Source organism: Protopterus annectens, chromosome 3.part1 (assembly GCF_019279795.1).
Source record: "Protopterus annectens isolate FY-2018-M chromosome 3.part1, PAN1.0, whole genome shotgun sequence".
Lineage (NCBI taxonomy): Eukaryota > Metazoa > Chordata > Ceratodontiformes > Protopteridae > Protopterus > Protopterus annectens.
Window position 1 is genome coordinate 525,958,667 of NC_056732.1, and position 72,089 is coordinate 526,030,755.

The following is a 72,089-nucleotide window of genomic DNA, read 5'->3' on the forward strand; positions in this document are numbered from 1 at the left end:
ATTTTGCTCATTAACATAAATATACTTTTATTAACCCCATTGTGGCTGGTCAATCACTGTTTTTCTTCAAAAAGTGGTTTGAGAATTTTATACTTGCCTTGTGCTTCTGGGCCTCAAAAGCCTGGCTGCTTAGGTCCTTTCCTATCCTTTGTTTTAATATTTATTTTCATAATTGGACACCCCTTTAAAAAGGCATAGAGACTCCCAGATTAGTACTTGCTTGTTACATGTTATTTTGGGAAGAAGCTGGCCAAATCAGTGTCAGGCTTTCCCAAAGTGTTTGGATGTGTGCAATTTCATTTTATTTATGTGTGAGTGTATCAGAGGTCTTAAGCTAGTTCCTTGATCTGGAGTGTATAATAAAAGGTATTACATTAGGGGTGGATATGCACTCGAGGTCATGTTATAAGTGTCCCTGTTGTACTCTTAGGCTGGAAAGGGTGCTTGAAATATTACTCCTGTTGACAGTCTACATTGGGTGTAGTGAGAATTAAAGCTCATAGTTACTGGCCCAGGATAGTGGAGGATGTCACATTAATTTTGCGGTTCAGTGGGATATTATCTGGATCTCACACATCCTTTTGCCCTTAGGGAACTATGTTAGGTAAAATACAGTTATATTAGCTGGGCTTGTAAAGGCCTTAGGTGTTAGGTTCTGGGAATTACTAAGCTATCTGTCGTGCATGTGGGTATATGTTATCATGTGTATATGTATGTGTGTGTGTGTGTGTGTGTGTGTGTGTGTGTGTGTGTGTGTGTGTGTGTGTGTGTGTGTATGTGTATACATATATATATATATATATATATATATATATATATATAGATATATATATATATCGTGTGTGTATATATATATATGATGTGTATATGCACACATTATATAAATATATACATATATGTATATGTAGTACCTTTCAGACTCAGACGAATTGAAAAGTATAATTTTTCTGTGACAGTGTTTTACGGTATATGTGCATGTAAATAAGTGAATAAAAGAAAACAATAAATGTGTTTTATTCTCCTGTTGCAAAAAGTACATCTGACCAACTGCCACAATGTCTTACACACAATAGCGTCATTTACATTAGAATGGGCTGCCGGTTGATTTTATGAAGAACAGTTGTAGGAGTATTGTATGTAAAGGGATCTTTCACTTTGTAGAGTCATGAAAAATGTAAAATATAGTTGCTGGATTTATTTATTTTCTTGCTAGCCCTTGTGCTTCATTTTAGATGTATTGTACAGGAGGTTAAAAGGATTATGACAAGCTGATGTAAAATACTCAAGTCCTACCAGTCAGCTGTGCTTGATTTTCAAGGATGCCCTTGATTTACCTCATTTTGCTGTTATTTACCAAAAGGTATTGCATTTATTCTGAGAATTGTAGTATTAACTTCATTACTAGACACATACTTTTTCTTTTGGAAATGCATTATAGCACACTGTTTTATTCAGTCTGCTTAGTACCACTTATTCACAAAATGGCCCTGCTTTGGGGCCTTGTCTCTGACTCTTGTTGCAGAGGCTGTGAGTTATGTGTAGTTAACTAAGTCATAAGAGATACTGTAGAGATGCTGTAAAAGGAGCAGTACAAAGAGTTGCACTGCTTAGTGGGGTATATGGATTGTGATACCTGTACCTTTCATTTCCAGTTTGTATGAGCATGCTTCCTTGCAGGTGAGTAGGAAGTTAGAACCATGCAGTCCATGTGTTTTACAAAGAAATGTTTAAGGGACAGCAGTTTGTTCCGCTCAACAATGAATTTGTCTTACCGTCTTCCAAGTGTTACACTGTGAGGTTTGCTGTCATTAACGGTGTGCAGATACAGTCAGTCCAGACTTGGACTGATTTTCATTAATAATTCACATGCTAATATTATTTTGAGGTTTAAAGCATCATTTATCCATTCTCATAAATGCCTTTTATTTATCCCTTTTCCAGGGCTGCAAGGCAGCTGGAGAATATCCTATTAAGCTTAGCAAGAATAGGTCAGAAATAATTCGGGATAGGATGCCTTTCCACATTCTCACACACACACACACACACACACATATGGCACACACACACACACACACACACACACACACACACACACACACAATAACTTTTTTAGCTATTTTGGGGTATGGCTAAGCTCTCCTACCTGTATGTCTTGGGATGTGGGGCGGAGTTGGAAGAACCTTACAAAATCTTGCATGAGCACAAAAGGGGAGAAGTGGGGATTGTAGACTCATCTAGAAGATACCTTTGTTGTGAACTGGTGGAAGTTTAAGCTCCGTGAATTACCACAGCTGACCACTACTTTACATATTTTAGTAAACATTAAATAGACCAAAAAATGGTCCAAGCAGAATAATATTAACCCTGTGAAGAATTTTATATAATTTGTAATGTTAGGTAGTCCAGTCACCTTCAATTTTACATATGGGTTGGAGCTGATCTCTGCTCCGACTGGGCTGATTTTCAAAGTTTAAGAAGACTTCTGGTTGGCTCGTGGCTAAACAGGTATCCCATAGTGCACCAGTGTAATCCCCAGATCTCGTTTGCCGTCGATGAGTTTGGATGTGCTTCTCTTGGCTCTGGCTAAAGTTTTGCATTTTCATTAACCTAGTGTTTTTTGCATATTTACTGAAAATATATACATATATAGGGCTTTGTCTTGGTGTCTTGTGTGACCCGTAGCAGTAGTATCCTGTGTACCCAGTAGTTAAGAGGCATGATTTAGCTTTTGCCCTAAATCTTGAGTTTTGGTTTAAGCCTTTTCACCATTATTGCAGAAGGAAGTATACATATAGGAGTTTTACCTTAATTGCCTTGTGTGACCAGTAGTAGTAGTTTCCTGTATCAGTAGTTAGGTTGCGATTTATTGTCTAGATGGTTTTAGGCGGTTTAGCGTTCTTAATCGTAGGGGCTCCTGTGGTTACTTTCCTAATCAATCGGAATTATTGACTGACTGGTGATCTTTGTGAGGGGACCGCTAGAAGTCTCTTAATCCTTACAGTTGCAAATTTTGCTCCTACCTTTGCAGGTGTGTGTGTGTGTGTGTGTGTGTGTGTGTGTGTGTGTGTGTGTGTGTGTGTGTGTGTGTTGTAGTATGTGGTCTGAATTAGAGACCCGATTCTTCCTGGGGGCTAGGCCCGTTCAACTTAGAGGACCTAGTCCCACCGTGTGAATTCTGCAGGGCTAGGCCCATTTTTAGTTAGGGCCAGTCCTCAAGTCATTTCTATTTCTCTTCTCCTCCTAGTTTGCTTGTGTATTGGCAGTGTCTAAGGATAGCAAGGGCACAAACCCTCTGGGTTTAAAAATGTGATGTTCACGAAAATGTCTTTGTGGATGGCCCACCGTGTAGCTGTATGTCCTGCGTAGGAGCCATCTGTTTGCAATAATTATGTTTGTTCTGTCATGCTTTCTCTCCTAGAGTGTTGCAGGAGAGAAAGAACAAACTAATCTGGGGGTCTTCTGAAGCCAACCTTGAGAGCGTTATCTGGTTCTTATTTCAAAACTTCAAAGTCAGATCTGACTCAAAATCAAAAAGTTCAAAAATTCTGGCACTGGCTGGTGTTTTGGGAGCCACCTGCTGGAGTGTAAAATCTGGCTCCTCGACTCCTCTGTCTTGGGCGAAGGAGAGAGCCACCATGGTTTCAGAGTTGGTCTGGAATTCGCCCGGTGCCCGACTGCTGAACCCTTGAAATAGTTGACTATGCTTCTCAGAGGCCAGTTTGCCAAGTCTGAGTCTCCTTGATGGTCAAATCTCCAGTGCCTGCTAGGTCAAGATCCCACAACTATCTTCTAGATCTTCCAGGGTCTTTTCGAAAGAGATGTGGAAGGTAGTATGGGACTCCTGAAATCGTCTGTCCTGCCTAAATTTTACTGGCTCCAACACAATAGGCTCCAGACCACTTTCGAACCAATCTTATCCTCATCATGATTCCTCCTCAGGCCATGTTGGTTTTTCAGAGCTGGAGTGCTTGTTACCAATGGAGGAACCTTAGTTCTAGCTCCCTGCTGTTGCGGCCCCAGGAGCCCGAGTTCGGATCCGTCCGTTGTGCCAGGACTGAAGCTGTTCTATTGAGTACGAGAGAGAGGTTTGAATCTATCTTAAGTCAGTTCGAGAGCCTTCCCTCTGTGCTTCCGCCAGAGTGAGCTCCAGACTGTGCATCTATCTCTGAGCCGATGGCTCCGGGCTCCGGCACCGACCTTTGTCTCTTCGGAGGCGGGGACTGTCTTCAAACCAGAGAGAGAGGTCTGCTTTTGAGGTGATGAGGGGTGTGCTGTCACAATCTACTGCCCCTGCCAGTGGTACAGCCTCTTCCCCAGAGGCTCCACTTTGGTCTCAGTACCTGCTGTCTCGAGAGGAACCTTGAGACCCCAACCTCAGGGCCACCGGCTGGTGGCCCCACTCCGGGCCTCCCAGAAGGTCTTCGAGAGCCTCGGAAGAGAGTATGCAAGAAGAAGCATAATGACTCCCAGGATGAGTCTCTGACATAGGACCACCACGGACCTCGATGGTGGAGGGATCTAAGTTGTTCTCTGATGATGTCTTCTTTGCTTGGACATTCAAGAGATATTCAACAGAGGGGTCACGACTGGCCCACTGTCATGCTCTGATAGAGAGTCTGTGTACCTAGAAGGCTTTGGGCTCAACCCTCTGCCTGCTGAGTGTCTCCACCTTTTGACAAGCTAATGGATCTGGTTAGTAGGAAGGTGTGTAGGTTACTCCGATGCTGTGGAGCAGTCCTAGAGATAAATAAGTTCCTGTCTGCCCCCCCCATGAAAGGTGTTGTCTAGGGCATTCCCATAGATGCCATGGTGGTGCGTGGCAGCCACCAGAATAAGGAGTTAGTGGAGACTTCTTCCTCTGTTCATCAGCAAACAAGATGGATTGGATTTGGCAAAGCGTGTATTTGGTTCAAGCGACTTACGCCCGATCTCTGAACTGTCTTACCCATTTCACGAGGTTGCAGAGGATCTCTCCTCAAGGTTAGGAGATTCCATACAGGAATTCTTGTCTGAGGAGTCCCTGATAGGATTTCTGTCAGTTGTCCCACTAAATTCGGTAGTTAACTCATCCAAATGCGGCTTATCTCCTTGCAGCTGATGGAACAAACAAACTAGCGGGTTCAGGAGTTCCCATAGGCACCCTCCGGGATGCGCTTGGCATGTAATTTTAAGACCTTGCCATCCACCTTCTGCGCCCCATTTGATGGTTCCTCCTTGTTTGGTTCCAAAGGTGAAAAAACACTCCTCCAGTGTGAACAGGAAGACTCTCTCTGCTGTACTGGGAGTCCATTTTGTTGTCTCTCTTGGCCATACCCCAAGGTCAAGGGGAGCTAAGATGTTGTTCAAGTCCCAGGGCCTTTCTGGACACTAGATGAATCCTCCTTCAGAGGCAGAGGGGAGGGAAGAAATGGTAGGCGTCGCCCTGGGCAGGGGCAGTCCACCCAGTGATACCCAGCAAGGCCGTGGATTTCCTTCGGCGGCCTTATCACTTCTTCTGATGTGGGCCCGATTGCGCTCTCTAGAGACCAGTCGGTGTATCTCTTTGTATTCAGAAGCCACCAAGCAAATATAGCTCAAGACAAGTGGGTACAAGAGTTGTTGCAGAGCTTTCTCTCAACACCCTTTTCCTTCACCTTTTGTTCCCAAGAAGATCCCGGATATTTTAATCACAGGGATCAGGCAGCTGTGGAGCTCAACAAGTTGCTCTCAGAGTCATCAGCCCGTCTCAACAGACCCAGACAGGATCCGGAACTTACTCAGGTTCTTTTTAATTGCAAAGCAGACCAGAGACTGAAATAATGTGGACCTCAGCAGATTAAAGTGAATCATGAAAAAAGACAAGTTTCCCGGATGGTCACACTGCAGTGATACTCTGTTATTGGGAAAGACTATGGATATACTCTCTGGATCTCAGGCTACTACCATACATAAAAATGGACAAGGCGTCAAAAAGGAGGTATCTGCGCTTCGACTAGGGGCCAGCCATTATCCAGTTCGTGCTCTGCCCTTTGGTCTCACCGGCCCCCTAGGTGTTCACCAAATGCATGGCAGTAGTGACAGCTCCACCCTGGGAGCGTCAGGGATTCCATGTGTTTCCGTGTTGGACGACTGGCTCTGACCGCCCCCTCAGGCATCTACTTCTCTCCAAAGCAGGATGCCTGCAATGACTTGTACTCAACTAGGGATCTCCATGGAATTAGGAAAAATCATTACTGCCCTCGCAATCTGTGAATTTACTTAAACATGAGAGTAGACACAGTAGATATGACAGCAGTTTGTCTTCCGCCGAAAATTACAAAACCTCATCTCACAAGTTCAACTATCGTCTTCTGCTTGGAGGTCAAAGCAAAAAGTAGACTATTAACTTCTTGTAATGACTGCCTCAACCACATTCTATTAATACCTTTGGCTAAGTTGCACCAAGAATCCTTCTATAGCTTCTGTTTTTCCCAGTAGTCGTTTCCAATATCTACCGCTGGAATCACCTATTCTGCTGGTGGAATCATGCAAAAAGGACCTTCGTTGGTGGATAGCGCTAACCTATTCCAGAGCTCCTTTGTGCCTGCCAACCCATTGCCACTGTGACCGGATTACCTCCCTGATTGGGTGAGGGCATTATCTTGGCAGGACTATCCGGCCTGCTTAGAACATGAAGGCTCATCTGCATATCAACGTCCTGCCAGGATGGGCGGTGCTTCCGGCGTTACCAGCGCTGGGACCTTCTTCCTCCAGGGGCCCAGTTGTAATACAATCCGGACAGCATGTCATTGTGTGGTATATCAACCGACAGGGCGGTACCAGATCTTACCCACTCTGTCGAGAGGTATGCAAGATGGGCGATTTCTTAGCGCTTTCTGGGTGCAATGCATTCAGGGACCAATAGCGTGATGGCGACCAGCTGGGCGGGCGTGCCATGGGTGATCTGGGGCGGGAAATAGTGGGAACAGATTTTCCGAAAATGAGACAACCTTGCCTGTGCACGCAGTCCAGTCAATACCAAATTACAGTTAATTTTTTCCCCTGTTCCCCTCCGGAAGCACCAAAGCGATGATACTCGCAATTTTGATTAGCCTCGGGACTACTCTCTATACCTTTGCCCATTCCCTCATATCCCAAGAAGTGATACAGAAGCCAACCCAGGCTGGCAAATTCAATCCTCGACTGCTCCTTACAGCCTCGTCAAGTCCCTGGACATATGAGCCCTCTTCTCCTGGAGCGTTCTTGGATCCTGGACCCAGATTCCAGATCTATTGACCCATGTAGTTGCTTCACCCTCTGCGCCACACCCTCAATTCAAACAGCTTCCAACAGCAATTCCATCTCTAGTCAGGCTTCGCAGTGTTTCGTGAGCCGGTGTCCCATATTCTTTTATCCTCGCATAAACCCAGCAACCCAGAAGGCTGTATGACAGTATTAAATGGAAAAGGTTCCTCTGTTGGGCACAGAAATGAAAGTGGATCCTTACACGCTCAGTTCACATAACAGTTCGTTCCTTCAGAGGCTTTTCAGCAGGGGATCACCACAGCAGCCACCATCAAAGTACACAATTGGCGGCTATCTCCACATTTTTATTTGGGATCTCAAATGTCAACCTTATGTCTCATAAGTTATGTAAAACTTTCTTGAGGAGGCCACTTTACTGAGACCACCATTACAGGAACCTATGTGGCTTCTTGGACTTAATTTTGTGTTGTCCAAACTAACATCCCTTCCTTTGAACTGTCTCATTCAGCTTCCTTAAGTATTTGTCTTGGAAGACTGTGTTCTTGGTAGCTATTACATCTATTATTAGACGTATTTCTGAGCTACATGCCTATCTGTTAAGCCACCTTATTTAGTCTTTCATAAAAGACAGGGTTTCTTCATTGCAATCCTGTGGGAACCGACAAAGATTTGTTCTTCTGCCACATTGAACCAGTCAATTGAGCTTCGGTTTTCTTTTCCCAATCATAGCAATGCAGCTGGTCTCGTTTTCACCAGTTGGATGTTCACAAACCGCTACGTTTTTATTACATAGCGGACCAAGAATTTTGGAAGTCAGACCAGTTGTTAATTTCCTTTTCTAGTTGAATTGGGCTTACCATTTTCTAAAGGTGACATTGTCTAACTGGATTTGAGTTGCATAGCTTTCATCTACAGGTGGAGGCAGACCTTTTACCCCACAGGATCAAAGGCTCACTCTGCCAGGTCTCTGTCTACCTCTGCATGCTTTCAAGCAGGTTACCAATTGATCATATCTGTACCTTGGCTTCATAGGCTACCCTCACTTTTCATTTCTCATTATAAGTTGTATTTGGCTTCAGGGTAGGCATCCCTTTGGCTCCACGGTGCTCAGGAGTATCTTCTATAGGCCACCAAGAATAAAGAGGCGCTAGGGATACTGTTCCATATGTAAACATGATGTGACTTGGACACCTAACACATAAAGTTATGTACTCGTAATGTTCCATGTTGGTAGTCATCACCTTCATTTTATAGCTCCGCCCCTCCTGCCCCCATCCTGGAAGATCTGGAGGCCAATACTAGCAGAAATTTCTTGGTTGGCTGACCCTTTGGTATTGGTTTTGTTACGTTAGGGACTTCTTTCTATTTCTAGTGAGCAACAAGCAGTTGCACTGTTGCACCATAGGATACCTGCGCCAGCCAGGCCAGTCAGAAAGTCTTGAGCTTGAAAAGTAAAGCCTGAGCCAGACCGAGGATCGGCCGAACCCATATGTAAAATGAAGGGTGGGATGGCCTACCAACATGGGCGTTATAGAAATTACATAACTTCTTTTTGTTGAGTACTTTATTAAAGTGCAAGTATTATGAGTACATGCTGGTGTTTATATTAAAAGTAAATGCTGCAGCACAGGTAATGCTTCAGACAGTGATGCTGAGGGGAGCTTAGCGGGGTAGCACAATCCTAAACAGTGCTATGAACCCCCCACCCTTTTTTTTTGGGAGGAAGAAAACCCCGGGGTTCTCCTATTAGATAGTATACATTGGAATCTATCATGTCTCTCAATCAGTCTCCTTTTCTTCGGTGAGGAAGGTACTCCGGTAACCATTAGCACACATAACTCATCTATACGGTCCTGCTTCCTACACAGAGCCCTTATGATTACATCTAAATCGGTCACTCTTGCACCCACTAGACACTTCAAACGCCTATGCCAAGCTTCTACCGAGTTCTGTGTCCGTGGTAGGAAAAGTTCACTCAACTCAGACACGTTCCAAAATTTTATCGGGAATAGTGGTGGAAAGAGGACTGTACCAGACTTACGAGTGCTAAATTTGCGTAGCCTACCATAGATGTAGTAGTCAGTAAAGTACTTAACTAATTCTACACCCTCGTCAGGTACCCTTTCTTTGAGCTTATTAAATGTTGCCACAACTTGATCCTCAGGCAGGAACGCCACTGCCACCAATGAATTAATACATAGCTGAAATCGCATATTACTCTTGTACAGTGAACTCAAACCAACTTGTTGAACCTTTCGCCATACATTCTGCCCAAAGTGGAACAAACAGCCCTTGGACTGCACATCATCAAAGTTTAAGCGTATACTTTTCAGGGCTGCGATCTCAAAATCACATAGTATATATTTCACACCGGCCAGTAGAGTGAATAAGGCATTCCAAAGATAGTTATAACATTTTAAAGATTCAGAGCTCATTAGTGCATAAAATAACGGTACCACCTTACTATATATGACCCTAGTTTTAATAGACCGTGAATACTATATAGTTGTCTACATGTAAGACCCCTATGGAAATATGTACCATCCATCATCCATATAGTAGCCTTACTGAGATCATACAAATTGTTAACAGTGCTAAATGCATATACCACTGTATTACCGGAAGTATCAGCGATCCGTTTAGCAATGAGTGCACCGTCCTTTAGCTTGTACCTGCTTACATCTACATTCAATAAATTCAATTCCCTACTTCCAGGGGTGAGATGATATCTATGACGTACTCTTCCAATACGTTGTAATAGTGCTCCTCTCTATGATACATTATGCACTGTGTCTAAAGACGTAGATGCTAAGCTCTCCTCTAGCAAAACACAAGGCATATCTCTGCTAAGCTGTGCTCTTAGTTTGACATCGCTACAAACCCTATATTTCTCTATCTCACTTGGGTCACCACTGTGCTGATGTGGTGCAGATTTCAGGAGTTGGTCACCACTACTCACTAATTTAGTTACCGCTCTACCTGTACAACGGCAGGTTAATTTCTCCTTGCAACACCAGTATCTCTTTTCATTCCTGCTTTGTTCAAGGTAATACAAATACCCATCAATATGAAGCATTGCTTTACCCTTTTGTGATGTTGTTGTGTCATATATGCTTCCTATTTCACCCGGACCAGGTAAATCCGTATCAGACATTGAAGTATGTTTCAAACACTCCTTCCCGGATACAATATTTTCCCTCTCACTGTTTGGCAATTTTGAATCTAGCCCACGTAGTGTGTGTCGACTATTTAAATGTCGACCAATTACGTTGTCGCACAACTGACATGTCGATGATATGGACCGGGATCTCCGTTTGTCGATGTTTTGAACGTTCGATCTTTTAACGGTAACCCATATATATATATATATATATATATATATATATATATATATATATATATATACACATACACACGTGTGTGTGTGTGTGTATGTATATATATATATATATATATATATATATATATATATATATATATATATATATATACACACACACGTGTGTATGTATATATATATATATATATATATATATATATATATATATATATATATACATACGGGTGTGTGTGTGTATATGTATATACATGCACACGTACTATATGTGTGCACACATATAGTACATGTGTGCATGTATATACATGCACACATGTACTATATGTACTTACATATATGTGTGTCTGTGTGTACACACATATACACACACACAAACACACAGGCACACACACACACACACACACACACACACACACACACACACACACACACACACACACACACACACTAGGATCTGCAGTCATTAATGGGCACTTTCCTGCTATCTCTGCAGCTTGGTGGACATGAGTATCCTGAGGCAGTGTAACAGTTGCCTTATGTACACTGACAACCACTTAATTTTGAACAGACAAATATAGTGTACAGTATGTGACAGATGTAGTTACACACTGACATTGCTGGCTAGACTGTCACAGACAGAAAATGCAACAAACAGTTGTCAGCGACTCAGACTTCACTCACCTCACCCACAAAGGGCCACACACACAGACCCATATATACAGATGTGCTCACGTGTAACGTATCCAAACGGCCTTTCAAGCACAGTCCTCAGACAGCCCATGTACACAAATAAGACAGTTCTTTTCAATACGCATAAAGCCACATCTCATTGTGCATCAACTACCAACTCCATAAGGCAAAACACCCCACAATCCAATATTCTGGTCGTAGTAGACTCCATTGTGAGACCCACTGATGTCCCTCTTAACAGTTTGGATAAGGAGAAGGTTAGTAAGTTGCCTGTCAGGTCCCAGGTTCACTATATCACTTGAGCACTCAGATGAGATACCCTAAGTACCAGTATGACTCAGTCATGGTTCATGTGAGTGAAAATGATCTAAGACATACCTCCTTGGACTAAATGAAGAGATGTGATTGAGCCCTCAGAATGTGTTACAGGCAGGTGTGAGCCTAGCATTGAACAGTATTCTACCATCTCCAAGGATGATGCCACAATACTAGCAGAAAATGATCAATTTTAACAATTGGCTTGGCTACTGGTCTCATTCCAAAGTTGTCCAGTACTTGTCAGCCTGGGAGGACATGGTTGATGGGCCCCGCAGCTTTGCCAGTGATGGTCTTCACCTGTCACCTCTAGGATTTTGGATATTGGCCAAAACATTATCCACCCCTGTGTTGCCTTTTTTAGGCATTGCTAAACAGACAAACCTTCTAACATCACAAAAGCTACTCAGGACAAGCTAAAGGTGTTACTGCTTAATGCCAGGAGCCTGAACAAGAAACTGCACTCTCTGGAAGCTCTTCTTACCCTGGAGAATGTTGACATCTGTGTATTTACTGAAATGTAGTTCAAAGCCATGGAAAGCACTTCGGTAGTGCTTAACTATAATGCCTTTCATACATTTCGACCACCCACTGAACATGAAAGAGCAAAAGGCAGAGGTGTATCTATCTTCATGAAGGATAAGCACACCTCAAGGCTAGTCAAACAGTGACATGCTTGACCTACTCCATGTCCAAGTAACCATGTGAAACATCCAATACCATGTTCTTGCTAGCTACAGGTCCCCCACTATGAACTAGTTAACCCATACATCATTCCTTAAGTTACTAGAGTCACCCACCATACTCATGGGTGATTTTAACTACCCCTCCATTAATTGGGAGGCATACATGACCACTAATATGCAGGCCCAAAGATTTCTTGACTTTATAAATTCAGATAGTCTGCACTCCCACTTGGTGAATAAATATCCTAGATCTGGTAGTCATTGTGACGATGTGAGGTGTTGCCATCCATGCTAGGGAGAATAAGGCAGTGCACGTGTAGCATACGTCAGCTTACTTAGCTGGAGTTTTGTAAATAATTTTTTGTCATTTGACTATCACACTGACTTGTACAGATGCTTGTTTTAAAAATGTATCAGTAGTGTTATAACTGATTCAATATTTGTTTAAACAAAAAATCTGGAAGGGAAGAAGAGAAGTTCTTGAAATTGTTCTATAGCTTTAAGATACTGCAACAGATCTTAGCAAAGCTCTTGAGTGCGTATTGTACCAGAGTCATGTGATCATGTGTGATGTCATTCCATAACCAACACTGAGAGGATGGAACTTGCACAGTAGCTTGTTTTGATTTGTTTTCTTTGGAACCTGATATAACAATCTAGGACAGTTGTCACAGTTCAATTAGTTGAGTCAGTTCAGTTTTAGTTTGAAGCTCATCATCTTGCCTTGTGGAAGTAAGCATCTCCGCATTTAATCTTACCTTGCTGTATTAATTAAGTTAGCTAGAGAACAATTATTCTTTAGACACTCAGGAAATACAGTGAGATTAGTTAAGTAGTGTTTTTCTGCATCTGTTTGAATCTGTCCAACTGTGTTGTTTTAATTCTCCTGTGATCTAAACTCTGTTTATTTTACTTAGATGTTTAGTATTCTCATGTTTTCTATTTTATTATTTATTATTACATGTTTTGTACCTTTCATTATGGCTGGTCTTTTAGATAATACTTTTAATGTCTTGGGAGTACTTGTGCTTATTTTAGTGATGGCTTCACCACTCCGAAAAGCCTGGCTGCTTGGACTATACCATGTATGTTAGTATTACTTTTACTCAGTATAATTGGATACCCTTGTAAGAGCTTGAGAGTGGTTGACTGGTGGCAGCATAATTACCTTATATTCTGTGCGGGAGGGGTACAGCTAGTAAATTACTGCCAGCTTTTCGTGTGTGTGTGTGTGTGTGTGTGTGTGTGTGTGTGTGTGTGTGTGTGTGTGTGTGTGTGTGTGTGTGTGTGTTCGCGCATGCATAGTTGGCTGGTTCCTGTGTGTCACATCTACACAGAGGGTGACTTTTGAATTGGCTTCAAAAGAATCTAAAGTGTCTTCTCTTGCTTAAAACACATAATTGTATTTATCTTTTGTGTTGCTTCTAGTTTGACAGATTTTATGTTAATACTTAATGGACAGTATTGTGTTTCATATAATGTAGTCTGGAGGTTGAGGAATTGCATGGGCTACAACCAAACAAATCTTCATTATTTAGGTTCATAGGTAGGTACTAAGCTGTCTGCCCGAAGGCATTTACAAGCCTAGCCAGAATGTGTTGGCTTTTGCTGCCCCCTTAGATTAGTTCCCTGTGCCTCTGTTCAGCCGAGCCACTGAAGTGATCCCGGAGTAAACTTTGTTTCCCATCCACTCGTCAAGGTTTATTTTGAAGAGTGTTATGAGGAGCTCAGCCTAATGTAGATTGGGATCTTGTTCCAAAGCATGGGAAGTCTCTGGGACAGGAATCTATCCCTCCAGCACATCCTATTTATTGTTGTGGTGAGGTTTAGATCCCTAGAGCGTGTGGCTCGAGGGGATAAGGTTTTCTTTAGGTGGCGCATGTCCATCAGTTCTGGGTTGGACATGACCTTGTATGTCAGGCAGAGATCACCTCTGAGTAGGAGGTATGCAACTGAGTACAGCTGGAGTTTCTTCAGTTGAGCTGCATAGGGCATCTGTTTGAGGCCAGTGATCCTCTTGGTGAGGTACTTCTGTGGTCTTTCCAGCTGTTGCAGGTGTCTTGTAAGGTACATCCCAAATGGGGCGTTGTACTCTATGATGGGTCTGATGAGTGATAAGTAGAGGGGCACAATGACCTCTCTTGATCTGGATGCAAACCCTTTTGTGATTAGGTGGGCCACGTAGAAGGATTTTCTAACCAATTGGCAATGTGATTATCAAAGGTGAGATTACTATCTACTTGAGTTCCCAGATCCCTTATTACATCTTCTGTATTTAGGGGACTACCACCTATGTGATAGTTTGTGGGTACTTTGTTTTTTCCAAAGGGGATGACTGTGCACTTTTTGGCATTTAGCTTAAGGCCATGATTTTGACACCAGTTATCAGTCTCAGTAAGACCCTTTTGGAGGATGTCTGTGTCAGCAGGAGAGTCAATTATAGCCCCTAGTTTGCAGTAGTCTGCGAACTTGGTCAGCCATAGTCGTCCTGTTCTTGCCTGTACCATTGAGAAGTATATGTCTTACAGGAGGGGTCCTAGGACTGAGCCCTGGGGAACACCACTTGTAACCGGTTTAGAGCCGGACCTAGCTCCCACAACTTTCACCATGTGGGTTCTGTCCGTGAGCCAGTTGGCCACCCATCTTGTGACATAGGGGTTTATGTTCAGGCTGGTGAGCTTGTCTATAATACCAGAATGGGGAATGGTGTTGAAGGCCTTAGCGAGGTCTTGGTAGGCTGTGTGTACCACCTTTCCCTCGTCTATAGCCTTGGTAACTGTCTCAAAGAAGTCCACCAGGTTTAGGAGGCATGATCTGCCCTTAACAAAGCAGAACTGGTTAGGGTCCAGTGTTTGGAGGTTCCCAATGTCTCTGATAACGAGTTCCATGATGATGCGCTCCATAGCCTTGCAGACCAAGCTAGTCAGGCTTATAGGGCGATAGTTCCCAGGGTCTTTTGTGGCTCCACCTTTGTGGAGCGGAATAACCGTTGATGTGCGCCACTCTATGGGTATGTAGCCTGTGGAGAGCCTGAGTTTGAACAGTGTGTTTAGGTGAGGGGTTCTTTCATCTTTGAGCTTGTGTAGGACGCAGCCTGGGACACCGTCCGGTCCTATTGATGCTGTGTTTTTGGCTTTGGAGATGGCTGTTTTAACCTGAGTGTCTGTGATTTCAGGGACTCTACATTCTTCTGGTATGGTTATGGGCCCTTTTGAGGGTGAGGGGTGAGAGGGGGGGTGAAGTTTGCGCTGAACCTGTCTGCCAGGATGTTGGCGATATCAGTCGGTTCAGTGTATTTTGTGCCATTCTGCACTAACTCCGAGCAGATCTGAGCATTGCCACTTAGATTCTTGACATAGCTAAAGAATACCTTGTGGTTATATTTTGGAGTCCTTGGCAAGTTTTCTTTCAAAGCTCGCCTTGAATGATTTTATGAGGGATCGTAGTTTCTTGCTGATACTGATCAGAGATGTCTTCCCTTCTTCGGATTTTACTCTTTTCTGTGCTAGTTTCCTCCTCCTATTGTATAGCTTGTTTATGGCAGGAGTCCACCTGGTTTCCTTTTCTTGGAGGAGTGAGTCTTGGTTTTGCTTGGGATGGCACGATCCATGCATTCTTGTAGGTGCCCGTAGAATGCATTAGTAAAGGATTTTGCAGCTTGGACAACATTCTCCTTCAGCATGGGGGCTTTGAAACTTTCCACCTCGATCTTAAGTAACGTGAAGTTTGCTTTTGAAAAGTTTTTCACAGTGGTTTTCTTGTCCGGGGGTGGGGGCGGAATGTGGATATCCAAAGTGATTTGTTTATGGTCAGATCTAACCAGCGAGGGGTTGACCTCCGGTGTGGAACATCGGTCGCCCATGTTGGTGATGACCAGGTCCAATATGTTGTCACCTCTGGTGGGAGTGTTGGCCAGTTGAACCAGGGTGTTTGAGTTTATAAATTCTAGGAAATGTTGGGCAAGGGAGTTAGTACTTGAGTAGTTCTCCCAGTTAATGTTTGGGTATTTGAAATCACCCAATATTAGGGTGTTTGGTAAAATTTGGCCAATTATGGTTAGAATTTTACATATGTACTGCTGTAGTCTTTATACTTTTATGTCTGTTTGATATTGTTTTATACCATGAAATGTACATCTGCTAAGAAAAGGACATCTCTGGTACACTTCATGGCTTGCATTGCAAACATTAGAACTGCACTGTTAATACTTTATTTTGTAAGCTGCCAGTGCGTGCTATGTGTGAAAATCAAATACCCAGGTTTGGGTGTGTCAGCTACTTGGAACTGGGACACAGTGCACCAAAGTGAGTCTTGTTTGGGATCTAGAGAAAGAGTCCAGTCCCAGGTGTGGAGCATGTTTCCTCTGTGCTGTTGGGGGAAATTGTGGTTAATGTAGAGAGCTGCATTTGAAAATACTGTGCAAATCTATTCCTGTTCACAGTGACTGCCTCTCATTGGTGTCAGTGGTGAGGATTGAGGCTTCTTGATTATTGGCCTGGGGTAAAGAGAGACTGTCACACTCACAAAAATGTGAGAGTGCTGCACCTCCTCCCCCAGTGCTATGTCCTCATTGATAAGATCAGATCACAAAGTGGTCTCCCTTGAAATAAAGGTAAAACTAGTCCCCCCACATAATTCCCCTGTTAAGGGACTGCATAGCTAGCTTTCCAGCTCTGGCAAATCCAGAAAGCACAGAAGGCTATGCAGAGGCATATACAAAAGCCCTGTACGACAATATAAACAACTGTATAGAAATGGTAGTGCCAGACCGAAATAAATCCAGGTCAAACTACAAAAACAAGCCATCCCACCCTGGTGGACCCCCTGGCATTTATAGGTTGTACAAGAAAAGAAAGAAAATCCTGTTGAGAAGTAAGAGGGAATGTGCACAGCAGAGCAGTAAGCCCCTCATTAGTCTAAACAAGTGTGTCATGGAACTAGTCAATTCTCTGAAAGCAGACTTTGAGATAAAATAGCCTCCAAAGCTAAGGATAACCATAAGGCATTTTTCATTTGTCTGCAATCTTAAGGGCAACACCTAACATTGCGTGGATTTAGTTTTAGATGGCATTACCTGTACTTAGCCACCACACACAAAAAATCTGCTGGCTGACAAATTCATCTCAGATTTCACCTTCCCATCACCCTCAATTCTCAACCAAGAAATACTCTCCACCACTCAACTGCCAGTTATCACCAAAGAACAGGTTGCCATTGTAATCTCTAAAGCTGAAAACAGAGCTTCAATGGGGCCTGACAATATACCAGGTTGCCTCTTAAACAGCTTAAATTAGGACTTAAGCCCATTAGGATCTCTATTTAACACAGCCTCCGGACTGGTTTTGTCCCGATAGAGAAGAGGACAGCAACAGTCATCCTTGTGGGTAAAGGGGGTCATCTACTGACCCAGGAAATTACAGACCCATAAGTTTGACTAGTGTTATATGTAATGCCATGGAAAGAATAATCCTAGACCTGTGAAATAATGACATAGCAGACTTCCAAACACTAAGTGACTCCATTTCGTCTTTATCAAGGGCAGGTCATGCCTACTGAATGTGGTAGATTTCTTTGAGAAAATCTCTTAAGTCCATGGCTGAGGATAAAGCAATACATACCTCTTACCGTGACCTGGTCAAGGCATTTGACACTATTCTCCCCCTGGTGGTATAAATAAACTCACAAAACTGGGCATAAGCCCCTATTTCACCAGATGGATAGCCAGTTGGCTTACTGGCATAACACATGTTAAAGTGGGTGAATCCATATCCAGCAAGAGGCCAGCTACTAGTGGTGCGTCACAGGGCTCAGTACTGGGACCACGCCTTTTCAAAATATACTTCCTTGAAGTCAAGGCAAATGTAGAAGGCCTGTGGATAACAAAGTTTGCCAATGACTGCAGGCTGTCAGCAGTCATCGAATCCCCCAATGGTGTAGATATCCTTCTGTAGGGTCTAGATCAGACAAATGATTGGTGCCACAACCATGCTCTAAAACTAAATGCCAAAAATAAAAACAACAAAAAAAGCATCATCATCACCCTTTGGGAAATGAAATATCCCTGAAAATTACAACATCAGTAGAGCACCCCTTAGAGTAGACTCAGAGGTGAGAGATCTAGGTACACAGATAGAAAGTAGCCTGCACTTTGACTGCCATGTGTCCACAGTGGTGGGGAAATTATTTTATGTGACGCAACTTATAAGTAAAGGTCCATCCAGGTCCAAGGAAATTATAGTTCTGCTGTACTCTGCTCTCATTAGACCAATAATTGAGTATAGTGGGCCATTTGGCATGTACTTGACTAAGCACTTAGGTTGCTCACAAAGGAATTACATGGTATAAATAACATGAACTATGCAGGTAGACTAAAACCCCTATCCTGTTACTGTGTCTCTTAGGATTATTAAGGGATGACATATGCCTGACCTACAAGGCACTCACAAATCCAGCCCTGATGGAGCTGCTACACATCTGCAAGTCAAACAGCACAAGGGCCACCTGATGTAGGTATCTAAACTTAGTTGCAGAAAAGGATCATGCTGTGAAATCAGATATGTGTGTTAAGAGATTGCCCCGTCTTTGGAACAAGCTTCCTGTTCATGTGAAGCAGAGCCCTTCGCTGGCCCTTTTCAAATGCAGTTTGGATCACTGGGTGGGGAATCACAAATTCAAAGCTGGGGGAGTGCATGTGCCCCTTATGGACAGGGACAATCTGAAGATAAAAACAAGAAAAACGCTGGATACACACGGCAGGATACTTTAATATAAACAAATAGCAAGCGTTTTCACGACCAAATGTCACTTCATCAGACTACATTTTAAAAAAACACAGTGAACTGTTTAAATAGTATGATGTCATTAAATCAAACCAATCATGTGCGTATCAGTCACATGCCCTAATTAAAACATTGATTTGAACTTCCACAACAATTTAAAATATAGTAAATAATAAAATGTATGTCTAAGTTAAAAAACATGTGACAAAAGAGAACTAACTAACTAACAAAAGAGAACTAAAGTAAATAGTGTGGGAAGAAATAGCCAGAGAATTGTTATGGCTAGGCTTGCATAGGACCTAGGGCCTTTAGCCTAGTACCAGCCTATGAACCTAACCATCTATAACAGATGTGAATACTGCTAGTGCTTTAGGTTCCTAGATTTTAAAGCAGGTTTAAAGGAAACCCTGCTATTCAGACCTGGAGGTTTGTCCACCTGAAAAAAACAATCTGAAGATACTCCATGCACAAGCATAAATCCATGCCAAATGTGAAGAAACTAGACACTGTCATTTGTGCTAGCATGTCTGGCTGAAGTTTTGTATATACTTTAAGATTAACCTGTGAATTGTATGCCAGCATACCTAGCTCTGATATTGTAAATAAGTTCTTGCATGTTGAGTTATAATCTGTTTGTACTGAATGTTTTAAAGACTTGAACAGTGTCCTTTTACATTTCTAACTGCACATGTTTGTGAAGAAAGATTCTAAAGGGAAACTGTCTCAGATTCAGCTGATCTGCAGATGCTGTCATCAGAATGTTGACAGTTGCTATTTGTTACTGTCAGAAGCTGAAAGATGGAAAGGAACTTTAGAAAACAGTTATTGATTGATTTTCAAAATAGGAATTGAAAATTAGAACTGGAACAGTTGTGACAGGCTAGACTGTAAAAGAGTTTGCTGAAGACAGTTAACAGTCAGTTACAGTTGTCAGTTAACTTGTGAGTTGGTCACAGATGTACTGTGCAGTGGATACCCAAAAGGATTCGCCAAGAACTGTAAGCCTGCCTTTGCTCTATAGTAATAATTTAATGTAGATCAGGGACAGTGTTCCTTAGTGAGGTAGGAAATTATAACTACTCATTTAGATCAGTTAGAGTTTTTCTGAATGTTGGATTTCTATCCTACAGTATTGATTTCATTTTCCTGGTGATTGAGTTCTGTTTTTGTTTATTGGGAATTGCTGTTTTATGTATTTAATCATTTTGCTCATTATAAAATATTTTATTAACTTACCTTGTGGCTGGTCAGTCACTGTTTTTTCCGTAGTGTTTTGAAAGTGCTTATACTTGCCTTGATAACTTCCTTGGCCACTCCGAAAGCCTGGCTGCTTAGGTAATTTGCTATCATTTGTTTTAATATCTAATTTTCATAGTTTGACACCCCTTTAAAAGGGCATGAAGACACTCTGATTGGGAGCAGCATTACCATATTATTTTGGGGAAGGGACATAGCTGGAAATCTGTGTCATGCTTACCCAGAATTGTTTGGGTGTGTGAGATTTCATTTATTTAAGTGCGAGTGCATCAGAGATCTTAAACTGGGACACCTTGCTCTGGAATGTGTAATAAGGAGTTACATTAGGAGTGGACAGAAGTATACAGTCCAGTCCCAAGTTATAGATCGTGTTCCTGTTGTGCTCTTAGGGGAAAATTGTGAAATATTACTCCTGTTTAAGTGACAGTCTCACAGTGGAGTCAATAGTGAGGATTGATGCTCCTTGGTTACTGGCTCAGGATAATAGGGGACATCACATTATTGGCAGTTCAGTGAGATGATATCTGGATGTCGCATTAATTGTTGGCAGCGGTGGGATATTTTAATTGGACTTCAGTAGCCTGTGGGTAGTTGTCATTAAGGTGTGCACTCTCAACAGCCACAAAGTAAACATACAGAATCTGTCTACCAGTTTTATTTATTTTTAGTTAACTAGTTAGGGACAGCAGGCAAAGATGTCAGCAGAAGACTGTAGTAAGCTGGCAAAGATCCAGTTGGCCAAGGAGTGTGAAGCCAGAGGAGTGGTGCATGCCAGCCTGACCTAAGGAAGCAATGATTAAAGCCTTAGTTGCAGCTTCAGCTCAGACCCGCCATTCGGAGGATATCCAGTTTGGTATATGGAGTTAGAGAGACTGCATCTGGATGCAAACATCTTGAACTGGAATTAGCAGAGAGACTGTGCCTGGAAGCTCAACAACTGGAGGCTGAGGGAAGAATGTGACATTTAGAAGCCAAGGAAAATGAGAGAGAGCACCAACATGAAGTGGAATGTCTTATCCTTGGAGAGGGTCATGGAGGTAATGAAGGGAATAACTGGACCCCAGAAGCTGTAAACATCAGTAAACGTTTTCCTTAATACAGGGATGGGGATGACTTTGATAGTTTTATTCATATATTTGAAATGGTATGTAGACTGTATGATGTTGACCATGAGCTCTGGGTTCGGCTCCTTGACTCCCTTATTCCTTGGTAAAGCTGTTCAGGCTGTGCCAAAATTGTCCGATGTAGATTGCTTGAATTATGTTAGTTAAGACCGTCTTCTAGATCATTTTAAAGTAACACTTGAAGCTTATAGAAAAAAAGTTTTGTGAACACAGGTGCAATACAGATGTAAGTGTATGTGATTATATTGCTGATTTAAGTACTTACTTTCACAGATGGGCGAGTGGGTGTCAGGTCATCACTTTTGAGGGACTGGCAGACCTTTAGGTGAGGGAACAAGCCCTGAGTACTTTTCCTGATGACATGAGAATCTGGTTAGCAGACAGTGTGTGTAACTCTGTGGAGGAGTTGTGGAGAAAAGGGGATCTCTACTTAGCAACAGAGCACCAATGCATAAGAAAGGGGTAACCAGTGCTGGAAATGGACATAAGGGAACCCATGGGGGCAGTCTAAACCACTCAGAGTACACCAGTAACAGGGGAAATTGCTAGTCTAAGTATATGGTTAGAGATTAGATGTTTCAAATGTAACCAGAGGGACCACACAGCAGTTAGATGTCCATCGAGGCAAGATGAGAAACAAAAGGTGAGGGAGCCAGCAAGTGCAGATGACAAGCTGTCAGTGGTAAGTTGTTTGGAAACAACAGGGTGCCACTCTTATCACCAAAATTTATATCCTATCTTAGTAGATGGTAAACAGGTTACTGCTAAGAGAGAGACAGCTTCTGATATAACAGTTGTGAGACCTGCAGTGATTAGAGAAAATCATTACTTGCTTGGACAGTCCACTCCAGTCAGTGCTTTGGGAGGGACCTCATTCAAGATGCATTTGGCTAGGGTTCATCTCCACTGGGAGAGTGGAAGAGGAAGCAAGCAGGTAGGTGTGTTTGAAGATATTCCTGCAGATATCCTGATAAGGAATAACTTTGATGATGCAGTGTCTTGTGTTCATACGTTGACATGCAGTTGGGCTTGGAGACTGGCATGTAGGTCTGGTAGCCTAGGGGAGACCCAGATAGATCTGATACCTGAAGCTGGGACTACTGCAGTGGCTGTTTCAGAGAAGGCGCTATCATATAGCAGTAAGTCTGAAAGTGAGCCACGGCTGCTGGTAGGTACTGATGTTCCCTTGGATACAGAGATTGCAAGGACAGAGGTGAGTAATAGTACCCAGATTGACAGTGAGACACAACTTTTGGAAGTTACTAGGCTTCCTGTAGAAGGGGAGCTTGTGTTTTAGAATATTCCTGCAGATGTCCTGATAGGGATAGACTGTGATGATGCAGTGCCTTGTGTGCATGCAGTGACATGAAGTCAAGCTTGGAGACAGGCATGTAGATCCAGTAGCCTGGGGAAGACCCAGACAGATCTTTTTACCTGAAGCTGGAACTAGTGTGGTGGCGGTTTCATGAAGGAGCTATTCTATAGCACTAAGTTTGAAAGTGAGCCACAGCTGCTGGTAGGTACTGATGTTCCCTTGGACACTGTGACTGCAATGATGGAGGTGAGTGATAGTACTCAGACTGACAGTGAGGTACAGCTGTTGGAAGTTACTGTGCTTCCTGCAGAAGTGGGGAGCTGGTGAGAGTCACAAATATAAAGTTCAGACAGGTTCAGCTTATAGAACCTATGTTGCAGAGCTTGAGGTAGATGGCTAAAGAAGCACCTGAGGCTTAAGGAAGAAGGGAGTTTGTATACAGGAACAAAGGTTTGTTGTATAAAGAGTGGACTCCTGGAGGTGGGCTAGAAGTTGTAGTAGTATGGCAACTGGTAGAGCTTGCCATCTGCCACTTCTAGCTATAGTCCCATAGTATTCTTTGCATAGGTTTTAAGGGAGAGAAGGAAGGTTTGTTGGATAGAAAGTGGATTCCAAAGGGAGGACTGGAAGGTAAGGTAGTACAGCAGTTGGTAGAGCCTACTGTCCACCACTTGTAGCTATGGTAACTAATATTCCTTTTGCAGGAGATACTGAAGTAGAAAAGATGGCAAATGCTTTGCTAGAAATTTTCAACAGGGTGGATTTTCCAAGGGAGATACCGACTGACAAAGTTGCTAGCTTCATGTTAGGCCTGCTGGCTTATTTGTGGAAGCATTTTGAGGTGAAACATTGACACCATCCCCTACCATCCCCAGACTAATGGTATTGTGGAGAGGTTAAACTCTACATTTAAGACTGTTACGGGCATTTGCACACCAGTTTAAAAGGGCAAAGTCAACCATTAAACCCTGTAAGTGTCAGGCGGGTATGACTGAGGTCAGTTAGGACATAGATTAGAGAGTGGTAAAATTAGGCCAAAACTTGTCAAAGTATTATGTAAAATGGTTCTGAAGAAGTACCTTTTGGGAATGAAAGTGCTTGACCAATTTTGGTTTTGTATTAGTGTTGTATTACTACATCTTGTGTGGACTTTATTGAGAATTATCCACCTCATTGGCTTGTTGTTTGTTATGTTATTTTTGCTTTTGGGTACACACTGCTGTTTGGTTCTTACAAGCTATTCAAGTGTGGCCAGTTTCTGTTCTGAAAAGGCAAGTGAGAGCATTTCTAGGGACAGTGAGGTACTGTGAAAAATCTGTGCCCAGTTGTGGTGCAATGGCTGCACCCCTTACTGACATAATTAGGAAAAATAAACTGGATAAGGTAGTCTGGACTACAGATTGAGAACAGTTATCCCAAAAACTTAAGGAGATTTTGGGAGGACCCCCTGTGTTGGCCAGCCCAGATTATAGTGAAGAGTTTGTTGTGCAAGTGGATGTTTCGGATTGTGGGATAGGGGCTGTGCTCAGCCAGGTTTCCTCAGAAGGAGAAGAATGTTGCAGTGGGGTTAATAATGCCAAAGCAAAAGTATTGCCCAGGAGAGGAGTGGGTTGATCTTCCCAAACAGACCCATTTTTCTCAAGGATCACTTGAAAACTGTGCTTGAGTCATGTGAATAAATTACACTGTCATTTGTGCTGGCATGTCTGGGAGAAGTTTTGCATATAATGTTGGTTTGACCTGTATATTGTATGCCAGCATGACTAGCTGTGATATTGTAAATACGTTATTGCATGTTGAGTTATAATCTGTTTGTACAGAATGTGTTAAAGTCTTGAACAGTGTCCTTTTACATTTCTAACTGCACATGTTCATGAAGAAAGATTCTAAAGGCAAACTGTCTCAGATTCAGCTGATCTGCAGATGATGTCATCAGAATGTTGACAGTTGCCATGTGTTACTGTCAGAAGCTGAAAGATGGGAAGGAACTTCAGAAAACAGCTGTTGGTTGATTTTCAAAATATGAAATGAAAATTAAAACTGGAACAGTTGATGGGCTATTCTGTAAAAGAGCCTGCTGAAGACTGTTAGCAGTCAGTTAACAGACTGTTGTGAGTTGTTCACAGATGTACTGTGCAGTGGATACCCAAAAGGATTCACCAAGAACTATAAGCCTGCCTTTCAGGGACAGTGTTCTTTAGTCAGATAGGAAACTATAACTACTCAGATCAGTTAGTTTTTCTGAATGTTGGATTTCTGTCCTACAGTATTGATTTCTTTTCCTGGTGATTGAGTTCTGTTTGTTTATTGGGAATTACTGTTTTATATTTTTAATCATTTTGCTCATTATTAAATATGTTTATTAACTTACATTGTGGCTGGTCAGTCACTGTTTTCTTTAGTGGTTTGAGAGTGCTTATACTTGCCTTGATAACTTCCTGGGCCACTCAAAAAGCCTGGCTGCTTAGGTCCTTTCCTATCCTTTGTTTTAATATTTATTTTCATAATTGGACACCCCTTTAAAAAGGCATGAAGACTCCCAGATTGGTAGCAGCATTACCATGTTATTTTTGGGAAGAGGCACAGCTGGAAATCAGTGTCAGGCTTTCCCAGAAGTGTTTGGATGTGTGCAATTTCATTTATTTATGTGTGAGTGTATCAGAGGTCTTAAACTGGTTCACTTGATCTGGAGTGTATAATAAGGAATTACATTGGGGTGGATATGCACTCAGTCCCATGTTATAGAGTGTGTCCCTGTTGTGCTCTTAGTGGAAAATTGTGAAATATTACTCCTGTTTGACAGTCTCACATTGGAGTCTGTAGTGAGAATTAAAGCTCCTTAGTTACTGGCCCAGGATAGTGGAGGATGTCACATTAATTTTTGGCGGTTCAGTGGGATATTATCTGGATCTCACACCATCCTTTTGCCCTTAGGGGAACTATATTGGGTAAAATCGGATTATATTGGCTAGGCTTGTAAAGGCCCTTAAGGTGTTAGGTTCATAGGAGATTACTAAGCTATCTGTATGCGTGCATGTGGGTGTGTATTTATCTGTGTGTATATGTATGTATGTATGTATGTGTGTGTGTGTGTGTGTGTGTGTGTGTGTGTGTGTGTGTGTATATGTGTATACATATATATATATATATATATATATATATATATATATATATATATATATATATATATATGCGTGTGTGTATATATATATATATATGATGTATATGCACACATTATATAAATATATACATATATATGCGTATGTAGTGCCCTTTCAGACTCAGACAGGATGCAAGAAAGTATAATTTTCTGTGACAGTGTTTTACATTATTATGTGCATGTAAATAAGTAAGACAAAAGAAGAGCAATAAATGTGTTTTTTATTCTCCTGTTGCAAAGAAAAGTACATCTGACCAACTGCCACAATGTCTTACAATAGCGCATCATTTACATTAGAATGGGCTGCCAGTTGGTGGCAGTGATTTTTTATGAAGAACAGTTGCCATGGAGTATTGTATGTAAGGGATCTTTCACTTTGTAGAGTCCTTGAAAAATAAAATGTAGTTGCTGGATTTATTTATTTTTTTCTTGCTAGCCCTTGTGCTTCATTTTAGATGTGTTGTACAGGAGGTTAAAAGGATTGTGACAAGCTGATGTAAAATACTCAAGTCCTACCAGTCAGCTGTACTTGATTTTCAAGGATGCCCTTGATTTACCTCATTTTGCTGTTATTTACAAAATGTGCATTTATTTGAGAAATTGTAGCCAGTAACTCGTACTAGACACATACTTTTTTTCTTTTGGAAATGCATTATAGCACACTGTTTTATTCAGTCTGCTTAGTACCACTTATTCACAAAAATGGCCCTGCTTTGGGGGCCTTTGTCTCTGACTCTTGTTGCAAGAGGCTGTGAGTTGTAGTACTAGTTAACTAAGTCATAAGAGAGATACTGTAGAGATGCTGTAAAGGAGCAGTACAAAGAGTTGCACTGTAGTGGGGTATATGGATTGTGATACCTGTACCTTTCATTTCCAGTTTTGTATGAGCATGCGCACCATACAGGTGAGTAGGAAGTTGGGAACCATGCAGTCCATGGGTTTTACAAAGAAATGTTTAAGGGACAGCAGTTTGTTCCACTCAACAGTAATTTGTCTTCGTCTTCAAGTGTTACACTGTGAGGTTTGCTGTCATTAACAGTGTGCAGATACAGTCAGTCAGACTTGGACTGATTTTCATTAATAATTCACATGCTAATATTATTTTGAGGTTTAAAGCATCATTTATCCATTCTCACATAAATGCCTTTTATTTATCCTTTTCAGGGCTGCAAGGCAGCTGGAGAATATCCTGGTAAGCAACAAGAATAGGTCAGAAAATAATTCAGGATAGGATGCCTTTCCATTCTCACACACACACACACACACACACACACACACACACACACACACACACACACACACACACACACACACACACACAATAACTTGCAGCTATTTTGGGGTATGGCTAGCTCTCCTACCTGTATGTCTTGGGATGTGGGACGGAGTTGGAGAACCTTGCAAAATCTTGCATGAGCACAAGGGGAGAAGTGGGGGATTGTGTAGACTCATCACAGAAGATACCTTTGTTGTGAACTGAATGAGAGGATTTAAGCTCCGTGAATTACCACAGCTGACCACTACTTTACATATTTTGGTAAACATTAAATAGACCAAAAATGGTCCAAGCAGGATATTAACCCTGTGAAGAATTTTATATAATTTGTAATGTTAGGTAGTCCAGTCTCGCCTTCAATTTTACATATGGGTTCGGAGCTGATCCTCTGCTCCGACTGGGCTGATTTTCAAGCTTGAAGACTTCTGGTTGGCTCGTGGCTAAACAGGTATCCCATGGTGCACCAGTGCAATCCCCAGATCTCGTTTGCCACGTCGATGAGTTTGGATGTGCTTCTCTTGGCTCTGGCTAAGTTTTTTGCATTTTTCATTAACTAGTGTTTTTTTTGCATATTTACTGAAAATATACATATATAGGGCTTTGCCTTAATTGTCTTGTGTGACCGTAGCAGTAGTATCCTGTGTACCAGTAGTTAGGCGCAGTTGCGCTTTTGCCTAAATCTTGAGTTTTGGCGGTTTCGCCTTTTCCTGTTATTTACTGGAAAGTATACATATAGGGTTTACCTTAATTGCCTTGTGTGACCAGTAGTAGTAGTTTCCTGTGTATCAGTAGTTAGGCGCAGTTGCGATTTATTGTCTAGATAGTTTGGCGGTTTCGCCGTTCTTAATCAATAGGGGCTCCTATTGATTACTTTCCTGTCAATCGATTATTGTTGACTGGTGATCTTTAGCGGGGACCCGCTAAAGTCTTAATCACTTTACAGTTGCAAATTTTGCTCCTACCTTTTGAGTGTGTGTGTGTGTGTGTGTGTGTGTGTGTGTGTGTGTGTGTGTGTGTGTGTGTGTGTGTGTGTGTTGTGGTATACTTGGTCTGAATTAGAAGACCCGATTCTTCACAGGGCTAGGCCCGTTCAACTTAGAGGACCTAGTCCTCGTGTAATTCTTCTGCAGGGCTAGGCCCATTTTAGTTAGAGGACCTAGTCCTCAGTCATTCTGTTTCTCTTTCTCCTCTGGTTGCTTGTGTGTGGCAGTGTCTAAGGATAGCAAGGAGCACAAACCCTCTGGGTTTAAAAAATGTATGAAGTGTTCCCAGAAAATGTCTTTGACGGATGGCCACAGTAGCTGTGTCTACTGCGTGGGAGCCATCTGTTTGCAATAATTATGTTTGTTCTGTCATGCTTTCTCTCCTAGAGTGTTGCAGGAGAGAAAGAACAAACTGATACTCGGGGGTCTTCTGAAGCCAACCTTCGAGGAAGCGTTATCTGGTTCTTCGGCTAAGACTTCAAAGTCAAGATCTGACTCAAAATCAAAAGGTTCAAAAAGGAATTCTCTGGCACTGGCTGGTGTTTCGGAGCCACCTGCCAAATTAACAAAGTCTGGCTCCTCGACTCCTCTGTCTTCAGAGCCGAAGGAGAGCACCATGGTTTCAGAGTTGGTCACAGGTGCTTCGGTGCCGACTGCTGAACCCTTGGAAATAGTTGACTATGCTTCTCAGAGCCAGTTTGTAGAGTCCCTACTGGTCTCCTTGATGGTCAAATCTCCAGTGCCTGCTAGGTCAAGATCCCCAACTTTATCTTCTAGATCTTCCAGGAGTCTTTCGAAAGAAGATGTGGAGAGGGTAGTACTGAGACTCCTGAAGTCGTCTGTCCTGCCTAAATTTTTGCTGGCTCCAACACAATAGGCTCCGGAGCCACTCGAACCAGTCTTGTCCTCATCCATGATTCCTCCTCCGAGCCATGTTGGTTTTTCAGAGCTGGAGTGCTTGTTACCAATGGAGGAACCCTTGGTTCTGGCTCCCCTTGCTGTTGCATTGGAGCCGAGTTCGGATCCGTCCGTTGTGCCCAGGGACCGAAGCTGTTCTGTTGGTACCGAGGGGGAGGGTTTGAATCTATCTTCGTCAGTTCCGAGCCTTCCTCTCTGTGCTTCCGCCAGGGTGAGCTCAGACTGTGCATCTATCTCTGAGCCGATGGCTCGGGCTCCGGCACCGACCTTTGTCTCTTCGGAGCGGGGACTGTCTTCAGAGCCAGAGAGGTCTGCTTTTGAGGTGATGAGGGGTGTGCTGTCACAATCTACTGCCCCTGCCAGTGGTACAAGCACTCTTCCCCCCAGGGCTCCCACTTTAGTCTCAGTACCTGCTGTCTCTGGAGACAGCAGAGACCCACAGCCTCAGGAGCCACCGGCTGGTGGCCCCCACTCTTCCGGGGCCTCCCCAGAAGGTCCTTTCGAGGAGCCCCCTCGGAAGAGAGTATGCAAGAAGAAGCATATTGACTCCCAGGATGAGTCTCTGACATCAGACACGGACCTCGATGAGTCGGAGGGATCCCCTAAGTCGTTCTCTGATGATGTCTTCTTTGTGGACATTCAAGAGATATTTAAACAGAGGTGCGACTGGCCCACTGTCAACCCTTCTGATGAGGAGTCTGTGTACCTGAAGGCTTTCGGGGCTCAACCCTCTGCCTCTTTGGTGTCTCCACCTTTTGACAAGCTAATGGATCTGGTTAGTAGGAAGGTGTGGGTTACTCCCGATGCTGTGGAGCCAGTCCCTAGAAGACCAAATAAGTTCCTGTCTGCCCCCCATGAAAAAGAAGTGTTGTCTAAGGGCATTCCCATAGATGCCATGGTGGTGGCGGCAGCCACGAATAAGGAGTTGGTGGAGACTTCTTCCTCTGTTCATCCGCCAAACAAGATGGACAGATTTGGCAAGCGTGTATTTAGTTCAGCGGCTTTTACACTTCGATCTCTGAACTGTCTTACCCATTTCACGAGGTTGCAGAGGGATCTCCTCAAGGAGTTAGGAGATTCCATACAGGGTGCTTGTCCTGAGGGAGTCCCTGATAGGATTTCTGCTCAGTTGTCCACCCTAAATTCGGTAGTTAACTCATCCGTGCGGCTTATCTCTCATGCAGCTGATGGAGCAAACAGAGCAGCGGGTTCAGGAGTTCCCTTAGGCACCACTCCGGGATGCGCTTGTGTAATTTTGCGGAGCCTTTTAAGTCCACCTTCACCAACGCCCCATTTGATGGTTCCTCCTTGTTTGGTTCCAAGGTGAAAGAAACACTCACTCAGTGTGAACAGGAAGGAAAGACTCTCTCTGCTGTGGGAGTCCATTTTATTGTCCTCTCTTGACCATACCCCAAAGGTCAAAGGGGAGCTAAGATGTTGTTCAAAAAGTCCCAGAGGGCCTTTCTGGACACACAGAATGAATCCTCCTTCAGAGGCAGAGGAGGAAGAAATGGTAGACGTCGCCCTAGAGGCAGGGGCAGTCCGCAATGCCAGCAAGGCCGTGGTTCCTTTCGAGGGCGGCCTTATCAGCACTTCTGATGTGGGGCCCGATTGCATTTCTCTGGGGCCAGTCGGGGTTCGCATCTCTTTGTATTCAGAAGCCTGGCTAAATATAGCTCAAGACAAGTGGGTACAAAGAGTTGTTACCAGAGGCTATATCATACCCTTTTCCCTTCCACCTTTTGTTCCCAAGAAGATCCCAGATGTTCCACCCAATCACAGGGATCAGGCAACTGTGGAGCTCAACAAGTTGCTCTCAGAGTCATCCAGCCCGTCTCAGCAGACCAGACAGGATCCGGAACTTACTCCAGGTTCTTTTTAGTCCCAAAACGAACCAGAGACTGGAGGCCAATATTGGACCTCAGCAGATTAAGTGAATCCGTGAAAAAGAACAAGTTTCGGATGGTCACACTGCAGTCGATACTCCTGTTGTTAGGGAAAGACTATTGGATGTACTCTCTGGATCTCCAAGACGCCTACTACCATATAAAAATGGACAAGGCGTCAAGGAGGTATCTGCGCTTCCGGCTGGGAGCCAGCCATTGTCAGTTTCGTGCTCTGCCCTTTGGTCTCACCACAGCCCCCAGGGTGTTCACCAAATGCATGGCAGTAGTGACAGCTCACCTGAGACGTCAGGGATTCCATGTGTTTCCGTATTTGGACGACTGGCTCCTGACCACCCCCTCCAGGCATCTACTTCTCCAAAACAGGGATGCCACCAGCCAGCTTTGTGCTCAACTAGGGATCTCCATAAATTGGGAAAAATCTGCATTACTGCCCTCGCAATCTGTGAATTTTATAGGCATAGAGGTAGACACAGTAGATATGACAGTTTGTCTTCCCGCCGAAAGAGTACAAAACCTCATCTCACAAGTTCAGCATCGTCTTCTGCTTCGGAAGGTCAAAGCAAAGTAGACTGTTCAACTTCTTGTAATGACTGCCTCAACCATTCTGTTAATACCTTTAGCTAAGTTGCACATGAGAATCCTTCTATGGCTTCTGTTTTCCCAGTGGTCGTTCCAATATCTACCGCTGAATCACCCTATTCTGCTGATGGAATCATGCAAAAAGGACCTTCGTTGGTGGATAGCGCACAACAACCTGTTCACGGGAGCTCCCTTTGTGCCTGCCCAACCCATTGCCACTGTGACCACGGATGCCTCCCTGATTGGGTGGGGGGGGCATTATCTTGGCAGGACTGTCCACGGCACATGGCAAGAACATGAGGCTCATCTGCATATCAACGTCCTGGAGATGAGAGCGGTGCTTCTGGCGTTACAAGCACTTCAGGACCTTCTTCCTCCAGGGACGATTGTAATACAATCGGACAACATGTCATTTGTGTGGTATATCAACAAACAGGGCAGTACCAGATCTTACCCACTCTGTCGAGAGGCCATGCGAGTTTGGGAATGGACGATTTCTTCCCAGTGCTTTCTGGTGCCAATGCACATTCCAGGGACAACCAACGTGATAGCCGACAAGCTGAGCCGGGCAATCTTGCTGCCCCATGAGTGATCTCTGAAACGGGAAATAGTGGAACAGATTTTCCGAAAATGGGGACAACCTTGCTGCAACCTTTTTGCCAGTCCAGTCAATGCCAAGTGCAGCAGTTATTTTTCCCTAATTCCCCCTCCGGGGGAAGCACCCAGAGACGTGCTCTGGTCCACGATTGGCCCTCGGGACTTCTCTATGCCTTTCCTCCATTCCCTCTTATCCCAAAGTGATACAGAAAGCCAACCGACTGGTAAGCAAGTTAATCCTCATTGCTCCTTACTGGCCTCGTCAGGTCTGGTTCCCCTTCCTTGAGCCTCTTCTCCTGGACGATTCTTGGATCCTGGACCCAGTTCCAGATCTATTGACCCACATGTCGGGTTCGCTACACCCCTCTCGCCACACCCTCAAATTGACAGCTTGGCTGCTCCAGTTCCATCTCTAGTCAGGCCTCATGATGTTTCGTCGTCGGTGTCCCATATTCTTTTATCCTCGCATAAACCAGCAACCAGAAGGCTGTATGACAGTAAATGGAAAAGGTTCTCTATTTGGGCACAGAAAATGAAAGTGGATCCTTACACCGCTCCAGTTCCTGTGATTCTGGAATTCCTTCCAGAGATTTTTCAGCAGGGATCTGCCACAGCCACCATCAAAGTACAATTGGCGGCTATCTCACATTTTTATATGGGATCTCCAAATGTCAACCTTATGTCTCATAAGTTATGTAAAACTTTCTTGAGAGGAGCCACTTTACTGAGACCACCATTACAGGAACCTGTGGCTTCTTGGGACTTAAATTTTGTGTTGTCCAAACTAACATCCCCTTCCTTTGAACTGTCTCATTCAGCTTCCTTAAAGTATTTGTCTTGGAAGACTGTGTTCTTGGTAGCTATTACATCAGCCAGACATGTTTCTGAGCTACATGCCCTGTCTGTTAAGCCACCTTATTTAGTCTTTCATAAAGACAGTGTTTCTTTACGTACCAATCCTGTGGGAATAAACAAAGTTTGTTCTTCTGCCACATTGAACCAGTCAATTGAGCTTCCGGTTTTCTTTCCCAATCATAGCAATGCAGCTGAATATCGTTTTCACCAGTTGGATGTTCACAAACCGCTACGTTTTTATTCGCAACGGACCAAAGAATTTTGGAAGTCAGACCAGTTGTTCGTTTCCTTTTCTGATTCCAGATTGGGCTTACCATTTTCTAAGGTGACATTGTCTAACTGGATTTCGAGTTGCATAGCTTTCATCTACAGGTCGGAGGGCAGACCTTTACCCCACAGGATCAAGGCTCACTCTGCCAGGTCTCTGTCTACCTCTGCAGCCTTTCAAGCCAGGTTACCAATTGATCATATCTGTGCAGCAGCTACATGGGCTACCCCTCACACTTTCATTTCTCATTATAAGTTGTATTTGGCTTCTAGGGGTAGAGCATCCTTTGGCTCCACGGTGCTCAGGAGTATCTTCCTATGAGCCACCCAAGAATAAGGCGCTAGGGATGCTGTTCCATATGTAAACATGAAGGTGAGCTTGGACTACCTAACATAAAGAAGTTATGTACTCACTGTAACGTTCCATGTTGGTAGTCCATCTCACCCTTCATTTTTACCAACCCGCCCTCCTGCCCCCATCCTGGAAGATCTGGAGGTAATACTGTAAATTTCTTGGTTGGCGACCCTTTAGTATTGGTTTGTTCGTTAGGGGTTTCTTTCTATTTCTAGTGAGCAGTAAACGATTGCACTGGTGCACCATGGGATACCTGCTTAGCCAAGAGCCAGTCAGAAATCTTTGAGCTTGAAAATCGGCCTAGTCGGAGCCGAGGATCGGCTCCGAACCCATATGTAAAAATGAAGGGTGAGATGGCCTACCAACATGGAACGTTATGGGGAGTACATAACTTCTTTTTTTGTTGAGTACTTTATTAAAGTGCAAGTATTATGAGTACATGCTGGTGTTTTATATTAAAGTAAATGCTGCAGCACAGGTAATGCTTCAGACAGTGATGCTGAGGGGAGCTTGGTGTACAATCCCTAAAACAGTACTATGAACCCCCCCACCCTGAACCTGTACTCATACCACCTCAAACATTGCTGAAGATCCAACATCCCAGCAAATAAGTTTTATCTAGGATGTGATGACATTTCTTTGTTCTTTGAAGAATAAAAGAAGGGCTTGCTACTCCACATCTGAGGTATTCACTGGTTTTGTGAGTGATCTGAACAAGTACAGTGATAGACTGATGAGGCTGTGTGGAGTTAAATACATGGTGACTAATTTACTTCCTCACAGTTATAGTGGATATAAAAAAGTGTACACACCCTGTTAAAATGCCAGGTTTTTGTGATATATAAAAAAAAAAAAAAAAGAGACCACAATAAATAATTTCAAAACTTTTCCCACCTTTAATGTGACCTATAACCAATACAATTCAATTCAAAAACAAAAAAAAATCTGTTGGGGGGGCGGATATAAAAAATAAAGAACATACAATAAGCTGGTTGTAAGTGTGCACACCCTTAAACTAATACTTTGTTGAAGCACCTTTTGATTTAATTACAACATTCAGTCTTCTTGGGTAGGAGTCTATCAGCATGGCACATCTTGACTTGGCAATATTTCCCCACTCTTCCTTGCAAAAGCGCTTCAAATCTGTCAGATTGCAATGGCATCTCTTGTGCACAGCCCTCCTCAGGTCACCCCACATATTTTCTATTGGATTTAGGTCTAGGCTTCCGCTGGGCCATTCCAAAACTTTAATTTTCTTCTGGTGAAGCCATTCTTTTGTTGATTTGGATGAATGCTTGCGGTCATTGTCGTGTTGAAAGGTGAAATTCCTCTTCATCTTTCCAGCAGATGCCTGAAGGTTTTGGGCCAAAAGTGATTGGTATTTGGAACTGTTCATAATTCCCTCCACCTTGACTAAAGCCCCAATTCCAGCTGAACTGCCACCACCATTCTTCGCCGTGGGAATGGTGTTCTTTTGGTGATGCGAAGTTTTGTTTTTGCGCCAAACATACCTTTCGGAATTGTGGACAATCCTTCGTCTCATCAGACCATAACACATTTTCCCACATGCTTTTGGGAGTCTTGATGTATTATTTTGTGAATTTTAGCCGGTCCTGGATGTTTTTCTGTGTAAGAAAAGGTTTCCGTCTTGCAACACTACCGCATCGTCCAGACATATGGAGAATATGGGAGATTGTTGTCAAATGTAGTACACAACCAGTACTTCAAACCAGTTTAATTCAACGGAATATCTCATTTTTTAGGAATTGCAGTTCCAAGGGCTCCCTTTTGACTCCAACAGCGCGTTTTCAGCAATTTGCCAGAAAAAGTGGGGACTGTGCATGGAAGCTCCTCAAGAGGAAGGTCACTACAATGGCAGTTGAACACAGCAAATGGGCAAAATGGAAAAACTGCAGTCCAGCATATCGAAACAAGGCTGCTCATCACTAATTAATAAAGGACAAGGTATTGTTAATTTGTCAGATTATAATTTAACAAAAGCACAGCTATCCTTGTTGGGAGAGGGTCTGAAATTTATACCGAGTGCATCGGATGATATAGTGAAAGCGCTAACTGATTTAAAAATGTTCATTAAGAAATTAAATCTTAAATTGATGTTTAAATTTGATAAAGCAGTTGATGCGTCTCTATCGAGGAAGTCAAGCACATTTGTTCCTGTAAGTTGGCCGGTGATAACAGCATTTAATAATGTTTATGAAAATGAGTTGAGAACTATATGCTAAAGGGAGTATATAATAAAATGTATAACCTGACATATGCTAAAAGGGAGGCACTTAGGCAATTGGAAGAAAATGAACACATTGTCATAAAGCAAGCTGACAAAGCTGGGAGCTACTGTTGTAATGAATAGAACTGATTATATGGTATCGTTAAGTATCCTTTTGCAAGATGCTAAAACCTTTAAGAAAATTACATTTATGGATGTGAAAAGATGTATTTCAGAGGTAAATATGTCTATTAATTGCAGTTAACTAATGATATTACAATAGATTTATTCAGTTATTTTACAGTACCCTGTCCCAGAATATCACAAATTTATGGTATCCCTAAAATGTATATGTCACTTACCAACCCCCCCATGAGACCACTCGTCTCAGAAGAGGTTGGAAAACAGAACCAGTTTCTATGTATTTGCAAAAATGTTTAAGTAAATTCTTACAGTGATGCCCTAGTTGAGAGATGCCACTGATTTTTTATGCAAGTTAGAGGAGTGGTATAGTTAATAGCAACTAACAAGAGTACCGGTTTGTTACGCTAGACATTACATGACTATTTACAGTAATACCAAATGAATATGGTAGCGAAGCAATACGTGATTTGCTTCATATGGAGAGAGGCTTACAGGCTAGAGAAATCGAAAATGTGTGTACATTACTGGATATAGTTCTAACTAAAAACATTTTTCTTTTTAATAATGAGCCTTTTTTACAGTTAGCTGGTGTAGCCATCGGTACTCCCATGGCTAACACGTGCTAATTTAGTTCTACACCAATGGGAAAAGGAATTTATATGTAGCCAGAGGAGTATTTTGAATAGTAAGGTCAGTTTTTACCAAATATTTGTTGATTGTTTTCTTATCTGGAATGGTTGCCAGGAAGAACTTGGATATTATGTGTAGCTCACCCGCAGGTGTAGCTGAAGAGATATGGGTTCCTTCCTACCTGACTCTGGTGACACCCCTATTAGGCCCAACACACCAAGGTGACAAGAGGGACAGATGTTATTCTAGGTGGCACATCTAGTTTAAAAAGGCAATAGCACCACCATAAACAAATTAATTCAACAGTGCACCAGTTAGCAATAAGGCAAAGTGAGAATATGCATGCAGTGAAAACATACATTCACCCTCTTCCCCAGGACTCGACAGAAGAAGGTCTTGACATTCAAACATGCGCAAAGAAGGCGATATCAATGAACAGTAAAGCTTTATAATGCAGCAATACAAACACGGGGAAAATGCAATGTCATTAAGCAATAAGAGTCATAATACAACAATACAGATATGAGAAAATGTAATGTCATTGAGCAGCAAAATTCTTGAAGGCAGCAGTTCTAACAAGCACAATGCAGTATCATTGAACAATGAGGATTTATAGTGTCACAATACAAATATGAGAAAATGCAATGTCATTAAGCAGTAAAGATTCTTTAGGGCAGCAGTACTAATATGGAAAAATGCATTATCATTGAACAATAAAGATTTATAGTGCCACAATACAAATATGAGATAATGCAATGTCATTCAGCAGTACTAACACCCTCTACCCCCTTTTGATCAACTCTAAACAGACCAACTATGAAACACTCTTATTGTACCTTGTTCACTGGCCGGTGACTACTTAGTCTTGCTGCAGGCATGATGGGGCCCAAGTTGGAGCTCATATGGATCCCAGTTATTTGTAATCCACAAAGCACTAAAGGGGAGGAAACCACAATCTTATAAAAATGTAAAATGACGGCCAGAGTCTCTCACCACTCCATCTGGGGATATCCTAGTGATCAGGCACTGTGGTTCCTCTGATGAGAAGTAGAAAATCACCTACCAGAACTCTGGTAATCATCTATGGCTTCTTGGTACTAGGCCCAAGGGAACTCCTTTTCTTGCTGAATCATAGCAGGCGTGGAACTACTGGTTTCAGACTTCTCTCCTGATTCCACAGCATACCATATCCAGGATTTCAGCAAGAGACAGATACATTCTGCTACTTCACATCCCTGTCCCAAAACACTAGAAAAGAAAATCGTCATGCTGCAAGGCCCTTTTTCCCTTCAGCTACGTGTTTGTCTTCCCTCCTTCAGCTAGTGTTACAGAATCCTTTTTCACTTTTTGAAATTGTCTTTTATATTCCTGAAAAGGAGCTCCACCTTGTGATGTAATGGAAAACTACAGTCTATTAACTTCTACATGAAATACAGTGGGAGCTACATATGTTTTGTATTTGAGCACCAGTACTAATTTTTTTAACTTCAAAATGTCAAGTTCTGATGTGAAAATAGTGTTTTTGGATGTAGAACTAGAAAAGAGACCAGTACACATAGAAAAGAGGTTCATATAAATTATGTTAATAGACAAAATATGCATGCACTTCATGTTTTCAGTGGCATCATGAGAGCACAGTTAACTAGGGTTAGCAGGTTAAACATGGAAGACAAAATTTTGGGGATAAGTAGATGAGATGGTCAGTGAATTTTACGACAGTGGAAATAGTGTAACTGCTATGAAGGAGATATGTAAAGAGATATGAAAGATGTATTAGTAGTCAACCAACTTTCTTAAGTGCAAATAATGACAACTTAACAAAAAAGAAAGCTAATATGATTAGATATGTTACTACATTTAATGTAAGAACTAAAGATATTAAGAGAATTATACAAAAAAATTGGACTATCTTAATGGCAGTGCCGGAATTACAAAAAAAATTGAGTGATAAACCAAGTTTTGCATATAAAAATCTTAAAAATTTAAAAAGAAGGCTCTGTTATAAAGATTTTAAATCTTTGAATAAACGGAGCATTATAAATAGACCAGGTACATTTAGATGTATAAACTGTAGCTGTTGTAATGATATTCTTATAGATAGTAATACATTCATACAGCCTGTAACCCACAAAGAATGTGTGTTTTACTGTTCAGCAAGTTGCAACACTGTTAATGTGGTATATCTAGCTATGTGTATAAAATGTCTTTCATTCTATGTGAGTAAAACCACAAGAAAATTGAAAGAGCGAATAGTAGAACATAAATCGGATATTCGTAGAAATATGTAATACCAATGCATTAAGTAAACCCGTATCTATGACTGTATTACTATCTATAAGGCCATGGAATGCATCATCATGGAACTCATAAACAAAGACATTGGTAACCTCCAAACTCTGGACCCCACCCAGTTCGGGTTTGTGAAAGGCAGATCATACCTTCTGAACCTGATTGACTTCTTTGAGGCAGTCACCAAAGCCATAGATGAGGGCAAGGTGGTTCACACAGCCTATCTTGACCTCGCCAGGGCTTTCGACACCATTCCCCATTCTGGAGTTATAGCTAAACTCACTAAACTAGGTATAAATCCGTACATCACAAGATGGATTGCCAACTGGCTCGCTGACAGAACCCACACTGTAAAGGTTGCAGACTCCAAATCTGACTTCAAATGAGTGACAAGTGGTGTGTACCACAGGGTTCAGTCTGGCCTAACTAAGTTCGCAGATGACTGCAAACTAGGAGCCATAGTAGAGTCTCCAAATGATGTGGACATCCTACAGAAGGGCCTCACTGAGACTGATGCCTGGTGTCGAGGCATGGCCTCAAGCTCAATGCCAAAAAGTGCATTGTCATCCCTTTTGGTAGACCTTGGGACCCAGGTAGACAGTCGTCTCTCCTTTGATAATCACATCGCCACAGTAGTCAGGAAATCCTATGTGGCACACCTCATCACAAAAGGGTTCTCATCCAGGAAAAAAAGAGGTCATTGTTCCCCTCTACTTAGCACTCATTAGACCCATTATAGAGTACAACGCCCCTTTTGGAATGTACCTCACAGGACATCTGCAGCAGCTGGAAAGGCCACAGAAGTACCTCACAAAGAGGATTACTGGCCTCAAACAGATGCCCTACACTGACCGTCTCAAAAAACTCCAGCTTTACTCTGTAGCATATCGCCTACTCTGAGAAGATCTCTGCCTAACATATAAAGCTATGTTAAGCCCAGAGCTGTTGGACATGCTACACTTAAAGAAATCCCAATCCCTCTGAGCTACACACTCTAGGGACCTAAACCTTGTCACCACAATAAACAGGACATGCTGGAGGGATAGATTCCTGTCCCAGAGACTTCCTATACTCTGGAACAAGCTACCCATCTATGTCAAGCAAAGTTCCTCATTAGCACTCTTCAAGAAAAATCTTGAGTGGATGGGAAATAGGAAATACACTCCAGGGATCACTTCTGTGGCTGTGCTCAACAGGGGCACAGGAAATTAACTTTCTTGGGTGGCATAAACCAGGGAGCCTTGTTGGCTAGGCTTACTTAGGCCCTTGGGCCGATTATGAACCTATATCAGATACAAGTTTAGAGCACCAGTTTAAGTTTAGAGTTATAGATGTAATAATGAAAGACATTAGAGGTGGAGACATGAATAATATATTAGAAAGTGAGGAATATGAATGGATAGTAAGGCTACAAGTGGATTTAAAACCTGGTTTAAATAATGCAGTTAGTATAAAGCCTATTTTAGTTAGAAAACAGATGCAAAACCTTTGAATTTTATTATGTTGCAATATTGTTTTAAATGTTTTGTGAAACAAAAAGGGCGGTCTGGGATAGGTGGACTGTGATCATGTGATTTTTATTTGCTCCTATTTAAAGTCTGTATTTTAATTGTGATTTGATAGCACTGAAGAAGGGTGTTTTTACCTGAAAGCTCTGCAATAAAACTTTTTTGGCGTTGGATTTGTTGGTTTATTTCAGTTTTGTGCACCAGCTACCACAGCATCAGCTTCATATTTCGCAACCAGTACTTGCCAGAAATTCCTGCAGCTCTTTCAGTGTTGCGGTAGGTCTCTTGGCAGCCTCTCTGACCAGTTCTCATCTTGTCTTTTCATCGATTTTGGAGGGACATCCAGTTCTTTGTAACGTCACTGTTGTCCCATATTATTTCTACTTTTTGATTACTGTCTTCACTGTGTTCCCTGGTATATCCAATGCTGTGGAAATCTTTTTGTACCCTTCTGACTGATACCTTTCAACAATGAGATCCCATTCATGCTTTGTAAACTCTCTGCGAACCATGGCTTTTGCTGTAGCAGGCAACTGAGTAAATGTCAGGAAAATCCTACTAGGGCACAGCTGAACTTTATTTGGGGTTAATCAGAGTCTCTTTAATTGATGGCAGGTGTGTACCCAATAAGACTGAATGCTGTAATTAAATCAAAAGGTGCTTCAACAAAGTATTAGTTTTCAGTGCGCACACTTATGCACCCAGCTTATTGTACGTTTTTTTATTTTTTATCACGTTGAAGGTGGCGAAAAGTTCTGAAATTATTTATTTTGGTCTCATTTTTTTATTACACATAAACCTGATATTTTAACAGGGGTGTGTGTACTTTTTATATCCATTGTAGATATAGTGTCTATTTAATTCTGTTAAGAAGTTGGTGTAAGTCATTGGTAGTATCAAAGGCGTGCCTTTTGTTCCTGACTTGCACTTTGTGCCTCTGCGGTACCAGCTGTTGATAACCTGCTCATGCAGAGGAAAAACAAGTGTGTTTTTGCAAGTTATATTTATTTATTTGTATTTGACAACTGGAACTGTATCATGAGGGAGTTACAGTTTTCAGTGGCGTCCTAGTGAAACATTTTCCAAGGAATTAAATTGTAATGGCATTAGATGGATGAAAATTACATTTACTATAACCAAGATACAGTAAGTTCTTGCAGACTATGAATATTAACTTGCTTTAGTACAGAATAAAACTAATACTGCTGATTAGCTGACCTTATTTGCTGTCTGGTGCAGATTGGGTACTTGTCACAATGATGAGAAAATGTGGTTCAGAGACCAGCTTGGCTGCGATGAGAAGGACCTCATTAGCATGTCTATGAATTGCACACTAGTGTAGTCAGACCTGACCATATTAGCATTCTCCCTTCTGGCCAATGTGTCGTGTTAGCAGAGGCACCCCTTTAAATTTATACATGCATATTCAGACACCCATTCATGCATTTACACACACACAGATCCATTTCTCAATGGACAAACCCCACAAAGTTTCACACTCATGGAAGCACTCAGCCATTCACCCACATGCTGACATTTGTACGGCTTCATTCATGCCCCCCCCCCCCCATGCACATGTATACATATAAGCATGTCCACACACGCTAACAAACCCTACACCCTTATACCTTTGCTGAATATCTGCACCTCAAGAACTCCCATAGCAGTGAATGGGTGACTACCATAATTTCATGGGGGGGGGGGGGTCACCTTTTACTCCTAGAGTAAAATTTTATCATTCAGATGAAAATTGGGAGTCACTGATTGGGGGAGAGCATTAGCCACTTCCTCAGACTGCCACATTAATATATAGCTCTGCCAGTGAGACCAGCTGCCGCACAGAGCCCCAAGAGGGGATAATCTCAGCTGCAGAGCAGTCTCTGAATCAGAAGGGCTTAGAGAAATGGGGAAACATTGTGAACTAAGGCTTCCCCATCTCATTAAGCCTTTCTGAAAGCTTGCCTTAGTTTTTTTTTGTAGAATATTACACACTTGTGTGAATATGCAAAAGTAAATTAAAAAGTACCAGTTGATGGTAAATTTCCAGACCTTAGTACAAGAAGGGTGGATGTAGAAGAATGAGGACTAGAAGAATCTGATGGTGGCAGTTGTACCACCTTTGCAGGTCGAGTTGCACTGAAAGTGGCCCTTCGGTGAGAACCTAAATTTATTTCAGTCACCTGATGTTGAACTGCAGATTGTGGCATACTTTATTAATGTCAACTGCAAATATACTGAGTCACTACATCTGTTAAACATTGGGGTAGCATACAGATGACTAACTGAGGTTCTGAGTTTCCAAGGAGAGCTCCTTTGCCTGAAGGTGTGAGGTAAGGAAGGACTGTTGGGTAATACAAGTTTTCATGAGAGGGATAGCTGAGTTTGTGCATGTTTATTAAATCCCAGCCACTGTAGAACACAGAGTAACCAACAGTGGTGAGTTCTCTTATTGTAGTCTGCAGCAAATCTGGAGATTATATTTGTAGGACTTTTCAGGTTTGTTGTCGCAGGAATGAGGAAAAGTTAAGAAACAAGCAGTATACTTGAAAGATGGAAGTAAATATTCCTTTGAGGTAGTTTTTGTTGCATTGTTTGTGAGAACCATTTGCCTTTTTTTAATAATTTGTGCAGTTAAGTTTTAGTAATGGAATTCTCAGTATCTCATATTTCTGCTTATTGTCAAGAGTAACTCATAGGTTCATAGGTGTTTATTAGGCTAACGATCACAAGGGCCTTTTTAAGCCTGGCCATTCATCCCAAATCTCTGACAAGTTCTGATACCCTTGATAAGTGTAAACATGGGCCTGGGAGATGAACCATTTACAGGTTATGTGTCCATTAGAGACATAGGTACCAAACCAGGGATGAATTTCCAGTCTCCCATCCAATTTTCCAAGTTGCGCTTGAAGTGGGTTAGGGAGGAACTCTGCTTCACATGGATGGGGAGCCTGCTCCATAGATGGGGTAGTCTCTGGGATGCATACCCATCTCTCCTGCAGGTCCTGTTTATATTACAAGCAAGGTTTAAGTCTTTAAAATAGGTAACTCTGGTGCTGTTTGTTTTGTGGATATGCATGAGGTCCAGAGTGGGGACTGCCAATGCCCTGTATGCCAGGCATAGATCTCCCCTCAAACCCTGTAGGAAACCGGATACAGGAATAGGGCCTTGAGGCGTTCTGCATAGGACATATATTACTTTCACCCTGTATTCTTTTAGTGAGGAACCTCTGTGAACTTTCCAATTGTTGGATATGCCTGGTTAGGTACATACCAAAGGGGGCACTGTACTCCATGATGGGTCTGATGAGTACTGAACACACCCTCTTTGTTTAAATAATCCTACCGTTTCTGTAAATAAAGGGTGCTGTTAAAAAGAGGCTTTACCAGCATGCATGTGCAATAAGGAAAGGGGATAATAAAGCAACTTTAAGTAAACGTGCTGGAGAATGTGGTGGTTGTTGTATCTTTCGGCTTTTCCCGGTTAGGGGTTGCCACAGCGGAACTCCGGTCCACTAATTATTGGGAGTAGATTTTTACGTACCGAATTGCCAGCCCTGACGTACAACCTTCAACGAAGGTATGCCCATTCACGCATGTCTCCACACAGAAGACGCTTTAGCTGAGAATGGAACAGGACAATGTCTTACTGTGAGGAGAATGTGGTAATGTTAAGAAATTCACCAGAGAACTTTCTCTGGTGATTCTTCATTTATGGTAGTATCAACTGCTGTTACTCATAGTGCAGCTTTATTAGATGACCTATTGCTTCATGAGTAAAGTTTGTTGAGAATATTAGTAAGTGTTACGGAAGCAGGCTGAGGGGGGAACATATATTTGGTTTTGAGGGATGTTTAAAACCACATTGCTCAGCCCAGTTTGAAAGGATGCTTGCAGACTGGCACTGACTGATAGCAGTTAATTGTCTGACAAGGTAGTAGTGTATTTGTCTGTAAACTCAGAGTTTGGAATTTCCATATCATTACGTAGATGAATAGAAGTAGGCCAACACAGAACCCTGAGATACACCTGTACTGGTTGGGAGATGAGAAGTTGTGCTTTTCCACATTACTATCAACATGCTATTATTCAGGTAATTAGAAAACGGTCTAATTTTGCTCCGGGAAAGTCTAAGGTTCTTCTAGGACAACAACAAACTGCAATTTGCATCAGGACATGGAACCTTGCTAAGCTGAGCATTTATGGCCAGTAGATGGGATTAACCTTGTACAGGTGCATGCATGCCTGACAAGGCACATCACTGTAGGGTATACATAAGGCTGCCACAAGGTAATGGCAGTTTAGAGCTAAAATGTGTGTATGTATACATATATCTATATAAATACATGTGTGTGTGTGTGTGTGTGTGTGTGTGTGTGTGTGTGTGTGTATGTATATATATATATATATATATATATATATATATATATATATATATATATATATATATATATAGTTCCCCTTTATAATCTTGAATTTCAGTATCTTGAGACCATAAAGGCGAATTTTTAAAATGGCGAAAGTGCATAATCGTGAATTCGAATATCTCAAATTTGCGGTTATGGCTTTATGCTACGTTGCGTGCGGTGGTTTGTATGGATGGTGTCCAGTGTTGTGTGTGGATTTAAGTGCGATTTAAAGTAAGTGGGTGTTTTGTAAGGGTTTTGGGTGGGCGTTTGGATGTATGTGAGTGTGTTTAAGTTGTACATGTGGGTTAGGGTAGGCAGGCAAAAGTATGAGTGTGTAAGTGTGTTGGATGTGTTGGTGTTTGTGTGTGTGTATATGTGCGAGGGACTGTAGAATGTCTGGGTGTGAGTTTGCTGTCTTTTCCTGTTTGTGCGGTCTTTGAGTTAATATATATAAGTAGGGGGTGTGGGGGGGTTGCCCCCCTGCTTATATGTAGTTTAGGTGTGTTGACTTGTGTTTGTGTATGTTTTGTTGTTTGATTTGTTTTAGTGTGGGTAGGATAGTGTATGTGGTGTATGGTGTGTTAATGTTCGCAGTTTTGTTTCCCATATATATATATATATATATATATATATATATATATATATATATAATAGCTATCAAGATAGATTTGGGATGATGGCCTCCTGAATTTACAAAAAGGTTGAAAAAAGGCTGATAATCAGCAGGAAAAGGAGAAAGAAAATGCACCAAAATATTTTTATTTAGTTTCACTTCAGCAATAGAACATCTGTCAGCACTTCTGTGCTGTATTACCGTATTTTCTGACACTATTCGTACAGTATCTCTGGCTCGCCCTCCTTTCTGAGGGTACTGGTTAATTGTCACTCTAGCAACAGTCCAGTCTAAAGTATGATTGTGTGTGAGAAATCTGCATGTCATCTTATATGTATGAGGGCCTTGTGTAGTTGGTTGTTTTACTTGTCTCTCTCCCCATGTCTCTAAGTTGGGCTAGCTAGTAGTTATGCATACTTATTTTTCTTGTAGCTTTGTCGTCTTCCTTCATCAATGGGAGTCAGGATGTTAGTTAAGGGGGGTGTGGGTGCTGGGGCTTCCCCCAGATTATTAAAAAAAAAAAAAAAAAAAAGTTCAAGGATTGCAAATTTGCTGTAATGATCTTAATGGGTACTGCCTTTGTTGAAAAGCCATTCTCATTCTATTAAATGTACTGTATTCAGTATGAACTGCATTTGATCTAAAATTAAGCCTGCTGCTCATGAACTCTCAGAAAACCATTAGGCAAATGCCAACACCAATTTAGGAGTTGGGGTATTTTAATGTCATATTCAGAATGAATAACTGAAACAAATCCCAGTTCATGTACTCTTTCCTTTCCTGTCCTAAAGGATCAATTTATGCAAAAAGTGATTTCTTAACATTGTCAAAAAGAGCTTACATTTCTGGTATCACGGCTGATAGCTGTTAGGTTAGTCATGCACTGTCTCAAGGACTGGTTTGCAAATCTGTAACTCTTTCTGACTGAGCCATTTTTAATGTACATCTGGCCTTTGTCAGATTGTTTGTACAGTCTGTTCACTTATGTTAAGTCTACTTGTTAACCAATTTGCTAGTATTGATTAAAACATTCTCTGTGGTGTGCAGCATTTTACTTTTGCTGAATGAAATTGGACACTGGTAGAATTGCTGTTACGTCTGTGAAGAGCATTTCATCAAAGCAGTGCTGTATAGTGTTAAAAAAAAAAAAAAAAAAAAAAAAGGCACTTTTTTGCCTCTATGGTTGTGCTGTTAAACTGTGGCTCGTTTCTTTCCAATAGTTTTATAATTATGTAAGCAGAGCTGGGTAAGAGAGAATATGAATAAACACGAGAGACAGGAAGTTTTGTGTGTGTGTGCGCGCTTCTGTTCCCTGTCTGCACAGGCATGCGCACAGCTGGCTGGTTCCTACGTGTCACATCTACACAGAAGGCGACTTTTGAGTTGGCTTCAAAAAAGTCTGACGTGTCTGTCTTCTCTTGCTTAAAACACATAATTGTATTTATCTTTTTTGTTGCTCATAGTTTGACAGATTTTATGTTAATACTTAATGGACAGTATTGAGTTTAGTATAATGTAGCTCCTGCAATTCATCAACCTCCGGACTACACAGTAAAATAGATGTTTCCTGTATGCACTTTGTGTACATGGCTACTGTCTGCTGCCGTAGATTTAATTCATGGAATGGACAAATCTTCATTATTTGGGCAGTTATGGGTATAATTTTGCATATGTACTGCTGTAGTCTCTATACTTTTATGTCTGTTTGATATTGTTTTATACCATGAAATGTACATCCGCTAAGAAGAGGACATCTCTGGTAAACTTTGTGGCTTGTGTTGCAAACATTAAAACTGCACTGCTAATACTTTATTTTATAAGCTGACAGACATAGTCCTTTCCCATCTATTGCAAACCGTTCTGCGAGTAGTTCTTTTGACAGATTTCCAAAAGGTTGCCGTCAGTGTAGGTCTGCCTGGATTCCGAAAGACTTCTCTCTGCGTAAGTGATTTACTTTGATGTAAGGCCTATCTGTAAACAGACTTACACTGGGAGTGAGGGTCCAAAAGACCTGCCTTCGGTATTAGTGGTCACTTATACTCAGTCATTTGGAATCAGGCCCCTTGTTTGCCATAGAAAAACATTGGCATGGAGGAATACATCTTGCTAAGTTTTGACTTTCTGTTGTGTTGCAGTATGTTGTTTTCTTATCTCTCTTAATCATCTTGTAATTCTTTCATGAGTTCTACCTTCTTTTCCCTATTTATCTGCTAATTTTTTCCCCATTTTCATCAATGTTGGCCCCAAGCCTTTAATTCATATTTCTTGCAAGATCCTAGTGTCTTCAGAAAATGTACCTGCAGCAAGTCTCTTTGCTTATGGGTACATTTAGATGCCTTTTGTTGTTTAAATATACAGTGTGACACCCACCAGTGTTTCATTTGCCAAGGGTTCAGTAATGCTCCGAAATATATTTAGAGAAGTACCATAGACTATTTTCTGTTCTTTAAAAGGAAAAAAAAATGCATTTGAAGAGTCAAGCCACATCCCTTCCTATTCTTCATCAGTGCCTGTTTCTCATTCTGAGTGAGAGAAAAACATTTTAAAAGTTGCATATTCATTTGCATCTGCAATGCAGAGGAACACAGCCATGGCTGAGAGTCCCACTTCAGGTGGCCTTCCCCAGAAATTTTTATAAGCGATATAGATAATGTTGCTAGGAGATCAATAGTAATCCCCACCATTATGAGGGTGCAGCCTGCTATCCTTGTTCATTTAGAAGATGTTCTTAGTGTTTCCTTGTTGCAGTCATCAAACTTGGGTTGTCTGCCTGCAGGTAGCCCTCAGTCGGCCCGAATACCAGAGTCTTGGGATTTCTGCATCGGATGCTATCACCTCATCCATGATGTCAGGTTGTCAGGGGTATAAAACATGCAGCCGACGCCATTACATCAGCTTTTCTTGCCGAGCGGGAGCCCAAAGCAGAAGCAGTTCGCAAGTGCCTGTCGGCTAACTGAAAATTTTTTTTTCCAGTTTCAAACCTGAAGTCTTCTAAAGCTAAGTACCCCATTGGGTATCCTTTTTTCTTGCTCTAACCGATGTCAGAAAAAGTTAACAATTGTCTTGCCTGTAGAAAGCAAATACCTCACAGAGATTTTCATTCTTACTGCGTCACCTGTTTTGGCCCAGACCACGACATCCCTCGCTGATAAATGTGCCAACACAACACGAAGCAGTGGAGAAATGAGGAGGTAGGAGAGAAGGGACACCTAAGGGGTTTTTCTCCTTTCTCTCTGATTTTTTTCTCTGAGTTTTTCACTTTTTAGTATGAACCCCCATTATGTATATTATTATTCGGAAGAATTATTTTCTTATTTCTTCAAATGCTTTCCTGGTTGAAAATTAGGGGGTAGACCGATAGATATATTCTAACAACCTTAAAAAACTACTACAAACTAGAGAGATACAAAGAGACTTTCCATAAAAAGGAGAGGAATGTAATGTGGGTTTTTGGGTTTTGTGGCAACACAAACGTGTGTGTGAGAGACATTCAGGGAGGGACAACACAGTATGATATTAGGTTTCCCCTCAACTGTGAGAGTAGATCAATTATCTACATTGCTATGTGCAACTGCTGTCTGAGTTTTCTGCTTGTTCACCTTCTAAAACTGTTTATAGAATTTGTCAAACTGTACAGATCGGGGCTATTTTGTCTCTAAATTCTTTTGTTCTCCATATTCCAAAATGGCTTCAGTAAGCCATCCGACTACCGATATTCTGAAAAAACACAAAGATAAAGACACAGACAGACCGCATAGGGCAAAAACTGCCGACGATGCTTCCGTTAAGCTAGTCACCAGTCCGCTGGTACTCGGTGAGGTGCTTTCGCAGCCCCTGTTATCCACTTCTACAGATTCGCAGGCCTCTACTGAAACCCATTCGGAGTTCGGTATGCCGCGAGATGTTTCTTCGACTATGGAACCTACGGATGTCTCTACCTTGTATGGGTCTGGAGCCGCTGTGCAGGCACCAGCTTCTGAGGGTGTATTCAGACCTTCTGATGTTCGTATCAAACCGACTACTACATTAATGACTGAATCTACAGAATTTCTCAGGCCCAGAGTTCACACTACGCCTAGGAAACCGGTAACCAAAGCACATTCTCAAGCTCCCATGCCGCAGAAACAAATGCTTAGAATGGCTGAAGACCTTATTACTTTAATTAGGGGAAGCCAGCCTTCCCCTAGGGACCTAAAGGTATTAAGGCATGTTCTTCATGTTTCACTGTTGCAGTCATCACATTTGGGTTATCTGCTTGCAGTAGCCCTCATTCGGCCTGATTATCAAAGTCTTGGGTCCTGCGTTGGATGCTGTCTCATCTTCCATGACATCAGGTAGTCAGGGGTATAAAGCATGTAGCCAACGCCATTATATCAGTCTTTCTTGCCGTGCGGTGCCTGAAGCAGAAGCAGTTCGGTTCTGAAACTCAAAAAAATTCCAGGAGTCGGCCGACCGGCACTTGCAAAGTCTTCAGCTAAGCTAAGTACCCTGTTGGGGAACCTTTTTCTTGCTCTAAACCGATGTCAGTAAAAGTTAACAAATGTATTTCTTGTGGAAAGTAAATACCTCCTAAAGATTTTCATTCATACTGCATTCCTTGCTTAGGCCCAGACCACGATGTACCTCGCTGTCGGTTTTGTACCTTATTCAAACCTCGAACTATTTTTCGTTGGTTTATTTATGCTTCTAAATATTTGGTACTCTGTTCAATTATCCAGAAATGGCCTCGGTAAGCCACCTGACTACCGACATTCTGAAAAAATGCAAAGATAAAGACAGAGCCAGACCACATAGGTCCAAAGCTGCTGATGACGCTTCTGCTAAGCTAGTCGCCAGTTCACCGGTACTCAGTGAGGCGCTTTTGCTGCCCATGATACCTGCTACTTCAGATTTGCAGGCCTCTACTGAGACCCATTCGGAGTCCGGTATGTCGTGAGATGCTTCTTCGACTGTGGAACCTGTGGATGTCTCTACCTTGAATGGGTCCAGAGCCACTATGCAGGCACCGGCTTCTGAGGGTGTATTCAGGCCTACTGACTTGCATATTAAACTGACTCCATCTTCTTCTTCTTCAAGACCTAAAACTCTATCCATGCCTAGAAAACTGACGCCCAGACCGCATGGTCAGGCCCATATGCCTAAAAAACAAATAAGAATGGCTGAAGACCTTATTACTTTAATCCGGGGAAGCCACCCTTCCCCTGCTAAGAGACCTAGGACAGATTTTCCTTCTGATTCTTCTGATCAGGACTCTGAAATTTCTATTTCCTCCGATGACCAGGATTTACCCTTATCTACCTATGAGGATTCTGATGCAGATGACTCCATTCCTTCTGCTTCCCCTCCAGAGGATTTCTCCTTTGGTGAAACCTTGCATACTCTTAGGGAGCATTTTCTCTGGGAGAGCCAGGATTACTCTGACTCCAAAAAGAGGCTTAGGGATTTCTTACTCCTGCCCCAACACAGGCCTTTGGCCATCCCTCCTGTAATGGACATTGTTGATGATGCCTTCTTGGAATCTAGCCTGCCCCCTGGCTCTTTACTTCCTGCTCCCAGAAAACCTGATTGGTATTACAGGGTTCCTGACTCTCACAAGTTCCTCCTTTAAAATCCTACTGCGGATCCTGAGACTATTTCACAGGAACCCAAGGGCATTAAGGCTACTACTGCCATAAGTCCTACCACCTCTGATAGAGATTCCAGGGTGCTGCATAGATGGGGTAAGAAGGTGTACACTTCTGCAACCTTGGCCATTAGGGCCTTAAACTGCCACTTTCATATGTTAAAGTATCAGCAGCATATTATTGGACTGCCTAAACAGAAAATTATGTTGATTCCTGACTGTGCTGAAAATAAAGATTTACAGGATTTAATGCATTCTGCTGAACAAGTTGGAAAACGTACTTTGCAATGTGGTTTTGATTCATTAGAGGCATCTTGTAGGGCTGCAGTCACTGGGTCTGTACTTAGAAGGCATGCTTGGCTTAAGGAGCGATCTTTACCAGATCATGTTAAAGCTAAATTGCTGGATGCTTCCTTAACCAAAGCCACCTGTTTGGCAACAAAGTAGAAGAAGTACTTAAAAAGATGGAGGAAAAAGCTAAATCTAGCCAAACTGTTAACATTTCCTGCAAGTACACCCTCCCAGATTTAGTAGGCATTGGCCTTCTAAGAATTGGTCCTTTCCTGCCTCTTCTAGGCCTTCTCAGTCCAAACCCAGAACCAGCAGAACACCCAGGTTCAGTCCCAAGGTGCTCACAGGACTAAGCAGTGGGGGGCTCCCACTTCCAAAGCAGGGAGTAGTAAGACTCCTCCTATGGTAAACTGTATCAGTGACTTAACTTCTTCCAAGCCCTGCACAACTGACTGTTCCTTTAGGGGGGAAAGATTGCCCTGCAGGCAAAACGTTGGGAATTCATTACCCAGGACAGATGAGTTTTAAATATAGTTTCCCAAAGATGCAGATTCCACTTCCATTCCTTACCAAACCCAAATGGTTGGCCAGATCTACCCCCAAATCAGTGGGCAGAGGCTCAAAAGCAAGTTCTCTCTCTTTTAAGCATCAGGGCTATTCAACCTGTCCCAGAAGAAGGATGGGGACAAGGTTTTTACTCAAAAGACAATTCCTGGCATCCTATCCTGGACCTGTCTATCCTAAACACATTTTTGGTGATTCCAAAATTCAGGATGCTAACTCTTCATCAGCTGCTTCCTGTACTAGGCAAAGATGCCTGGTTGGCAACATTGGATTTAAAGGAAGCCTACCTGCACATCCCAATAAGGGAATCTTGCAGAAGATACCTACGCTTCAAAGCAGGCTACATGCACTATCAATTCTCTGCACTGCCCTTTGGCTTATCTACTGCGCCCAAGGTATTCACAAAGTGCCTTGCTCCAGTCATTGCATTTTGCAGGCAAAGAAATATTCAGATATACCCATACCTGGACGATTGTCTAATTCAGGCAGAAAGCCAGGGCATACTATTAAGTCATCTGGCATTTGTAAGGAAATTGTTAACTTCTCTGGGGTACACCATAAACGAAAAGAAATCAAATCTTGTAGCCTGTCAACAACTTGTATTCCTGGGAGCAAGCTTGAATACAACTTCCCAGATGGCCTACCTTACACCAGAGGAACAAGTTTGACAGCCTACTTCAAACTACTGGCCACAAAGACCCAACTATCTGCAAGGAAAATACTGCATGCCCTGGGGTTCATGGCCTCCTGCATTCTACTAATTCCATATGCAAGACTGCATATGAGGAAACTACAGTGGTATCTAAAAAGCCTATGGTGTCAACATTCTCAGGATCTAGATTCAATGATTCCTATCATACCTTGTGTACAGTTCCTTTGGTGGGCAGAGGCCTGCCACCAAAACAAGGGACTGCCATTCACTCTGCCCCCTGCCGCCCAAACCCTAACAGACGCATCAGACTATGCATGGGGGGTTCACGTGGCAGAGAAGTGCATTCAGGGTAAATGGAACCCAAGTCAAATGCACCTGCATATCAATCAAACAGAAATGTTAGCTGTAGAGAATGCTCTGACAGCCTTCAAGGACCACATTCTTCCAGGACAATTATTGGTAAAGACGGACAACACCACTGTTATGTGGTACATAAACAAGCAGGGAGGAACCCACTCATATCCTCTCTGCAGAGTAGCCATGGCTCTGTAGAACACAGCCTTGAGCTACCAGGTGCACCTACAGGCTCACTTCCTGCCAGGAAAGCTAAATACACTGGCAGATGACCTAAGCAGAAATCTCATAGACCCACACGAGTGGAAACTGGAACCAAAGATATTCGACATGTTGAAAAACAAATGGGGGAGCCCAGAGATGGACCTGTTTGCCTCCCCCCAGAACTACCAATTGGACAAATTCTGCACAAGGACTCCCCACAAACAAGCTTGGAAAATGGATGCCCTGCTCTTCACCTGGAAAAATCTGTCAGTTTATGCATTTCCCCCTCTGCCTCTTCTCTCCAAGGTACTACTATACTAAAGGTCAAACAAGACAAACCAAGGGCAATACTGATTGCACCAGACTGTGGCCACGCCAACACTGGTGTACCCCCTCTTGTGCAGTGTGTCACTGCTGGCACCATGCCACCTGCCTCAGACTCCTGCCTTGCTGTCCCAGCAGGAGGGACAGATTCTGCACCCACAACTTCAAACCCTGAACCTGGCAGCCTGGCTAATTACCTGATCTCTCTGCTACCATCCCTCAGTAAGCAAGTGTTGGATGCCATTCTGGAGGCAAGGAGACCTAGTACTAGAAAATCCTATGCTGAAAAATGGAAAAGATTCTGTTCCTGGAGCCAAACGTGGGATGGGCACAGCAGCGCCCAATTTACCTCGGATTCTTCAATACTTAACTGAGATGCTTTGCAAGGGCCTATCCTTCTCTTCAATTAAGATTCATGCCTCTGCCATCTCAGCTCATTATAATACTGAGCCAACCCTCATCTCTCATCCTTTGGTAAAACAGTTCCTGAGAGGGGCCAAAATTTTAAGACCCCCAGGGAGAGCTCCCACTCCTGCCTGAGACCATAACTTTGTATTGGAAAAACTTACGCTTCCCTCTTTTGAGCCTGCTGCTACAGCAGAGTTGAAATTCCTCTCATGGAAAACAGCTTTACTGCTAGCCATCACTTCAGCAAGAAGTGTGTCTGAACTGCAGGCCCTTATGGCTGTGGAACCCTTCATTATCTTCCATGCAGACAGGGTTTCCCTCAGGACTAACCCATCTTTTATGCCCAAGGTGGTGTCTAGTGTGGCTTTAAACCAGTCCATCGATTTGCCTACTTTTTTCCCTAATCCTCAGAATAAAGGGGAAAGGATACTGCGTTCTCTAAACGTGCACAGACAGTTTAGATTCTATTTGGACAGGACTAAGCCTTTCAGAAAATCTGACCATCTGCTAGTCAGCTTTTATGCAGGGGCAGAGGGGAAGGCCATTTTGAAACAAACCATATCTAAATGGATAGCACACTGCATCCATTTCTGCTGCAAACACCATGGAAAACCTACCCCACATGGGATCAGGCCTCATTCCACTAGGGCTGCATCTACCTCTACTGCATTTCTCAGAGGAGTCCCTGCCAGGGACATCCTGGAAGCTGCAACCTGGAGCTCTGTACACACTTTCACCAAGCATTACCACTTGCCTATCTTTTCTAAATCCAGAGCTGGATTTGCCACAGCAGTCTTACAGGGCCTGATTGCCAGTCCTAATGCTTCTTAATCTACCTCCACCCTTCCTTAGCTTTGGAAATCAACCCAAATGTGATGACTGCAACAGTGAAAGATGAACATAGTACATATTCTTTTTAGTCCACCTGTTTCTGAATTATGCAGTTTTTTTTGTTATTGTGAAGTGTTTTACCTTAGATCAGATAGGATTTTATTTTTATATATTTTTTTACATTTTTTATGCATACATCTTTTATGCACCTACTTTTATGATTTATTAAGTAGGTACATAGTTTTTTCATCGACCTATATATGTATTTTATCTTGTGACTTTGATTCAGTCACTAAGTGAGAAGTACACCTTTAAAAAGTTTTGGCGGACTTTTTCATTGAATGACTCACTTTGACTATATATATCAGTGTGTGAGTATTTTCAAGTTGTTCTGAAGAAGACTGGGTTCTACCAGTTGAAAGCGCTAAACTGTATATTTGTGGAGTAAAGGATTGACTTTTACTCTCTCGTGTACGAGCTTATTCTCAGCAGGTGTCTACTGATCCGCATTTTTTATTTTTTTATTCATAGTACAGTTGTGTATACTTACCATAAATGTAGATGTTCAAGTGTATTCACTGTTGCAGTCCTGGTTACCCTCCCTCCAGCCCCCTGATTGTCTTTGCTTTCACCTATCCTTTTTGGTTTGGCATGTCTTATTCTATGTGTATTTGCTTTTTGCTGGGGGTGTTCCACACCATATAATGCTTCCTATTCTGGGGGCACCTGACATCTGGGGCAAGAAAAACTGATGTAATAATGTCGGCTGCATGTTTTATACCCCTGAAGACCTGAAGGCATGGAAGAAGTGACAGCATCCGACGCAGAAATCCCAAGACACTGGTATTCAGGCCGGCTGAGGGCTACCTGCAGGCAGATAACCCAAATGTGATGACTGCAACAGTGAATACACTCGAACATGTACGTTTATGGTAAGTGTACACAACTGCCTGGTAGTGCAGGGGTGCTTTCTGCTGCCTTGAACCAGGTCTCTGTTACAGCACAAATGTCAACATTCTCCATTTTAAGGAGTGCTTCGAGCGAGTGCATTTGAAGATTTAGACTTCTAGTGTTGAGCAGCATGACCCTCAGATTGCATTTGTTTGTAGCTGTTATGGTGGTAATTTGGTCTTTGAAACACTGCCTGAAAAAGGCACTATAGGGGTGGCAAGAGCCTTGGCCAGTATCTGGAAGCCCAGGGATGACAGATGCAGGCCATCTCTGGCAAAGCATCGAGGTCTGTCAATTATGTCATCCTAGTCGGGCAGATACTGGATCCCGTTAGAATGACACCAGAAACTTAGCCAATTGTTGAAATCGGTCATTTTCTGCTTGTACTGTGATGATATTCTGGGTGATGGTAGGAGGCTGCTCAGGGCTAAGGTCATATACCCGCCTGGGCTACATAATTTTAGAGATCCTCCATGTCTCTCTTCATGTAGTCCATGGAGGTACGTCTCAGGTCATTCACACCCACATGTGCAATGACAGAGTCATATTTGTACCTCTTGTTGAGGGACCTGAGTGCGTGCGTTATGTGACGGATCCTGGCACCTGATAGGCAGCTGACTGTTACTTTCTCCTTATTCAGCCTAGTGAGTGGGACATCAGAGTGCCTCACTATTGTCACCTATGACTAGTGTGCTGGACATGCTGTTTTGCCTTGGGGGGCTTTGGTTGAGTGGCACACTGTTTAGGAGAGTTGTGTCTCGTGATGGTTGAGTGCATTTCTGCCTTAGATTTTTATTGAGAGCCTCTGCGAAGGTGGGTGTGAGGTTTGTGGTTTTATGTGAAGGTAGTGCTGGTGTGTGTTCTGGAGGGCTATGTGTTCCATGTGGTGTGGTGCAAGTGTTGACCTTTTCCTCTTGACCAGCTATTCCGGTCTTGGCTGGAGAGTGCGTGGCTTCCAATTTGGATATATAAGTGCATATCTCGCAAGTCTGAGTGTTGGGAGGTAAGACAAGAGAGTTGTCAGTGTACATGAGGCAGTTGCTGCATTACCCCAGAATGCCAAAGCTCAGCAGATTAATTGGAGAAAGCATATGGAACTGACCTTTAGACATGCCTGGAGGGGTGGGGATTAATAATAAGCACTGGAGCTGTTTCCTTTATGAATGTTGTGTTTATCTTTATATGATGACATGAAAGTATGTATCAAGATCAAAAATAACAGAAGAATGTTATTTATCACTGGTAAAATGTGGATGTCAAGGACAGAGTTGCAGAAAAAAGTGTGAAGAGCTACAGCTGTTGGTGTAACGAGCCATGATTGTCTTAAGACTGTCATTTACAAATGATTTAAAGCTGAGATTCTGAAGCCCATTACCAACACTTGGACCTTATATGCGCAGACTGCTGTGGATGCTTTAACTGAATTAGGCACACGGCAATCACTACCACTACTCTTTTTATTCTAGGAAACACTCAACTTCCAAAATATCCCACATGAGAGGCAATAAGAGACCCTGCTAAAGTGGGACAGGAAGCAACACAATCTCAGGAAAAGTTGGTATTCCTGTTAGAGATGCAAGTGGTTGCTACGGTCTCCTCCTCCACAAAACCAGCTTTGTATTTCACACGAGTACATAGTATTTTTATTCAAGATTCTTTGCTGTATAGCTTGAATAAGTTTATTTAAAAAAAAAAAAAAAGTTCCACAAATTACCTTAAAAGAAATGTATTTTAATATGCTAAGTTTAACAAATGGCAGTGCTGAACACAGAGTATGTTTGCCAATTTGCATTTCCCACAGGGAATTTCTATAGTTCTATGAATGCTATTTTTTTTCTTTTTTGATTTCCCTCATTTATTTTGTTTACAGTTCCAGTAGTGTTTACAAAGTGGCCAGTCTTAATATCTGGATAAGATAGGTAAATGCAGTTCATTCAAGTTCTATCCTGCCTAGGCAACTGCTTTATCCTGCTTGACAGAAACATTATTTGGCAACATTAGAACAGCTGCTGTTATTCCTGGGAGTTGCTGCAAATCTACAGAGTCCTCCTTCATTCCATTTCAGAGGAGAGACCACCTTTAAGTTCACATTTAGATTTAATTGTCCGCACAGTGTTTTTTCTTGGGAGAATTTAAGGCAGATTATGTATTTATGATCTTATATGGCAAGCTTTTTTTCACAGCAGCTAGTCAATATTGCATGACTTTGCATTCTGATAGTACTCATTACAGAACAAATGAAAAAAACAGTGGTTCTGAAAAACTTGGAGAACAAATTCACAGACTTATCAAAGCAACTAATTTGTACTACATACAAATGAAAATACCTGTAGCAAGTACACCCTCATTCTGGAAACACCTTTTTCATGTCCTCTTCCATCAGAGTCTACTGTTAACAGATAATTTAGATTGTGCTTGGGGGTGTCATGTGTGTACAAGTATCAAAAGTGATTGGTCACCAGAAGGATGTTTCACAATTAAACGTTAAGGAGATGAGAGCAGTAGTTTTGTCTGTGAGGATACTTCCAACATATTTTGCACCACCCTTCTGATAAGTAAATTACCTACAGAGTGAGCTAGTGAATCCAGTCATACAGTCGCTCTGTGAGTTTGATTGGAATCACAAGCCTACTCTGTAGGTAGTTTACCATCCATTCAATCATAATGTTATGATTCACTTCATATGCAAATTACTGACACACATCAGAAATGGCATTTAGGCAGTTATTATTTTCAACATGCTCCACTTTTCTGAAAACACAAAAAGCAGGTCTGTTTGTCAAAGAAGACAATATGTCAACTTTGGTTTTATTCATTTTTCAAACTTTTGTGTCTTTCGGCTTTTCCCGGTTAGGGGTCGCCACAGCGGAACTCCGGTCCGCTAATGATTGGTAGTGGATTTTTATGTACCGGGTTACCAGCCCTGACGCACAACCTTCAACGAAGGCACGCCCCATTCACATATGCCTCCACACAGAAGACACTCTAGCTGAGAATCGAACGGGACAACGTCTTGCTATGAGGCGACAACGCTACCGCAGCACCACCACCACGGATATTCATTTTTCAAACTTGAGCCGGGAAAACATACCTCTCAAGTGTACCATTCTCATTGACGATTATTTAGACTCATTTGGGGTCTTAAAAAAGTTCCCATTCTCAAAGTTCCTCAATGTTCCACATTGAAAGAATCACATCACACATTCAGTGTTTTTTTTTTTTAATAAATGATATGAAAAAGAAAATGGATCATATTATAATTAAAAAAATTTTTTTTATAAGTAAAACCAGCATATTTTTAACCATCATGGGGCCTTCCTAGTTGAAGTTGTTAGTAAGCCATTAGTATGTGTTCCACATTTTGCCCATTTGTTCCACATTATGAGGGCTAGTGTTCCTCATTTTGGAGATGGAAGGTTGAGAGCTATGCCAGATACCACAACTCTCATCCTGTCTTTTTTTTGTCCTTGCCACTGATACAAAAAGTACCACTCAGATTCCAGAAAAACTTTGCATTCTTAATTCTATATCTCCAGAATTGGTCAAGACAAACCAGATCTACACTGCTGCTACTTTAGCTTTTATATTGCTTTGAAGCACCTCCTTCCCTAATAATAGTGTTGTATTGGCATTAAGATTCAAGCCCCAGCCTTTGTTCCTGGAAGATTTGATTATTTCATAGTTCATTGTCGTTTTTTTCTTGAAGTAATTTACATTTATAAAAGACTTTTTATGCACACAGTCCTGCAGCTCCTCCTGCTACTCACTCTTTTGTCTCTCATTAGACAAGTCAGTACTGTAGTGTGGATGTTTGGATTTTTGTTTTTAGTGCCTTCCTGTTTGTCCCCATTTAGGGGCACAGAACCCAGTATGCAAGTCCCATGGTTTGATGTGTACATTGCAGGATGTCTGACTTTGTCCCTATACTTTGCAGTCCTGCTAGTATTCTGCTCGCATCAGTCCCCTGGTAAAGTGGGGCAGGCTTCTTAACAATGCCTGTCACCATGGGAGAAGCAATGAAGCCTTCATCTATAAAGTTTTAAGTAGTTAAGTGAAACAGATGACAATTGTTCAGACTGCCACACCAGTTTGCTTTGTGTTCATGGTTTGGCATATCTTCATTGAATGGCAGACTGATTTTGAAGATATTACCAAGAAAATATGTTTTAATCCATTCTTTGAATCCCAATGGGAGAACTAACAATGCGTCTTAATCACCAAGGTTTCTAGTTTCACTTTGCTCTTTCTTGCTTTCTTTATCCGCCAATTGTTTATTTTATTTATTTATATTTGTTGACCGGGAGTGTCCGACTGGACATAGGTCCATTTTCAGCGGAGGCCCGGGGAGAAAAGCTCCACAGTTAAAAAATAAACAGACAGTAGTTACATTGGATTATATAGCGATTAACAATTTAACATAGCAATTACTTACAACATATTTACAGATGAAGAACATAGTACATCAGTAGACAACTAGAATCTTTATCTGTAAAGTACATAACAGACATTAACAAATGTTACAATAAGAAGTTCCTGCTGTATAAGTACTAGGCTTATGAGCATCTAAGCTTGCTATAATCAAGGTAGTTACTGGAGTGGAAAGAAAGGTAGTGATTGGATGGAGTGGGTGATATTAGAGTGGGAGTTGCAAGGGCATAGCCAGCATGCTTTTATGTGCGCTTTTAGTAAAGTTTTGAAGTGGGTGCATGATGGTATGGAGGTAATTGTGGGTGGAAGGGAGTTCCATAATTTGGCTATGGTGCAAGAGAATAGTGCTTCACCAGCAGAGTTATTGGCTTTAGTGATCTGCAAGTGATTTTTGTTGCTGGATCTTAGTGGTCTGGTGGTGTGATAGGGTTGCAGTAGATTCTGGAGGGATGGGACATTTAGTGGATGGTTTACTAGTTTGTGGGCGAGTGAGAGTTGATACCATTGAAGGAGGTGAGGGAGTTCAAGCCAGCCCAATTCAGCAAGTGAGAGAGAGTGGTGACTATGGTAGGATGCCCCTGTGGCGAATTTGACGATTTTGTTGTAGCAGGTCTCTAGCTTGATCTCATTGTCTTAGGTTGGTATATATTGGAGAGGCATAAGGTAGGGTGGAGATAAGGTGGAAATTTGCTATTGAAATCTTTGCTGCTTTGGTGAGAAGTTGCTTATTTCTGTATAACGCTCCTAGTTTTTTGTGGACTTTTTTTTATGGTCATGGATATGTGAATGTCAAATTTTAGTTAGTCTGTTTCCACTCCTAGCAATTTGGTGTGTTCAGTTGGGTATATAGTGGTGTTGTCTTTTGCTGTGATGTTAAAGTGAGAGTTGTTTTGAGTATGTTTGGTCTGTTGGAAGATGAGTAGTTTAGTTTTGTTTGGGTTGAGTATTAATTGGGCATCGGATAACCAAGTTTCAACAGAGGAAAAGGCTTCCTGTGTGACTTTTTGCAGTTTGGGTAGGGACTGGGATGAGCAGATGATGGTTGAGTCATCTGCGTATTGTATGAGTGTGCCATGTTTGGTGGCAGAGGCTAGATTATTGGTGAAAACAGAGAAGAGTAGGGGTCCAAGGATGGATCCTTGGGGAACCCCTATGGAGACAGGTAGATGGGGAGATATGTCATTCTGCCATACAACGGATTGTTGGCGGTCAGACAGGTAACTCTGAAACCAGTTGGTGACTGATTGAGAAAAGGATAGGTTATTGAGGACAGAGATAAGATGTTTGTGTGGGACCATGCCAAATGCTTCAGATAGGTCTAGGAAAGTAGCAGAGGAGAGAGAGACATTGTTTTTATGCTGAAGGATAGTGTTAGTAAAGGAGAGTAAGGCAGTGGTGGTGCTATGGTTTGGTCGGAAACCATGCTGAGTATTGGAAAGGAAGTTTTTAGTAAGGAGGTAGTCTGAGACCTGAGAGTGTATGCATCTGTCTAGTATTTTGGAGAGTGGAGAGAGAATAGCTATGGGGCGGTAATTGGTTAGTTCTGTGGAGGGTCCACCTTTGTGGAGGGGAATTGTATGTGTTACTTTCCACAGAGTGGGAACGTAACTTTCTGACAGAGATCGGTTAATCAAGATGGATACTGGGTAGGCCAGAGCATCAGCTGTGATTTGTAGGTATTCACTTGAGAGGTTGTCTGCTGCTAATTTGGTGGGCTTAAGTTTAGTGAGTTTTTTTATGTTGGAGGTTGGTACAAGAGAAAAAGAGAAGGCAGTGGGGAGATTACTAGTTGAAGTTGTGGGTTAGAGGGGAGGGGGTTGTGTTGTTTAGCTAGTGATAGTATGGTTTGTGTGAAGTGTCTGTTGAATGAGGTAGCAATATTTTCTGAGGAGTGAGGGATGTTAGGAGGAGGGGTACTGACTTTACCTGGGTGGAGGATGGAGTTTATGGAGGGCCAGAATTGTTTGGGGCTGTGTTGGGAGGAGTCTAGGGCAGACTGGTAGTATTGGAATTTGTCCTGTTTTATTAGCTTTTTGACTCTGTTGCGTAGTTCTAGGAATTTCTGTCTAGTTGAGGGGGTTTTGGTTTTGCGCCAGTGCTCCCAGGCTTTATCCCCGTTTTTCATTTCTGACTTGGTGGTTTTCTGTAGCCATGGGGAGGGTTGTGCTTTGGTTCTGGAAAGTCTTATTGGGGGGCATGGTAGTATTAAAAAATACAACTGCGTCATCAAGACTGAGGTACTTTAGAGGATGCCAGTTACATTCTTTGAGGGATGAGAATGAATGTGAGTGGGTTAAAGTTTAGTTTTTACGTATTTGACGGTAGATGACAGGTTTAGCTTGGTATAGGTATTTTTTGAGTAGGAATGTTGGGGAGTGATCACTGAGGCTATCTGATAAGCAGCCTGTTATATATGACTGGGGGCTCTTACTGACTAGTATCCAATCCAGGGTAGTGTACTTGCTGGAGTTTTTATTTATCCTGGTTGGCGACTGGACTAGTTGGGTGAAGCCATGAAGATTTACATGATGGGTTGGATGGTTGTCAGAACAGGATTGCCAGTCAATATTGAAATCACCTAAAATGATAGTTTTTTGGAGGATATGGTGGGTAGACCAACTGAGGAGGTTTTCTAGTGGAGGGATGTTTTGGCCAGGTGGGAAGTAGCATCCAATTATGTTGATGGTTTTGTTTTGGTTTATTTTGAGGTTGGTATATATTGTTTCTTCATTGCCTATTTCTGGAGCTGATGATTTTAAAATATGGATGTTTAGATGCTGTTTAAATATTATAGCTACACCGCCTCCTTTCTTGTTTAGCCGGTCTACTCTTATGCCATAACCTGTAGGGAGTATTTGCTCACTGGTAATGTGAGTTTTTAGCCAGGTTTCTGTCAGGATGACTATCTGGTGAGTACAAGTCTATGGTGGCATGGAGTTCATGGACTTTGTTGGATGTACTTCTAATATTTAGGCTTAGTAGAAGGAAGTCACTTGGCTTTCTATTGGCTGTGATATGGGAGAAGTTGTGGTTTCTAGTCTGATTATGAGGATTGGGGTTGGAGATGGTAGAGCCAGAGTTGGGGTGGATGTCTCCACCTAGGGCTAGTTTTGATATGCATGAGGTGTAGTTTTTTCAGTTTTTGAATGTGTTTGTTTATAAGGGAAACTTTATTATTGTGCTCTGTGGGTAATAAGTATGGTGGGAGGGTTACTATGTTAAGTTGTAGGGATGCTTTATGTTTGAGTAATATAGTTGGTAGAATATGTGGAGGGTGCATAGGGATGGTTCTTGAGTTGGTGGGAGGGGAGCTGAGTGAGGGTGAGACATGAGTGGTGGTGTGAGTTGTAGTACAGTGGTAGTGGTTGAGTGGGGGAATGATGGAGCTTTGGTAGGATGCAAGATATGCAAGGAGAGTGCATGCAGTGAGCATAGGTAAAGTATGTTTGTACATGTTCGTTGAGGAGGTGTGATAGTAGTGGGACGATGGAGGAGGTAGTTTTGGGTTAGCGCTGTGGTTGGCTATTGGAAAGATGGGAGGGGTTTGTGAATGTAATAAAGGTGGGACCGCTGGGGGTGGGAGGGAATAGGGGCAGGATGGGGAGCAAAGCGGGTAGAGACCCTGTTAGTTGCTCTTATGAGGGGGATGGAAACAATCAGGTAACAGAGTTAACTGATAAATGAACATATGATAGTGACAAGGGTGCTTGTAGTTTTAAAAATGGTGCCTGCCACAGGTAATATTTATTAACTTTGGGATTGTCTTAAGGTAATAAACAGGAAGGGGCAGGGGAGAACAAGGGTGTGAGCAGGCAGTTCTTTGTACTGCTGCTAATGAGCCAAAGCAAAGACAAGTTTGTGTTTAAGAAACAATCACAATTGACCAAGGACTGCTCTGAAACTGTAAGTCATTTCTTAACCATTTCTTAGGTGGAAAAACAGGATAACCTTGTATCAGTAGGCTACTGTGGTCTCAGTTTAAATTAACAAACACACAGTATTGATCAGTTATGGATACTATTTGCTAACAGAAGGGAATAAGAGAGAAAGTGGAAGGTGTGTGTGTGTGTGTGTGTGTGTGTGTGTGTGTGTGTGTGTGTGTGTGTGTGTGTGTGTGTGTGTGTGTGTGTGTGTGTGTGTGTGTGTGTGTGTGTGTGTGTGTGTGTGTGTGTGTGTGAGGGGAAGCCAAAGCAGAGTGCTCTCCAGGGGAAAATGAATATTGGCTCAAACAGGTAGACACATACTCAGTTAACTTTAGCTGTTTGCAGACAGACCCGGACTGCGCTTTTCTTATAAGATGATAAAGGTGGTACCTCAGTTGAATACTTAACAGTGGTGTTAGGTCTAGAAAAGAAGAGTACAGAGAGGAGTAAGCAATTTTGAGATGGTAAAGATATATTATAAATATTACAAAAAACAAACTGAGCAAATAGCTACTGCATGCAGGAAAATATGTCTTTTGGGCAAAACAGTTCTCCAAAATTAAAAGAGCTGTTTGATTTAGGTTTCTGTTTCCATTAAATGTCTTATTGCTTTGGCAGTATTAGATCCAGAGAAAACTGTACTCCAGTGCTTAGTCCTGCTAAGAAACTGTTTTCTTAAACCATAATCATTACTCAGGGAGTAGCTTTCGCTTTTAGTTAAACTCATCTCAAAGTTCTCCATATTGCAAAGTCACTGACACCATCAAGAGGACTTGCTCCCCTCTGACATCAGTCAGTTTTAACCACTGATGCACACACACACTCAGTACTCTGCCTTTCAGGCCACATACATCTCAAGTACGCTTCCAATTATAATGAAACAAAGCTTGTAGTATTTGTATTAAAGGAAAACTCCACCCTCTCCTACAGTTTAACTCAATCTTAGGTTTCTTTTCTCCCTACAATATGGTTCCAGCATTGTGTAGGTGCCAGAAACCTGCTTGCACATTTTCGAACTTTTATTTTCTTGCAATGGAGTCAAAGGAAGGGAAAAGCCCACCTACTTATTTTTAAGCTCAACTTCTCACATACTTTGCAGAGGAATTCATCTCCACCTGCATGACATATAGACGCAGTTAAATCTGTAGTTTACCCTGATGGGTACTGCTGTCAATCTTAGCTGGACAATTAATTCTGCTAATGTCAGGAACATAGCAGCTGATGTAAAAAAGACAAAATGCTGTGGAACTGTTTTCCACTGTTTTTGTAGAGAGGAGGATAATTTAACATTCCCCTTTCATAGCAAAACAAACCAGTTAGGTCAGTCAGGGGTTTAAAGGCAATTGTCAGCTCTTCTGACAAATTTACATAAGCAGCAACACAATAATGAAATGCTAAGCTTTAACTGTTGGTTATTTATAATAGTTTATATATTAAGATAACTTAAATGTAGTAGCAAAGATTTCTGTGACATTTAGAGTAGTTGTACATTTTTGTCTTAAACCTGTGGGAATACGGATCTGTATCGGATCCGCACTGGCAAATATTACTAGCATCAGCTCCAGACTCCTCCCCTTACCCATAATACACCTCCACTGCCTTCCATCCCCAGATCGAGTTTGCTGAACTTAGAACCCGACCTGATTACATACTTGTGACTTATACTACAGCCATAGGCTGAACATGCACCAAGGTCCTGGGGAAGGAGAGAGGGACGGTTGAAGACAAATCAAGTATAACTACTCAGAACATTATGGTGAGTACATAACTTCTTTATCTGAAGTAGTTTACTTCATTTGGTCTTCAACCTGTGGGACAGAGTCCCCAGCTACTAAACTCCTGGGAGGCCCTCATGGAAGGATATTCCGGAGCACAGCGGAGCCGGAGGATGCTCTCCTTCTAGAAGTCAAATCCAGTTTGTAATGAGAAATAAATGTATGAGATGAGGACCAAGTAACTGCAGAGCAAATGTCATCCAAAGACGCACTAGACCAAGAAAGCTGCAGACGTAGCCATGGGACCTGGTGGAATGCGCTTTAACCTGACCTGGAGGAGACATGCCTTTGTCCTTATAGACCTGCAGGATGCATGAAGAAATCCATCTAGCTATAGTGACCTTGGAAATAGATGTGCCGAAAAAGGGGCTATAGAACGAAAGAAACAACTGATCAGATTTACGAACATTTTTTTTGTCCTGTGTAAATAGAATCATAACTGTCTATGAACATCCAACATGTGTAGCTTGTATTCCATCCTGTTGGTAAAATTGGGAAAGAACACAGACAAATTTATAGTCTGATTGATATTGACTGGTGACGTCACCTTAGGAAGAAAAGACGGGTTGGTCCGACGGGAAACTCTATCTTTATGAAAAGTCATGTACGGAAGTTTGATGGACAAGGCCTGTAATTCCGAAACCCTTCTAGCAGAGGTAATAGCGACCAGAAAGGCTGTTTTCCACGATAGAAAATTTAGATCTGCAGTCGCGGCAGTCTCAAAAGGCAGAGCGACCAGAGCTTGGAGAACCATAGTAAGGTCCCACGAGGGGACAGGATCTTTGACCGGGGGGTGTAGCAAAAAGATGCCTTTGATAAAGCCTTTACACAGTCTAGACGATTCCAAGGATGCAGAATTCTCGCCCACATGAAAATGAGAAATGGCAGCCAATGTAACTTTGACAGCAGAAGAACTAGCTCCATGCTGGAAAATATCAGCTAGAAACAAGAATAGCAGAAATAGGAGCCGTGAAAGGATCTAAACTCCTCTGAGAGGCCCAGAAAGAAAATAGTTTCCACTTGCTGCGATAAACTTTTCTGGTTCAAGACTTATGAGCAGCTACCAAAATAGACTTAACTGAGGAGGAAAGTCCGGGAGTCCTAGCATTCACGGGAAATGGAGCAGCCAAGCCGTGAGCTTTAGGCTGTCCAGACTCTGATGAGGCACTCCCGACGGGTGTGAAATCAGATCCTGAATGGGATCTAGGTTCCAGGGTGGAGCCAGAAGGTGAGACCAAAGGAAGGGAAACCAAACTTGGCGAGGCCAGAATAGGGCAATGAGGATCACCTTGCTCCCCAGTTGACAAGCTTTCTGCAGAAACCTCGGAATGAGAGGAACTGGCGGATAAGCATACTGGAGACCGGGAGGCCAAGCATGAACTAGAGCATCTCTGGGGGACTCCCCCGGCAGGGGATTCAGAGTGAAAAACCTGCTTCACTTCGCATTGGAAGGAGATGCGAAGAGATCGCAGCAAGGTTGACCCCACTCGCTAAAGATCTGTTCCGCTACTGACAGATTCAGAGGCTACTCGTAAGGCATCAGAATGGTCCAACGTAGCCTGTCCGCTAGAATGTTGGACCGTCCTGGAATGTGGTTTGCGATGAGAAAGCGACCTGTGAAGATTGCCCATTCCCACACTCCCGTGGCCTCGTGACAAAGGGGGTAAGATCTGGACCCTCCCTGTTTGTTGATATACCAGACTACTGACATGTTGTCTGATTGAATGGCAATCGTCCCCAGAGGAAAAAAGGCATGAAGGGCCTGCAACGCTAGAAGGACCGCCCTCATCTCTAGGACATTGATATGCAAGCTAGTCTCTATGGGGGACCACAGGCCTTGGACTGCCCTGCCCGAACAATGCCCCCCACCCAAGTTGGGAGGCATCTGTGGTCACTGTGGTTTGGGCTGGGGCTGGAACAAAGGGTCATCCCTCCAAAATGTCCAGAGAGCTCATCCACCATATGAGGGATGACCGACACATTTGACTCTGGTGGATAGGATAGGGTAGTGGTAATTCCAACAGGGACCACTGAACCGCTAAAGTCCACTGAAGAATTTGCATGTGTAGCCGAGCACATGGAAAAAGAGTTATGGTCGATGTCATTGAGCCTAGGGCCCTCAACACTGATTCCACTGTCGGGGGGTGAGAACGGTAGATCAGGGAGACATGCATCCTGAGGTGTTGAACTCTCTCCGAGGTCAGTAACTCTTTGCACTGGAGTGTGTCTATCCTGACACCAATTTAGTCTATTACCTCTACATGCTCTAATAGAGATTTGGATGTGTTGATTGTGATACTTGGGTATCACAAAGTAATCCCTGGTTTGGGAAAGTAGACGCCTGGTGGGAGCAGTGAGGTGCTAATCATCCAGGTACGGATAGACCTGAATCCCCTGAAGCCTCAGGTGAGCCGCTACAACTGCCATCACTTTGGTAAACACCCTGGGGGCTGTGGTGAGGCCAAAGATTAGGGCTCAAAATTGATAATAATTGGCCCCTAGCCAGAAGCGGAGGAACCTCCTGAAGCTTCTGTGCATTTTTGTGTGATAGTAAGCATTCTGGAGATATGACGAGCAAATCCAGTCGCTCTCTTGCGGGTACGGCATGATGGACTGTAGTATGACCATCCGGAACTTCTCTTTGGCAACTGACAGGTTCAGGGTAGAAAGTCCAGAATGGGCCTTAAGTCCCCGTTTTTTTTTTTTTGGCACCATAAAGAACCTGGAGTAGAAGCCCGATCCGGACTGATCTGAGGGGACAGTTTTGATGGCTCATTTTTCTAGCAGCCTGGAAGTTTCCTGTGCTGCTGCCTCCCTTTGCATGGGTGAAACATCCGGGAGGTGTTTGGGAGATATGGGGAAACCCACAAAGACGATAGAATATCCTCTGGATATGATTTGAAGCACCCAGCGGTCCGTTGTTATGGACTCCCATGCCACTGGGTGCAAGGACAATCATCCCCCGACTGCCTCCACAGTAGAGCAGCCGGGCAACCCCTCAGGATTGCTGCCCGGGTCTGTCCGAGAATGGTTCTCGAGACCCAAAGTTTCGCGGACCCCCTTGGCCTCTGGGCCGGCGTCCATTCTGTCCCTCTCTGCCTCTAGGGGAAGAAGAGCCCTGAGTGTCCCGGGAATACTGGAATCACATCATCTTTCGCCCTCTCTGGTTCCGGGAAAAGGACCTTTGAGGGTTAGAGAAGCGGATCCTGAAGGTAGACAGTGTCTTCCCTTCCTCCTCACTCTGGACTACTCTCCTTGACGGTCTTACTGAAAAGTGTTGAGTCGTCATAAGGGGCATTGGCAAAGGACACCTTAAAGGGTTCGGTAAATTGGCACAACCTGAGCCAGGCTTTATGCCTCATGGACACGTCGGACCCAGCTGACCTAGCCACTCCTTCCGTAGCATGGGAGAGGAGTTGCATGGACGTATTTGAAACTGCTTTCAGAGTGGCCATTTTCGTGAAGAACGAAGCCTTGTCCTCCTGCGACATGGACTTGGGTGGAGACTCCTCCAGCTCCTTTAATAGGGCGTGTTGGAGTCTAGTGACATGGGCCAAGTAATTCAGCGTCCTGATCGAAAAAGTAGCTGAAGCATACACTCACTTCCCTAGGCGGTCCATCGTCCGTGACTCACAGTCAGGAGGGTGGACCGAGGAACTTTCCTGAGATAGTTCCCTCTTTGTGGCTGCTGCTACCACCATGACGTCCACTGGGGAGCCCTTATTCCAGGAAGGCCTGTCAATGGGGGGACTTAAAACCTTATTAAGGCACTTGGGGATCGGCTCCACAGTATCTGGTTCCTTCCACGCCCACGAGGTCATCAAATCCATTAAAGGATCAGTAGGAGGGGACACCCAGGAAGTAGACTGGCCCGTGCCAAAAGCCTCCAGGAACACAGACTCATCCGAGGAGGGCTTGGGGGCAGACCAACCTCCCCGATGGCGCAGGATCTCCATGATGTCTCCAAAGGAGACATCCTTGGGAGTTGATCTTGGGGAGCCCTCCCCATCATCTAAATCTGTGCCCTCAGTTAGGGACTCGGGAGAGTCCAAGTGCCTCCTCTGGCACGTATGCTTGCGAGGCACATCTCCAGTGGGGCTCTCAGGGGAGAGCTCGCAAGCCATCTCTTCCTCTGGGGGAACTGTCTGGGGCTCTTCAAGCTCAGGCTGTCCCACTGGTAAGACAATGGGGACCGTAGACGGAGCCGAGGGGGTCTGGGCAGAGACAGAGGGGGGGTGGTCAGGGGTCTCGATCTGATGGAGAGGACCCTTTCTACCACATCAAACGCCGAAGGAGAGCAGACTTCTTGGGAAGAAAATAAGGAGTCCGGTCTCCCCGGGTCTGATGCGAGAATCTGAGCCAGTCCCGAAGTGGACGGAGCTCTGAGGGAAGCTGGCCCGACAACGTCGGAGCCGATGGAAAAGGTTCCACTCCCTTGGCTCCAAGAGCGGATTGGATCCGAACTGGTCAGATCTGAGATGCTGCAGGCAGCTGTTGGTGTCAAGGAATCAAGGACAGTTAGCGCCGACCCCCTGTCCAAGGCCAACCTCTGATCCGAGAACTCTGAAGCCAAAGGTCGGATCGGGGAAGGAGAAATGGTTTGAAAAAAAGGAAGCGAGCTCCCCCCTCCAGAGGGAGGGCGGGCTAGCAAGACCCCCATCTGGATCTGTGTATGGATAAAATGCCTCATCATTTTATCCAGATCCATGTCTGATAAGGAGCGGGTCGACTGGGACGAAGCCACGGACTCTGACCTGGTGGGTCAGGGAACCGAGGCCCAGGAGACTGGACAAGCCTCCTGTGGCTCCGGAGAGTACCTCCGAGACCGGAGCCGAGGGGAGTCACGGATCTATGCTGAATTGCTCGGGGGAAGCGAGGTCCGGGGACCTCTTCCTCTTTTCCTTCGTCTTTGACTCTCTCTCCTGTTCTCTACCTCTCCTCTGCTCTGTTGCCACAGGCTTAGATGCAGGAATTTGAGTCCTAGCCTGGGAGGGAGGGGAGGCCAGAGGAAGAGAAGTGGAAGAGGCAGTCAGTCTGCTGGGGAGAGCTTATGGCCATACTCTGTGCAGCGCTTAAAGATGTGCTTTTTAGCCATCCTACAAGAAAATAAAGAAGCCCTAAAAAGGACAGGCAAAAAACTTTATTTCTTTATAGTAACAGACACACACCCACTCACCACACTAGACTAGAGACAAAACTAAAGGGGGAGGGGCACCACAGACAAGCTACTCTAACTAGCTAGCTAAGCAAACCTACACTCTACGCCAAAGTGATGGGAGAGGAGAAAGGGTACCTACACTACACTAAATCAGCTAAAAGAAATAGAATTTTCAAAACTTACAGTAAGAAATCACCCACTGCTAGCTGGAGCTCTGAAGACACGATGTATAACAAATCGCAGCAAATGAGATCTGGGGATGGAAGGCAATGGATGTGTATTATGGGTAAGGGGAGGAGTCTGGAGCTCGGAGCTGATGCTAGTAATATTTGCCAGCTCTGAATCGATATGGATCCGTATTCCCACAGGTTGAAGACCAAATGAAGTAAACTAGTTCAGATATATTTTTTCTTGTAAAGGACCAACACATTTACCATTTTCAAGCCCCCCACCACACACAGGACAGAACTGCCGAAAGAGAGAGAGGTAGCAACCCTATCAACTAGGTGCACTGCTTACTGTTCATAAAAATATATTTTATGCTTTCTTGTGATATCCTTCCATAGGGGATGCATATCTGGTACACATAGGTCCATGGTAAGAGATTTCCACTGATTTTGAGTCAGTCCTTTCATCGATAGTGCATGAGCATTTTGTAGTCCACAAAGGAAATGTGATCATTGATGGCAACCATAATATACAGTTGAATTTATTTTAACGTATGTTTACTATGTGCTTTTGCATTAAAATGTTAAGAAAAGGAAATCGAAAGTACTTAACTGTTTAAATGCACACATATTCCACATGCTACATGCATTTTTACACACACACAAATATATATATATATATATATATATATATATATATATATATTTTTTTTTTTTTTTTTTTGTGTGTTTGTGTAGACACGTACAGTTACACAAAATGTCCATTTTGATTTTTTTTTTATTGAAAGGACGTACACACAGGCATACAGACACACACACACATTTTTATACACGTACTTTATGTGCACACGCACATATATACACACATACACACACACACACACACACATATATATATATATATATATATATATATATATATATATATATATAGATATATATATATATATATATATATATAAATATATATATATATATATATATATATACACACA